The sequence below is a fragment of the Coenobita brevimanus genome, chromosome 79 (genome assembly GCF_032717465.1).
Source record: "Coenobita brevimanus isolate Jiangsu-jjx chromosome 79, ASM3271746v2, whole genome shotgun sequence".
Lineage (NCBI taxonomy): Eukaryota > Metazoa > Arthropoda > Malacostraca > Decapoda > Coenobitidae > Coenobita > Coenobita brevimanus.
Window position 1 is genome coordinate 22,373,830 of NC_137032.1, and position 72,089 is coordinate 22,445,918.

A 72,089-nucleotide genomic window follows, 5' to 3' on the forward strand; every position below is an offset into this window, starting at 1 on the left:
CTGTGCATATACTTCTATTACTTTCAGAGTGTATTGTTTGCCTAGTCTAGTTATAATCCATGCTGCTCTGTCGGATACACTCTTCAATTTAACAATGTTCTCTGCAAGATTTCTGATAATTAGAAATGCTACACCATTAACTCTCTCATTTTGCCTTCCTCAGATGTAAAATAGGACGTTTCAGTTATGAAGCTGAATTCCTTTTTCTTCATATCTGTTGCTCTCAATCAGACCTTTTTCTTTTTATGCAAGTAAGATTGAACCAAACGCCAGGAGCCTGCAAATTATTCATTCCAAGAAAAAACAAACACATGATAACAAGAGTCGTATTAGGGATCCGTTCATTTCGAGATGCCTGGACACACTGCAGTTGAAAAACTTGAGAACATAGGCAGTAGGAAATACAGACAGAGGGAGACAATTACATTCATAAAAGACTGGGAGTAACTCTTCAACTAGAGAGCTGGGAAGATAAGGGGTGAGAGTCTGTTTTTACACGGGTGCTACGCACCCTCAGTAGTGGTGTAGGGATGCACGCAGACATTTCAGAGCAGCAGTGACCATTGATGTATTGACAGAAAAGAGATAAAGATGCTGCAGTGCGACAAAAGGACAAAGGTTGAAGGGAGCCAGTAAGAGAGGGAGAGTTACTGAGATAAAAGGCCTTTGAGTCCACTTTGTTGAGAACTGTGGGGGGGGCCTTCGCCAAACGTGAGAGTTGTTCTCTATGCAGGGGTGAATAAAACCCATGTACAAAGTCAACACCTGTGGAGGGATAAAGAAGGAACGGAGTCAGTTTAGCACACCTAATCTCTTGGATGCAGATTTTACATGAGATGTATTATGGTCTTTCCAAGATAAATCGCGAGAGAATGAAACACCTTGTACGTTTAAAGATGATGCAGGATTGATTTGGATATTGTTAAAAATCAGACGATACTCCTGCGGAAGATTTTATAGGGTTGAAAGATGTAAGAACTGAGTTTTTATGCGTTAAAAACACGATGACTTTTACCCCAATCAGAAATATGAGTCAAGTCAGACATTAGGTGTGCCATAGCTTCATTCCTTGTCTGTTCAAGTAACAGCTGAGATGGACGCTGCAGAAAGCGAATGGAAGGCGAATGGAAAGGTGAGTCATCATCGTATGAGTGGATAGGGTTAGAAATACAGCTTTGAAGATCAGTGATGAATGAAAGGAAGAGAGTTGGTGATAGTACAGAGCCCTGAGGAACTCGACTATTGATAGCTCTAGGAGAAGAATGATGGCCATATACAACAGCAGCTATGGAACGACGAGAAAGGAGGCTAGAGATGAAGGCACAGATAGGAGAATAGAAACCGCAAGAGGGCAGTTTGGAATATAAAGATTTATGCCAGACTCGATCGAAGGCCTTTGAAATGACAAGTGCAGTGGCAATGCTTTCGCCAAAGTCCCGAAAGGAGGATGACTAGGAGTCTGAAAGGTCAGTGAGAAGGTCGCCAGTTGAGCGTTCCTGGTGGAACCCATACTGAAGATCATAAAGAAGATTGTGGCAGGAAAGATGCTTTAAACTTTTTTTGTTAAGAATATAATCAGAAACTTTTCAAACACGGAATTATAAAGCACTTAGGGGATAGTTAGTGGGATGGGAATGGTTACTCTTCTTTGGGAGAGGCTGAATGAGAGCAAACTTCCAGCGAGACGGAAAGGTGCACTTAATAGACAAAGGCGAAAGAATTTACCTAGCCAGGTTGTAGGCAGAAAAGGAAAATTAATGAGGAGAATAGCAGGGTTCCTATCAAGTCCACACACACACACACACACATACACATATAAATATATATATATATATATATAAATATATATATATATATATAGATATATATATATATATATATATATATATATATATATAATGTTACATAGCCTATGATTTCATCATCCTTTGTATAACTCTAACGTACAATATGCTGCATATTTGATCACGATACGCCTCGTGCGTTCCATAGTGACCAAGCTTCCGTGTTCTATCTCACTCCCCCCTTCTCCCCTTATAGTAGAGTAAGTCGTTCTTTCTGTTGTTCAGAGCAGGATTGTCAACTCTTTGTCCCCTGTGGCTTCATTTGCGCGTCCTTCTTACAAGTTGTATCAAGTTCTGCCGGCCCCTATATAATGAGCTCAGTCTCTGCATTATTGCAACTTAGATCTACTCCTCATTTTGTTCACATCTCTGTCCTCCCCTGTACAGTGCTCAGGAAGTCTCCAACCATCTAGCCGCTGTGTAATTTGAGTATAAGTGTTATTACATTTTTTTCTGGTACTGTATAGCATAAGGTGTTAATTCGTAGGCCTGGTGAGGTTTTTGTGATTCATGTATAGTTTTTGGTGTCAGCCAATGTTAATAATATTTTGTATCTGTAATAATATATCTTGCATTAACGGAGCATTATCCGGTTTTCTCATTTTAACAGGGCTGACTAAGATAAATTTACTCTTGCTAATTTCGTGTTAATAGAGGCTGTTGCAGTTAACCATATATTTAACCTGTTTTTTGCCATTAAATTATCCTTATGAGTCCTGAATGTTTTGTTGTTAGTTTGAGCATTAAACTTTAACTTGTAATTTTACCTAACTCTTTTGTTTTGAACTCGGAACTTTGCGGGAGAGTAGTGATTTTGGTGTTCTAACTTGAAGTGTTCATTATCTCTCTCTGTTCCGTAACTTAAATTTGGCAACCTCTTATCAGGATATTCAGGATATTATCATAAGGATATTGCTTGATATTTTGTGACTCTGATTTATTCATGATGTCTATTATTACTACGCTCGATGAAGCCAAAGATTTTTTGTCATATGTGCAAACAGTGAGTGATGTAGAAAACAGAACAAAGAATGAACTTAAGCTTGTTGCTCAACAATTGGGAATTGCTGTTCGCTCTTATCATTCTAAAGATCAAATTGTTGACATGATTAATGAAAGCTTGTTTAATGTAACTCCTCCAGATGAGCAAACGCAGATTGAAATAGCTAAGTTACAGCTAGCCCTGCAGGAGGCTCGTGCTAAGAAGGCTGAGTTTCAGGCTCGTGCTAAGAAGGCTGAGTTTCAGGCTCGTGCTAAGGAGGCTAAGTTTCAGGCACAAGTTGAACTTGCTAGGATTCAGGCAGACCATGAGTATCGCATGAAACAATGTGGAACTGGATCATCTAGCTCTGATGATTTTGATGTGGCTAAAAATGTTAAACGTGTCCCTCCTTTTAATGAATCTGATTTAACAAAGTATTTTCAGTTGTTTGAGAGGGTAGCTACAGGTTTTAATTGGCCCAAAAAGTATTGGCCAGTACTCTTTCAAACTGTTCTCACCGGTAAAGCTCAAGTAACTTATGCATCTTTGCCTCAGGATCAATCTGATAATTATGATGTAGTTAAGAGCTTGATTCTTAAGGCCTATGAGCTTGTTCCTGAAGCCTATAGAGTAAAATTTAGGACAACTTATAAGCAAGATAAGCAATCCCATGTTGAGTATGCAAAAATCAAAGAAGATCTGTTAGAGCAGTGGTTAAATTCTAAGAATGTAAATTCTGATTTTGATAAATTTAAGCAGATTATTTTGCTGTAGTACTTCAAAAGTGTATTAATAATGATGTAAGCCTATATCTTGATGAGAAAAGAATAGATAATTTGTCTGATGATGCAGTTTTAGCTGATGAATATGTTCTCATTCACAAGAGATATTCTAAAGAAAAAAGGAAAGCTGAGAGTACGTTGCCTCTACTCAGAGTACAGGTAACAGGAAAGAGAATAAAGATGATGTTTCCCAGGAAGTAAATACCAGCTTCACCTCTAGATTTCAGAAAAGTAAATGTACTTATTGTAGTAAGCTTGGTCATACTACGGAGATATGTTTCAGGAGACAGCATGATGTGAACAAAAAGGAGTCTTTAAAAATTCAGTCAATTGGTCTAGTGTCCACCCTTGAGAGTTCCCAGAATTCTTTAACTGAGTTAACTGAACCTGCTTTGAGGGGTAAATTAAATTCTCATGATGAAGCTCCTCTTTTAAGCAGTAACGTGGGTGACACTCTCAAGAGTTCATGTGCTAATTTCCTGTCTGATGGTTTTGTCAGTCCTCTGGACAGTAATGACAGGAAATCAGTTAAAATATATCGTGATACAGGTGCTTGCCAATCTCTTATGCTGACCAGTGTTCTAGGCTCTAATGTTAATTCCTCTGATGAAACTGTAATCTTACAAGGTGTAGGGAATAATTACTTCTCTGTCCCTCTGTGCAGAGTGAATTTAGAGTCTGGTTTTGTTGGTGGTTCCGTTGTGGTTGGGTTGGTTGAGGCACTCCCAATGTCGGGTGTAACTTTCTTGCTTGGAAATGATATTGGTGGAAGTCAGGTGTGTCCAGCTCCTCAGTTGACTGGTGAGCCAATGGCTGCGACCCAGGATTGTGGTGTCCCTGGTGTGTTCTCTGCATGTGCTGTCGCTAGGGCTGAGTCTGGGGTTGCTTGTGACTTGGAGGATAATGATGATGATGATGTTATCCTAGCTGACACTTTTCTTGCTAATTTGGACCATTCACCAGATGAGGCAGCACCCTGTAGTGTTGATAATTTGTCTCGTCAAGAGTTGGTTGAGTTGCAGGTTGCTGACTCTGAGTTGAAAGGTCTAGCGAGCTCTGCTTGCAGTGAGGAAGAGTCAGCTGGTGTTTCTACTTGTTATTATATAAAGTCAGGAGTACATATGAGAAAGTGGAGACCCCCAACAGCAGCAGCCGACTGTGAATGGGAGGTTGTACATCAAGTTGTCATCCCTTGTGTTTGTAGGCAGGATATCATTAGAGTGGCTCATGATTCCAGTTTGGTGGGCCACCTTGGAGTGAGGAAGACTGTGGCACGCATTTTGAAACACTTCTACTGGCCAGGTATCTTCAGAGATGTTTCCTGGTATTGTAAGTCTTGTCACACCTGTCAAGTTGTGGTGAAGTGTAATCAGACCGAAAGGGTTGCACCCCTGGTTCCCATTCCTCCTTTTGAGGCGCCATTCACCCGAGTGTTGGTGGATATTGTGGGCCCTCTTCCTAAGACTTCTTCAGGATTTTCTTATGTGTTGACCCTGATTGATATGGCTACTTGTTAACCTGAAGCCATTCCACTTAGAAATATCTCAGCAAAGAACGTGGTTAAGGAAATGCTAGGGTTCTTCACAAAGTTTGGTCTGCCCAAGGAGGTACAGTCAGACCGGGGAAGTAATTTCATGTCAAATGTTTTCAAGCAGTCTCTGAAAGAGTTGGGCATCACCCAGATCACATCTTCAGCTTACCATCCCCAGACCCAGGGAGCGTTGGAGAGATATCATCAAACATTCAAATCGATGCTCAAGAAATACTGTTTGGAACATCAGAAAGTCTGGGATAAAGGTCTTCCATTAGTTGTATTTGCCGCAAGAGAATCTCCAAATGAATCACTGGGCTTCTCACCCTTTGAACTACTGTTTGGCCATGAAGTAAGAGGACCCCTTAAGCTACTCAAGGAATGCTGGCTGTCGGAGGAAGATGATGTCAACCCGCTGGAGTATGTGATGAAGTTCAAAGAACGGCTGTCCACTGCTTTACAGCTGGCGAGAGAGAATTTAGCAGCTGCTCAGGAGAAGATGAAGACTTGGTATGATAAGAAGTCCAGGTTACGCCACTTTCAGCCAGGAGATCAGGTTTTGATTCTGCTACCGGTGCATGGGCAACCTCTTCAAGCCAAGTTTAGTGGTCCTTATTTCGTGGAGAAGAAACTCAGTGATTTCAACTATGTCATCGCCACACCAGATCGTAGAAAGAACAAGCAACTTTGTCACATCAACATGCTAAAGTTGTATCACAGGCGGGACGAAAATAACCCAGTCTGCACTGTAGTTGTTCCACCCGAGTCTGCAAATGAAGTTCTCCCATGCAGTATGAGCCTGAGTGATAGTTTGGGGAAGAATCCTGATATCATGAATGATCTCCTGACTAAGCTTTCTCATCTACCTCCCGAGGAAAGGCAGGAGTTTTCTGCATTACTGCAGGAGTACCCACAAGTGTTCCGTGCCACTCCAGGAAAAACCACTGTGTTGATGCATGATGTCGATGTTGGAGACGCAAAGCCAATTAAACTGCCTCCTTACCGTGTGAACCCAGTGAAAGTTCCTCTCATCCAGAAGGAGCTTGGCTACCTGTTGGACCACAAGATGATTGAGCCCTGTCAGAGCGAGTGGAGTTCTCCTGTCACTCTAGTCCCTAAGCCAGGTGGGTCACAGCGGCTTTGCATCGACTACAGACGTGTTAATCAGATAACCAAAACAGACACCCTCTCCCTCGCGTGGAAGATTGCATAGACAAGATCAGAAAGGCTAGGTACATAAGTAAGTTTGATTTATTAAAGGGATACTGGCAAGTACCTATGACTGAACCTGCTAGGGAGATCTCATGTTTTGTAACACTCGGAAAGACTTTTGCATGTTCTGTAAATCCATATGGTATGAAGAATGCACCAGCCACATTTCAGAAGCTCATGAATGTTGTAACAGAGGGTTTGGCAGGGTGTGTTGTTTATATTGATGATGTATTAATCTTCAGTGACAACTGGAAAGATCACCTATGCCATATCAGTAAATTTCTTGAGCGTTTGGTTGAGCCTAATCTTGTAGCTAATTTATCAAAGTGTGAGTTTGCTCAAGCTAAAGTTCAGTACCTTGGGTACGTAATTATTGATGGACATGTTGCACCACTAGGATCTAAGGTTCAGGATATAAGTGATCTTCCCAGACCTAAAAGTAGCAAAGAGCAACAAAGATTTTTGGGAATGGTAGGTTATTACAGGAGATTTGTTCTTAACTTTTCAATTCTTGTATCACCACTTACAAACCTACTGAAAAAGGGAGTTAAATTTGTCTGGAACGATAAGTGTGAATCCTCTTTCAGTAAACTTAAAGCTATCCTATTAAGTCAGCCAGTGCTCGCTACTCCAAATTTTGCTAAGCCTTTTAGGATGGCTGTTGACGCAAGTGATATAGGAGCTGGGGCTGTTTTGCTGCAAGAGGATGATCAGGGTATTGAACACCCTGTATCTTATTACAGTAAGAAGTTCACTCCACCTCAAAAGAACTACTCAACTATTGAGAAAGAGCCTTGATTTTGGGTTTACAGCATTTTTCATTTTATTTGTGTTCTGGTTTTGACCCCATAGTCATTTATACCGATCATAACCCACTGAAATTCCTTAGTAAGTTTAAAGATAAAAATCAGAGATTGACCAGATGGAGTATACTTCTTCAGGAGTATTCATTAGACATACAACATGTCAAGGGGAAAGAAAATGTTATTGCAGATTGCTTATCTAGACTTTAGACAGATTGTTTTAGAGTAATAAGAAATTTCCTTTGTAAATTTCTTTTTCTTTGTGGGGAGGTGTTACATAGCCTATGATTTCATCAACCTATCTATAATTCTAACCTACAGTATGCTGCATGTTTGATCACGATTCGCCTCGTGGCTTCCATAGTGCGTGTTTTACCTCACTCCCCCCCTCCTCCCTTATAGTAGAGTAAGTCGTTCTTTATGTTGTTCAGAGCAGGAGTGTCAACTCTTTGTCCCCTATGGCTTCATTTGCGCGTCCTTCTTACAAGTTGTATCAAGCTCTGGCGGCCCCTATATAATGAGCTCAGTCTCTACATTAATTGCCACTTAGATCTACTTCCATTTTGTTCACATCTTTGTCCTCTCCTGTACAGTTGTTGTTATTATTGTGAGTGCTCAGGAAGTCACCAACCATCTAGCTGCTGTGTAATTTGAGTATAAGTGTTATTACATTTTTTCTTGTTCTGTATAGCATAAGGTGTTAATTTGTGGGCCTGGTGAGGGTTTTTGTGATTAATGTAGAGTTTTTGCTGTCACCCAGTAGTAATAATATTTTGTATCTGTAATAATATATCTTGCATTAACTGAGCATTATCCGGTTTTCTCATTTTATCAGGGCTCACTTAGATAAATTTACTCTTGTTAATTACGTGTTAATAGAGGCTATTGCAGTTAAACATATATTTAACCTGTTTTCTGCCATTACATTATCCTTATGAGTCCTGAATGTTTAGTTGTTAGTTTGTGCATTAATCTTTAACTTGTAATTTTACCTAACTCTTTTGTTTTGAACCTGGAAATTTGCGGGATAGTTTTCTCTGTTCCGTAACAATATATATATATATATATATATATATATATATATATATATATATATATATATATATATATATATATATATATATATATATATATATATATATATATATAATTATTAGCCATTGCAAGTTCTCTGCTGAACAAAGGCCTCCCCCAACATTTTCTACGAATTCCTTGACTAAGCCAATCTCTGCCACTTCTTGCGTGCAAACTTGTCTATCTCAACTCCCCACCTCCTGTCTGCTCTTTTTCTGATATGATTACGATCTCTTCGAGTGCAGTCAGTCAGCCCCTTACTCCATATGTTATGCTTCAACTTCTATGTCTTCCGCATTTGTCTTCTCTCCCACCTAAGTTGATCTTTCCCTGTGTCTTAACCCCTTCTGTCCAATGGGGGATACTGGTTTTGGCTCACTGTAGCTTTGTCAGCTTTAGTGAAACTTTTCAGATTAGAGGCATCAGGTAAAGCCTATATTCTTTTTCACTATGAGGCGTCTCCACAAAGGGGGAAAAAACAGAATGATAGGCTATCAGGAAGACTCAAATGTCAACATCCCAGGGCTGAAAGGGTTAAAGATATTCTCAACAATGACCTTTTCTTTGATGTTTCGATGATTTTCCATTGATTTTTTTTTCAGTTTCCAGATCACACAGCCATACGTCATAGCTGGGATTATACATTCGTTACATGTCATTCGTTTCATACGTACTGGCAGGATACTTTTCATAATTTCTCTATGTTCACCAAAAGCTTTCCATCCAATTGTAATGAGTTCTTTTATTTCTCTAGTCAGGTCAGGTGCGGGTAAGGGGATGGGTCTATTATGATGTGGCAGGGGTAAACCAGCTCTGCTGTCGGGCCCTGTTGCGGATGTCACTGATTGCACTGTGCAGTTGACCCTTGTGGAGTGTGATGGAGTGAGGTTCTGTCCCTTCTCCCCTTTGGGGCTAAGATGAGAATGAATGTGTTTAAATGGATGAGTAAATATGGAGTGTGTCGTCCTGTCTCGACTACCTCCCTTTCCTTGGGGGAAGCAGTCTAGGTATATAGATAAATTGATAGATCATGGTCTTTCGTTAGTTTAAGTATTTGCCCTAAGTAATTGTACGCCTCGACTTAAGAATTTCTTTAAGTATTTTGATGACACTCTGGTGTATTTGGATTAAACATTAGTTTCACTTCGGTTAATTTTTAGTCCTACTTTCAGACTGTCGCCATTTAATTCATTTATCATTTCTTGCAATATCTGATGTTTCAGAGATTTGGACAATGTCATCAGCAAATCTTAAATGGTTTAGGGTTTTCTCTATCTATATTTGCTCCTTTTCTTCTCCAAGTCTAGCCTTCTCAAAATACTTTCTAGGCATGCTGTAAATAATTTTGGTGAAAATGTATCTTCCTGACGCATACGCTTTTCGGTATTAACTTTTTATGAGTGTTTATGGGATTTAAATGTTGCATTTTCCTCGTTATGTATATTTTGACGCAGTTTTATACTATTCTCATTTATCCCGTGTTCCTGCAATCAATTTATAACTCCTATGTCCTCCAGTGAGAAGAAAGCCTTTTCATAATCAATGGAACCTAACCACAGTTTATATTATATACTATAGTTTTCTCATTTAGCTTAATGATTCTGTGTAGATGATGAGAGGCCGAATACCCACTTCGGAATCCTGCCTGCATACGCGGTTGGATTTTTTTTTTTTTTTTAGATTTATTTCCCTCGGAATACTTTAGCAAAGAGTTTGGAAATAACTGGAAATAAACTAACTGAACGATAGTTACTAAGATCTTTTGAGTAGCCTTTCTTGTAAAGCAAAATAACCATTGTAGTACACTATGTTTTTGGAATTTTCTTCTTTATGCACAGAGTAAATACAAGAATGTTGTGTACTTCTACTCCTGCATCCAGCTGTAAATCTGCTACTGTTCCATTTTTTCCTTGGGCCATCCCTCTTTCATACTTTTAAGAGAAATATTTACACCGTCTGATGTTACCTCAGGTATTGCACTTGTGTCCTCTGAAAAGTTAACTTTTGGTAGTAATGTCTTTGATGCATACAGTTATTTGTAAAATTCTTCAACACTCTTCACCTTCCTTTATCTGCATTTAATGACTTCACTGCTTTTGTCTTCCATTTATATAATTTGTTGTTTCTTTAGTACTATTTTATTTCAGACCTGTTTCAGACTTTTTTTTTTTTTTTGGTTTCTTTGACCTGATCCATGTTTCACTTTCTTTTTTCTTGTCTCTGTCTTATTGAATATCTTGTTTAATTCTTGTCTTTCTATTTCATCTCTCTTTGTTTTTATTTTTATCTCCTTTCTTCCTTTCATGAGGTCGAGCGTCATTTTTGAAAACTTGTTGGTTTTGGTTGTACCAACATTCCCTACTATCTCCACTGATTCTCATGGCACCTTGGTTAGCCTATCAGTAAACTCATTCATGCCACACTCAGCATAACTGGGAGCCTAAAGTCTGTTCGTTATTTCTTGTCGAAAGGCTGCTTTGTTTTCACTTACTTTTATTAGGCATATCTTTGTAATTATTTGCGGCTTCTTTCTTACACGTCTAAAAATTAATCTTCCATTGCAGCCCACCTGTCTATGGTCACTTCTTATATTTGTCTAGTTGATAAATGTGACATTTATCATCGTGTTATCATTATCTGCAATAAGGATGTCTGCTTAATTCTTTGTTTCCCAAATGGACTTCTCCAGGACCATTTTCTCCTTGTGTGTGTGTGTGTGTGTGTGTGTGTGTGTGTGTGTGTGTGTGTGTGTGTGTGTGTGTGTGTGTGCGTGCGTGCGTGCGTTCGTGCGTACGTGTGTGTGTGTGTGTGTGTGTGTGTGTGTGTGTGTGTGTGTGTGTGTGTGTGTGAAAGAATATGTTCATTATTCTCATTTTATACATTTCAGCAAAATTTACCATCGTTTCACCTCCGTCACTCCTTTCTCAGTTCCAAGTTTTCCCGTATATAATTCACCATTTTTCGTTTGCAAACTTTTGCAGTGGCGTCTCCCAGAAGTACAGTATACTTAGTCTTTTTTTCTTCAATGCATTGGGAAATGTGGTCATAGAAAGTTTCTGTTTCTTCATCTGAGCTTTGAGAAGTCTGTGCATATACTTGTATTACTTTCAGAGTGTATTGTTTGCCTAGTCTAATTATAATCCATGCTGCTCTGTCAGATACACTCTTCAATTTAACAATGTTCTCTGCAAGATTTCTGATAATTAGAAATGCTACACCATTAACTCTCTCATTTTGCCTTCCTCAGATGTAAAATAGGACGTTTCAGTTATGAAGCTGAATTCCTTTTTCTTCATATCTGTTGCTCTCAATCAGACCTTTTTCCTTTTATGCAAGTAAGACTGAACCAAACGCCAGGAGCCTGCAAATTATTCATTCCAAGAAAAAACAAACACATGATAACAAGAGTCGAATTAGGGATCCGTTCATTTCGAGATGCCTGGACACACTGCGGTTGAAAAACTTGAGAACATAGGCAGTACGAAATACAGACAGAGGGAGACAATTACATTCATAAAAGACTGGGAGTAACACTTCAACTAGAGAGCTGGGAAGATAAGGGGTGAGAGTCTGTTTTTACACGGGTGCTACGCACCCTCAGTAGTGGTGTAAGGATGCACGCAGACATTTCAGAGCAGCAGTGACCATTGATGTATTGACAGAAAAGAGATAAAGATCCTGCAGTGCGACAAATGGACAAAGGTTGAAGGGAGCCAGTAAGAGAGGGAGAGTTACTGAGATAAAAGGCCTTTGAGTCCACTTTGTTGAGAACTGTGGTGGGGGCCTTCGCCAAACGTGAGAGTTGTTCTCTATGCAGGGGTGAATAAAACCCATGTACAAAGTCAACACCTGTGGAGGGATAAAGAAGGAACGGATGCAGATTTTACATGAGATGTATTATGGTCTTTCCAAGATAAATCGCGAGAGAATGAAACACCTTGTACGTTTAAAGATGATGCAGGATTGATTTGGATATTGTTAAAAATCAGACGATACTCCTGCGGAAGATTTTATAGGGTTGAAAGATGTAAGAACTGAGTTTTTATGCGTTAAAAACACGATGACTTTTACCCCAATCAGAAATATGAGTCAAGTCAGACATTAGGTGTGCCATAGCTTCATTCCTTGTCTGTTCAAGTAACAGCTGAGATGGACGCTGCAGAAAGCGAATGGAAAGCGAATGGAAAGGTGAGTCATCATCGTATGAGTGGATAGGGTTAGAAATACAGCTTTGAAGATCAGTGATGAATGAAAGGAAGAGAGTTGGTGATAGTACAGAGCCCTGAGGAACTCGACTATTGATAGCTCTAGGAGAAGAATGATGGCCATATACAACATCAGCTATGGAACGACGAGAAAGGAGGTTAGAGATGAAGGCACAGATAGGAGAATAGAAACCGCAAGAGGGCAGTTTGGAATATAAAGATTTATGCCAGACTCGATCGAAGGCCTTTGAAATGACAAGTGCAGTGGCAATGCTTTCGCCAAAGTCCCGAAAGGAGGATGACTAGGAGTCTGAAAGGTCAGTGAGAAGGTCGCCAGTTGAGCGTTCCTGGTGGAACCCATACTGAAGATCATAAAGAAGATTGTGGCAGGAAAGATGCTTTAATCTTTTTTTGCTAAGAATATAATCAGAAACTTTTCAAACACGGAATTATAAAGCACTTAGGGGATAGTTAGTGGGATGGGAATGGTTACTCTTCTTTGGGAGAGGCTGAATGAGAGCAAACTTCCAGCGAGACGGAAAGGTGCACTTAATAGACAAAGGCGAAAGAATTTACCTAGCCAGGTTGTAGGCAGAAAAGGAAAATTAATGAGGAGAATAGCAGGGTTCCTATCAAGTCCACACACACACACACACACACATATATATATATATATATATATATATATATATATATATATATATATATATATATATATATATATATATATATATATATATATATATATATATATATATATATATATATATATATAATGTTACATAGCCTATGATTTCATCATCCTTTGTATAACTCTAACGTACAATATGCTGCATATTTGATCACGATACGCCTCGTGCGTTCCATAGTGACCAAGCTTCCGTGTTGTATCTCACTCCCCCCTTCTCCCCTTATAGTAGAGTAAGTCGTTCTTTCTGTTGTTCAGAGCAGGATTGTCAACTCTTTGTCCCCTGTGGCTTCATTTGCGCGTCCTTCTTACAAGTTGTATCAAGTTCTGCCGACCCCTATATAATGAGCTCAGTCTCTGCATTATTGCAACTTAGATCTACTCCTCATTTTGTTCACATCTCTGTCCTCCCCTGTACAGTGCTCAGGAAGTCTCCAACCATCTAGCCGCTGTGTAATTTGAGTATAAGTGTTATTACATTTTTTTCTAGTACTGTATAGCATAAGGTGTTAATTCGTAGGCTTGGTGAGGTTTTTGTGATTCATGTATAGTTTTTGCTGTCAGCCAATGTTAATAATATTTTGTATCTGTAATAATATATTTTGCATTAACGGAGCATTATCCGGTTTTCTCATTTTAACAGGGCTGACTAAGATAAATTTACTCTTGCTAATTTCGTGTTAATAGAGGCTGTTGCAGTTAACCATATATTTAACCTGTTTTTTGCCATTACATTATCCTTATGAGTCCTGAATGTTTTGTTGTTAGTTTGAGCATTAAACTTTAACTTGTAATTTTACCTAACTCTTTTGTTTTGAACTCGGAACTTTGCGGGAGAGTAGTGATTTTGGTGTTCTAACTTGAAGTGTTCATTATCTCTCTCTGTTCCGTAACTTAAATTTGGCAACCTTTTATCAGGATATTCAGGATATTATCATAAGGATATTGCTTGATATTTTGTGACTCTGATTTATTCATGATGTCTACTATTACTACGCTCGATGAAGCCAAAGATTTTTTGTCATATGTGCAAACAGTGAGTGATGTAGAAAACAGAACAAAGAATGAACTTAAGCTTGTTGCTCAACAATTGGGAATTGCTGTTCGCTCTCATCATTCTAAAGATCAAATTGTTGACATGATTAATGAAAGCTTGTTTAATGAAACTCCTCCAGATGAGCAAACGCAGATTGAAATAGCTAAGTTACAGCTAGCCCTGCAGGAGGCTCGTGCTAAGAAGGCTGAGTTTCAGGCTCGTGCTAAGGAGGCTAAGTTTCAGGCACAAGTTGAACTTGCTAGGATTCAGGCAGACCATGAGTATCGCATGAAACAATGTGGAACTGGATCATCTAGCTCTGATGATTTTGATGTGGCTAAAAATGTTAAACGTGTCCCTCCTTTTAATGAATCTGATTTAACAAAGTATTTTCAGTTGTTTGAGAGGGTAGCTACAGGTTTTAATTGGCCCAAAAAGTATTGGCCAGTACTCTTTCAAACTGTTCTCACCGGTAAAGCTCAAGTAACTTATGCATCTTTGCCTCAGGATCAATCTGATAATTATGATGTAGTTAAGAGCTTGATTCTTAAGGCCTATGAGCTTGTTCCTGAAGCCTATAGAGTAAAATTTAGGACAACTTATAAGCAAGATAAGCAATCCCATGTTGAGTATGCAAAAATCAAAGAAGATCTGTTAGAGCAGTGGTTAAATTCTAAGAATGTAAATTCTGATTTTGATAAATTTAAGCAGACGATTTTGCTGGAGTACTTCAAAAGTGTATTAATAATGATGTAAGCCTATATCTTGATGAGAAAAGAATAGATAATTTGTCTGATGATGCAGTTTTAGCTGATGAATATGTTCTCATTCACAAGAGATATTCTAAAGAAAAAAGGAAAGCTGAGAGTAAGTACGTTGCCTCTACTCAGAGTACAGGTAACAGGAAAGAGAATAAAGATGATGTTTCCCAGGAAGTAAATACCAGCTTCACCTCTAGATTTCAGAAAAGTAAATGTACTTATTGTAGTAAGCTTGGTCATACTACGGAGATATGTTTCAGGAGACAGCATGATGTGAACAAAAAGGAGTCTTTAAAAATTCAGTCAATTGGTCTAGTGTCCACCCTTGAGAGTTCCCAGAATTCTTTAACTGAGTTAACTGAACCTGCTTTGAGGGGTAAATTAAATTCTCATGATGGAGCTCCTCTTTTGAGCAGTAACGTGGGTGACACTCTCAAGAGTTCATGTGCTAATTTCCTGTCTGATGGTTTTGTCAGTCCTCTGGACAGTAATGACAGGAAATCAGTTAAAATATATCGTGATACAGGTGCTTGCCAATCTCTTATGCTGACCAGTGTTCTAGGCTCTAATGTTAATTCCTCTGATGAAACTGTAATCTTACAAGGTGTAGGGAATAATTACTTCTCTGTCCCTCTGTGCAGAGTGAATTTAGTCTGGTTTTGTTGGTGGTTCCGTTGTGGTTGGGTTGGTTGAGGCACTCCCAATGTCGGGTGTAACTTTCTTGCTTGGAAATGATATTGGTGGAAGTCAGGTGTGTCCAGCTCCTCAGTTGACTGGTGAGCCAATGGCTGCGACCCAGGATTGTGGTGTCCCTGGTGTGTTCTCTGCATGTGCTGTCGCTAGGGCTGAGTCTGGGGTTGCTTGTGACTTGGAGGATAATGATGATGATGATGTTATCCTAGCTGACACTTTTCTTGCTAATTTGGACCATTCACCAGATGAGGCAGCACCCTGTAGTGTTGATAATTTGTCTCGTCAAGAGTTGGTTGAGTTGCAGGTTGCTGACCCTGAGTTGAAAGGTCTAGCGAACTCTGCTTGCAGTGAGGAAGAGTCAGCTGGTGTTTCTACTTGTTATTATATAAAGTCAGGAGTACATATGAGGAAGTGGAGACCCCCAACAGCAGCAGCCGACTGTGAATGGGAGGTTGTACATCAAGTTGTCATCCCTTGTGTTTGTAGGCAGGATATCATTAGAGTGGCTCATGATTCCAGTTTGGTGGGCCACCTTGGAGTGAGGAAGACTGTGGCACGCATTTTGAAACACTTCTACTGGCCAGGTATCTTCAGAGATGTTTCCTGGTATTGTAAGTCTTGTCACACCTGTCAAGTTGTGGTGAAGTGTAATCAGACCGAAAGGGTTGCACCCCAGGTTCCCATTCCTCCTTTTGAGGCGCCATTCACCCGAGTGTTGGTGGATATTGTGGGCCCTCTTCCTAAGACTTCTTCAGGATTTTCTTATGTGTTGACCCTGATTGATATGGCTACTTGTTAACCTGAAGCCATTCCACTTAGAAATATCTCAGCAAAGAACGTGGTTAAGGAAATGCTAGGGTTCTTCACAAAGTTTGGTCTGCCCAAGGAGGTACAGTCAGACCGGGGAAGTAATTTCATGTCAAATGTTTTCAAGCAGTCTCTGAAAGAGTTGGGCATCACCCAGATCACGTCTTCAGCTTACCATCCCCAGACCCAGGGAGCGTTGGAGAGATATCATCAAACATTCAAATCGATGCTCAAGAAATACTGTTTGGAACATCAGAAAGACTGGGATAAAGGTCTTCCATTAGTTGTATTTGCCGCAAGAGAATCTCCAAATGAATCACTGGGCTTCTCACCCTTTGAACTACTGTTTGGCCATGAAGTAAGAGGACCCCTTAAGCTACTCAAGGAATGCTGGCTGTCGGAGGAAGATGATGTCAACCCGCTGGAGTATGTGATGAAGTTCAAAGAACGGCTGTCCACTGCTTTACAGCTGGCGAGAGAGAATTTAGGAGCTGCTCAGGAGAAGATGAAGACTTGGTATGATAAGAAGTCCAGGTTACGCCACTTTCAGCCAGGAGATCAGGTTTTGATTCTGCTACCGGTGCATGGGCAACCTCTTCAAGCCAAGTTTAGTAGTCCTTATTTCGTGGAGAAGAAACTCAGTGATTTCAACTATGTCATCGCCACACCAGATCGTAGAAAGAACAAGCAACTTTGTCACATCAACATGCTAAAGTTATATCACAGGCGGGACGAAAATAACCCAGTCTGCACTGTAGTTGTTCCACCCGAATCTGCAAATGAAGTTCTCCCATGCAGTATGAGCCTGAGTGATAGTTTGGGGAAGAATCCTGATATCATGAATGATCTCCTGACTAAGCTTTCTCATCTACCTCCCGAGGAAAGGCAGGAGTTTTCGTCATTACTGCAGGAGTACCCACAAGTGTTCCGTGCCACTCCAGGAAATACCACTGTGTTGATGCATGATGTCGATGTTGGAGACGCAAAGCCAATTAAACTGCCTCCTTACCGTGTGAACCCAGTGAAAGTTCCTCTCATCCAGAAGGAGCTTGGCTACCTGTTGGACCTCAAGATGATTGAGCCCTGTCAGAGCGAGTGGAGTTCTCCTGTCACTCTAGTCCCTAAGCCAGGTGGGTCACAGCGGCTTTGCAACGACTACAGACGTGTTAATCAGATAACCAAAACAGACACCCTCTCCCTCGCGTGGAAGATTGCATAGACAAGATCAGAAAGGCTAGGTACATAAGTAAGTTTGATTTATTAAAGGGATACTGGCAAGTACCTATGACTGAACCTGCTAGGGAGATCTCATGTTTTGTAACACTCGGAAAGACTTTTGCATGTTCTGTAAATCCATATGGTATGAAGAATGCACCAGCCACATTTCAGAAGCTCATGAATGTTGTAACAGAGGGTTTGGCAGGGTGTGTTGTTTATATTGATGATGTATTAATCTTCAGTGACAACTGGAAAGATCACCTATGCCATGTCAGTAAATTTCTTGAGCGTTTGGTTCAGGCTAATCTTGTAGCTAATTTATCAAAGTGTGAGTTTGGTCAAGCTAAAGTTCAGTACCTTGGGTACGTGATTGGTGATGGACATGTTGCACCACCAGGATCTAAGGTTCAGGATATAAGTGATCTTCCCAGACCTAAAAGTAGCAAAGAGCAACAAAGATTTTTGGGAATGGTAGGTTATTACAGGAGATTTGTTCTTAACTTTTCAATTCTTGTATCACCACTTACAAACCTACTGAAAAAGGGAGTTAAATTTGTCTGGAACGATAAGTGTGAATCCTCTTTCAGTAAACTTAAAGCTATCCTATTAAGTCAGCCAGTGCTCGCTACTCCAAATTTTGCTAAGCCTTTTAGGATGGCTGTTGACGCAAGTGATACAGGAGCTGGGGCTGTTTTGCTGCAAGAGGATGATCAGGGTATTGAACACCCTGTATCTTATTACAGTAAGAAGTTCACTCCACCTCAAAAGAACTACTCAACTATTGAGAAAGAGCTTTTGGCCTTGATTTTGGGTTTACAGCATTTTTCATTTTATTTGTGTTCTGGTTTTGACCCCATAGTCATTTACACCGATCATAACCCACTGAAATTCCTTAGTAAGTTTAAAGATAAAAATCAGAGATTGACCAGATGGAGTCTACTTCTTCAGGAGTATTCATTAGACATACAACATGTCAAGGGGAAAGAAAATGTTATTGCAGATTGCTTATCTAGACTTTAGACAGATTGTTTTAGAGTAATAAGAAATTTCCTTTGTAAATTTCTTTTTCTTTGTGGGGAGGTGTTACATAGCCTATGATTTCATCATCCTATGTATAATTCTAACGTACAGTATACTGCATGTTTGATCACGATTCGTCTCGTGGCTTCCATAGTGCGTGTTCTACCTCACTCCCCCCCTCCTCCCTTATAGTAGAGTAAGTCGTTCTTTATGTTGTTCAGAGCAGGAGTGTCAATTCTTTGTCCCCTATGGCTTCATTTGCGCGTCCTTCTTACAAGTTGTATCAAGCTCTGCCGGCCCCTATATAATGAGCTCAGTCTCTACATTAATTGCCACTTAGATCTACTTCCATTTTGTTCACATCTTTGTCCTCCCCTGTACAGTTGTTGTTATTTTTGTGAGTGCTCAGGAAGTCACCAACCATCTAGTTGCTGTGTAATTTGAGTATAAGTGTTATTACATTTTTTCTTGTTCTGTATAGCATAAGGTGTTAATTTGTGGGCCTGGTGAGGTTTTTGTGATTAATGTAGAGTTTTTGCTGTCACCCAGTAGTAATAATATTTTGTATCTGTAATAATATATCTTGCATTAACTGAGCATTATCCGGTTTTCTCATTTTATCAGGGCTCACTTAGATAAATTTACTCTTGTTAATTACGTGTTAATAGAGGCTATTGCAGTTAAACATATATTTAACCTGTTTTCTGCCATTACATTATCCTTATGAGTCCTGAATGTTTAGTTGTTAGTTTGTGCATTAATCTTTAACTTGTAATTTTACCTAACTCTTTTGTTTTGAACCTGGAACACTGCGGGATAGTTTTCTCTGTTCCGTAACAATATATATATATATATATATATATATATATATATATATATATATATATATATATATATATATATATATATATATATTTAACCCTTTCAGCCCTGAGATGTTGACATTTGAGTCTTCCTGATAGCCTACCATTCTGTTTTTTCCCCCTTTGTGGAGACGCCTCATAGTGAAAAAGAATATAGGCTTTACCTGATGCCTCTAATCTGAAAAGTTTCACTAAAGCTGACAAAGCTCGTCTACAGTGAGCCAAAACCAGTATCCCCCATCGGACAGAAGGGGTTAAGACCCAGGGAAAGATCAACTTAGGTGGGAGAGAAGACAAATGCGGAAGACATAGAAGTTACTAAGGAACAGAACTGGAGCTGGGCAGCTCATGTAGCAAAAATAAAGCATAACATATGGAGTAAGAGGCTGGCTGACTGCACTCGAAGAGATCGTAAGCATATCAGAAAAACACCAGACAGGAGGTGGAGAGTTGAGATAGACAAGTTTGCACGCAAGAAGTGGCAGAGATTGGCTTAGTCAAGGAATTCGTAGAAAAGGTTGGGGGTGGCTTTTGTTCAGCAGAGAACTTGCAATGGCTAATGATTATATATATATATATATATATATATATATATATATATATATATATATATATATATATATATATATTGTTACGGAACAGAGAAAACTATCCCGCAAAGTTCCAGGTTCAAAACAAAAGAGTTAGGTAAAATTACAAGTTAAAGATTAATGCACAAACTAACAACTAAACATTCAGGACTCATAAGGATAATGTAATGGCAGAAAACAGGTTAAATATATGTTTAACTGCAATAGCCTCTATTAACACGTAATTAACAAGAGTAAATTTATCTAAGTGAGCCCTGATAAAATGAGAAAACCGGATAATGCTCAGTTAATGCAAGATATATTATTACAGATACAAAATATTATTACTACTGGGTGACAGCAAAAACTCTACATTAATCACAAAAACCTCACCAGGCCCACAAATTAACACCTTATGCTATACAGAACAAGAAAAAATGGAATAACACTTATACTCAAATTACACAGCAGCTAGATGGTTGGAGACTTCCTGAGCACTCACAATAATAACAACAACTGTACAGGGGAGGACAGAGATGTGAACAAAATGGAAGTAGATCTAAGTGGCAATTAATGCAGAGACTGAGCTCATTATATAGGAGCCGGCAGAGCTTGATACAACTTGTAAGAAGGACGCACAAATGAAGCCATAGGGGACAAAGAGTTGACACTCCTGCTCTGAACAACATAAAGAACGACTTACTCTAGTATAAGGGAGGAGGGGGGGAGTGAGGTAGAACACGGAAGCTTGGTCACTATGGAAGCCACGAGGCGAATCGTGATCAAACATGCAGCATACTGTACGTTAGAATTATACAAAGGATGATGAAATCATAGGCTATGTAACACTTCCCCACAAAGAAAAAGAAATTTACAAAGGAAATTTCTTATTACTCTAAAACAATCTGTCTAAAGTCTAGATAAGCAATCTGCAATAACATTTTCTTTCCCCTTGACATGTTGTATGTCTAATGAATACTCCTGAAGAAGTAGACTCCATCTGGTCAATCTCTGATTTTTATCTTTAAACTTACTAAGGAATTTCAGTGGGTTATGATCGGTATAAATGACTATGGGGTCAAAACCAGAACACAAATAAAATGAAAAATGCTGTAAACCCAAAATCAAGGCCAAAAGCTCTTTCTCAATAGTTGAGTAGTTCTTTTGAGGTGGAGTGAACTTCTTACTGTAATAAGATACAGGGTGTTCAATACCCTGATCATCCTCTTGCAGCAAAACAGCCCCAGCTCCTGTATCACTTGCGTCAACAGCCATCCTAAAAGGCTTAGCAAAATTTGGAGTAGCGAGCACTGGCTGACTTAATAGGATAGCTTTAAGTTTACTGAAAGAGGATTCACAGTTATCGGTCCAGACAAATTTAACTCCCTTTTTCAGTAGGTTTGTAAGTGGTGATACAAGAATTGAAAAGTTAAGAACAAATCTCCTGTAATAACCTACCATTCCCAAAAATCTTTGTTGCTCTTTCCTACTTTTAGGTCTGGGAAGATCACTTATATCCTGAACCTTAGCTCCTGGTGGTGCAACATGTCCATCACCAGTTACGTACCCAATGTACTGAACTTTAGCTTGACCAAACTCACACTTTGATAAATTAGCTACATGATTAGCCTGAACCAAACGCTCAAGAAATTTACTGACATGGCATAGGTGATCTTTCCAGTTGTCACTGAAGATTAATACATCATCAATATAAACAACACACCCTGCCAAACCCTCTGTTACAACATTCATGAGCTTCTGAAATGTGGCTGGTGCATTCTTCATATCATATAGATTTACAGAACATGCAAAAGTCTTTCCTAGTGTTACAAAACATGAGATCTCCCTAGCAGGTTCAGTCATAGGTACTTGCCAGTATCCCTTTAATAAATCAAACTTACTTATGTACCTAGCCTTTCTGATCTTGTCTATGCAATCTTCCACGCGAGGGAGAGGGTGTCTGTTTTGGTTATCTGATTAACACGTCTGCAGTCGATGCAAAGCCTCTGTGACCCACCTGGCTTAGGGACTAGAGTGACAGGAGAACTCCACTCGCTCTGACAGGGCTCAATCATCTTGTGGTCCAACAGGTAGCCAAGCTCCTTCTGGATGAGAGGAACTTTCACTGGGTTCACACGGTAAGGAGGCAGTTTAATTGGCTTTGCGTCTCCAACATCGACATCATGCATCAACACAGTGGTTTTTCCTGGAGTGGCACGGAACACTTGTGGGTACTCCTGCAGTAATGCCGAAAACTCCTGCCTTTCCTCGGGAGGTAGATGAGAAAGCTTAGTCAGGAGATCATTCATGATATCAGGATTCTTCCCCAAACTATCACTCAGGCTCATACTGCATGGGAGAACTTCACTTGCAGACTCGGGTGGAACAACTACAGTGCAGACTGGGTTATTTTCGTCCCGCCTGTGATATAACTTTAGCATGTTGATGTGACAAAGTTGCTTGTTCTTTCTACGATCTGGTGTGGCGATGACATAGTTGAAATCACTGAGTTTCTTCTCCACGAAATAAGGACCACTAAACTTGGCTTGAAGAGGTTGCCCATGCACCGGTAGCAGAATCAAAACCTGATCTCCTGGCTGAAAGTGGCGTAACCTGGACTTCTTATCATACCAAGTCTTCATCTTCTCCTGAGCAGCTCCTAAATTCTCTCTCGCCAGCTGTAAAGCAGTGGACAGCCGTTCTTTGAACTTCATCACATACTCCAGCAGGTTGACATCATCTTCCTCCGACAGCCAGCATTCCTTGAGTAGCTTAAGTGGTCCTCTTACTTCATGGCCAAACAGTAGTTCAAAGGGTGAGAAGCCCAGTGATTCATTTGGAGATTCTCTTGCGGCAAATACAACTAATGGAAGACCTTTATCCCAGTCTTTCTGATGTTCCAAACAGTATTTCTTGAGCATCGATTTGAATGTTTGATGATATCTCTCCAACGCTCCTTGGGTCTGGGGATGGTAAGCTGAAGACGTGATCTGGGTGATGCCCAACTCTTTCAGAGACTGCTTGAAAACATTTGACATGAAATTACTTCCCCGGTCTGACTGTACCTCCTTGGGCAGACCAAACTTTGTGAAGAACCCTAGCATTTCCTTAACCACGTTCTTTGCTGAGATATTTCTAAGTGGAATGGCTTCAGGATAACAAGTAGCCATATCAATCAGGGTCAACACATAAGAAAATCCTGAAGAAGTCTTAGGAAGAGGGCCCACAATATCCACCAACACTCGGGTGAATGGCGCCTCAAAAGGAGGAATGGGAACCAGGGGTGCAACCCTTTCGGTCTGATTACACTTCACCACAACTTGACAGGTGTGACAAGACTTACAATACCAGGAAACATCTCTGAAGATACCTGACCAGTAGAAGTGTTTCAAAATGCGTGCCACAGTCTTCCTCACTCCAAGGTGGCCCGCCAAACTGGAATCATGAGCCACTCTAATGATATCCTGCCTACAAACACAAGGGATGACAACTTGATGTACAACCTCCCATTCACAGTCGGCTGCTGCTGTTGGGGGTCTCCACTTCCTCATAAGTACTCCTGACTTTATATAATAACAAGTAGAAACACCAGCTGACTCTTCCTCACTGCAAGCAGAGTTCGCTAGACCTTTCAACTCAGGGTCAGCAACCTGCAACTCAACCAACTCTTGACGAGACAAATTATCAACACTACAGGGTGCTGCCTCATCTGGTGAATGGTCCAAATTAGCAAGAAAAGTGTCAGCTAGGATAACATCATCATCATCATTATCCTCCAAGTCACAAGCAACCCCAGACTCAGCCCTAGCGACAGCACATGCAGAGAACACACCAGGGACACCACAATCCTGGGTCGCAGCCATCGGCTCACCAGTCAACTGAGGAGCTGGACACACCTGACTTCCACCAATATCATTTCCAAGCAAGAAAGTTACACCCGACATTGGGAGTGCCTCAACCAACCCAACCACAACGGAACCACCAACAAAACCAGACTCTAAATTCACTCTGCACAGAGGGACAGAGAAGTAATTATTCCCTACACCTTGTAAGATTACAGTTTCATCAGAGGAATTAACATTAGAGCCTAGAACACTGGTCAGCATAAGGGATTGGCAAGCACCTGTATCACGATATATTTTAACTGATTTCCTGTCATTACTGTCCAGAGGACTGACAAAACCATCAGACAGGAAATTAGCACATGAACTCTTGAGAGTGTCACCCACGTTACTGCTCAAAAGAGGAGCTTCATCATGAGAATTTAATTTACCCTCAAAGCAGGTTCAGTTAACTCAGTTAAAGAATTCTGGGAACTCTCAAGGGTGGACACTAGACCAATTGACTGAATTTTTAAAGACTCCTTTTTGTTCACATCATGCTGTCTCCTGAAACATTTCTCCGTAGTATGACCAAGCTTACTACAATAAGTACATTTACTTTTCTGAAATCTAGAGGTGAAGCTGGTATTTACTTCCTGGGAAACATCATCTTTATTCTCTTTCCTGTTACCTGTACTCTGAGTAGAGGCAACGTACTTACTCTCAGCTTTCCTTTTTTCTTTAGAATATCTCTTGTGAATGAGAACATATTCATCAGCTAAAACTGCATCATCAGACAAATTATCTATTCTTTTCTCATCAAGATATAGGCTTACATCATTATTAATACACTTTTGAAGTACTCCAGCAAAATCATCTGCTTAAATTTATCAAAATCAGAATTTACATTCTTAGAATTTAACCACTGCTCTAACAGATCTTCTTTGATTTTTGCATACTCAACATGGGATTGCTTATCTTGCTTATAAGTTGTCCTAAATTTTACTCTATAGGCTTCAGGAACAAGCTCATAGGCCTTAAGAATCAAGCTCTTAACTACATCATAATTATCAGATTGATCCTGAGGCAAAGATGCATAAGTTACTTGAGCTTTACCGGTGAGAACAGTTTGAAAGAGTACTGGCCAATACTTTTTGGGCCAATTAAAACCTGTAGCTACCCTCTCAAACAACTGAAAATACTTTGTTAAATCAGATTCATTAAAAGGAGGGACACGTTTAACATTTTTAGCCACATCAAAATCATCAGAGCTAGATGATCCAGTTCCATCTTGTTTCATGCGATACTCATGGTCTGCCTGAATCCTAGCAAGTTCAACTTGTGCCTGAAACTCAGCCTCCTTAGCACGAGCCTGAAACTCAGCCTTCTTAGCACGAGCCTCCTGCAGGGCTAGCTGTAACTTAGCTATTTCAATCTGCGTTTGCTCATCTGGAGGAGTTACATTAAACAAGCTTTCATTAATCATGTCAACAATTTGATCTTTAGAATGATGAGAGCGAACAGCAATTCCCAATTGTTGAGCAACAAGCTTAAGTTCATTCTTTGTTCTGTTTTCTACATCACACACTGTTTGCACATATGACAAAAAATCTTTGGCTTCATCGAGCATAGTAATAGTAGACATCATGAATAAATCACAGTCACAAAATATCAAGCAATATCCTTATGATAATATCCTGAATATCCTGATAAGAGGTCGCCAAATTTATGTTACGGAACAGAGAGAGATAATGAACACTTCAAGTGAGAACACCAAAATCACTACTCTCCCGCAAAGTTCCGGGTTCAAAACAAAAGAGTTAGGTAAAATTACAAGTTAAAGTTTAATGCTCAAACTAACAACAAAACATTCAGGACTCATAAGGATAATGTAATGGCAAAAAACAGGTTAAATATATGGTTAACTGCAACGGCCTCTATTAACACGAAATTAGCAAGAGTAAATTTATCTTAGTCAGCCCTGTTAAAATGAGAAAACCGGATAATGCTCCGTTAATGCAAGATATATTATTACAGATACAAAATATTATTAACATTGGCTGACACCAAAAACTATACATGAATCACAAAAACCTCACCAGGCCTACGAATTAACACCTTATGCTATACAGTACTAGAAAAAAATGTAATAACACTTATACTCAAATTACACAGCAGCTAGATGGTTGGAGACTTCCTGAGCACTGTACAGGGGAGGACAGAGATGTGAACAAAATGAGGAGTAGATCTAAGTGGCAATAATGCAGAGACTGAGCTCATTATATAGGGGCCGGCAGAACTTGATACAACTTGTAAGAAGGACGCGCGAATGAAGCCACAGGGGACAAAGAGTTGACAATCCTGCTCTGAACAACAGAAAGAACGACTTACTCTACTATAAGGGGAGAAGGGGGGAGTGAGATAGAACACGGAAGCTTGGTCACTATGGAACCCACGAGGCGTATCGTGATCAAATATGCAGCATACTGTACGTTAGAGTTATACAAAGGATGATGAAATCATAGGCTATGTAACAATATATATATATATATATATATATATATATATATATATATATATATATGTGTGTGTGTGTGTGTGTGTGTGTGTGTGTGGACTTGATAGGAACCCTGCTATTCTCCTCATTAATTTTCCTTTTCTGCCTACAACCTGGCTAGGTAAATTCTTTCGCCTTTGTCTATTAAGTGCACCTTTCCGTCTCGCTGGAAGTTTGCTCTCATTCAGCCTCTCCCAAAGAAGAGTAACCATTCCCATCCCACTAACTATCCCCTAAGTGCTTTATAATTCCGTGTTTGAAAAGTTTCTGATTATATTCTTAACAAAAAAAGTTTAAAGCATCTTTCCTGCCACAATCTTCTTTATGATCTTCAGTATGGGTTCCACCAGGAACGCTCAACTGGCGACCTTCTCACTGACCTTTCAGACTCCTAGTCATCCTCCTTTCGGGACTTTGGCGAAAGCATTGCCACTGCACTTGTCATTTCAAAGGCCTTCGATCGAGTCTGGCATAAATCTTTATATTCCAAACTGCCCTCTTGCGGTTTCTATTCTCCTATCTGTGCCTTCATCTCTAGCCTCCTTTCTCGTCGTTCCATAGCTGCTGTTGTATATGGCCATCATTCTTCTCCTAGAGCTATCAATAGTCGAGTTCCTCAGGGCTCTGTACTATCACCAACTCTCTTCCTTTCATTCATCACTGATCTTCAAAGCTGTATTTCTAACCCTATCCACTCATACGATGATGACTCACCTTTCCATTCGCTTTCCATTCGCTTTCTGCAGCGTCCATCTCAGCTGTTACTTGAACAGACAAGGAATGAAGCTATGGCACACCTAATGTCTGACTTGACTCATATTTCTGATTGGGGTAAAAGTCATCGTGTTTTTAACGCATAAAAACTCAGTTCTTACATCTTTCAACCCTATAAAATCTTCCGCAGGAGTATCGTCTGATTTTTAACAATATCCAAATCAATCCTGCATCATCTTTAAACGTACAAGGTGTTTCATTCTCTCGCGATTTATCTTGGAAAGACCATAATACATCTCATGTAAAATCTGCATCCAAGAGATTAGGTGTGCTAAACTGACTCCGTTCCTTCTTTATCCCTCCACAGGTGTTGACTTTGTACATGGGTTTTATTCACCCCTGCATAGAGAACAACTCTCACGCTTGGCGAAGGCCCCCACCACAGTTCTCAACAAAGTGGACTCAAAGGCCTTTTATCTCAGTAACTCTCCCTCTCTTACTGGCTCCCTTCAACCTTTGTCCTTTTGTCGCACTGCAGCATCTTTATCTCTTTTCTGTCAATACATCAATGGTCACTGCTGCTCTGAAATGTCTGCGTGCATCCCTACACCACTACTGAGGGTGCGTAGCACCCGTGTAAAAACAGACTCTCACCCCTTATCTTCCCAGCTCTCTAGTTGAAGAGTTACTCCCAGTCTTTTATGAATGTAATTGTCTCCCTCTGTCTGTATTTCCTACTGCCTATGTTCTCAAGTTTTTCAACCGCAGTGTGTCCAGGCATCTCGAAATGAACGGATCCCTAATTCGACTCTTGTTATCATGTGTTTGTTTTTTCTTGGAATGAATAATTTGCAGGCTCCTGGCGTTTGGTTCAGTCTTCCTTGCATAAAAAGAAAAAGGTCTGATTGAGAGCAACAGATATGAAGAAAAAGGAATTCAGCTTCATGACTGAAACGTCCTATTTTACATCTGAGGAAGGCAAAATGAGAGAGTTAATGGTGTAGCATTTCTAATTATCAGAAATCTTGCAGAGAACATTGTTAAATTGAAGAGTGTATCTGACAGAGCAGCATGGATTATAATTAGACTAGGCAAACAATACACTCTGAAAGTAATAGAAGTATATGCACAGACTTCTCAAAGCTCAGATGAAGAAACAGAAACTTTCTATGACCACATTTCCCAATGCATTGAAGAAAAAAAGACTAAGTATACTGTACTTCTGGGAGACGCCACTGCAAAAGTTTGCAAATCGAAAAATGGTGAATTATATACGGGAAAACTTGGAACTGAGAAAGGAGTGACGGAGGTGAAACGATGGTAAATTTTGCTGAAATGTATAAAATGAGAATAATGAACATATTCTTTCACACACACACACACACACACACACACACACACACACACACACACACACACACACACACGTACGCACGTACGCACGCACGCACGCACGCACACACACACACACACACACACACACACACACACACACACACACACACACACACACACACACACACACACACACACACAAGGAGAAAATGGACCTGGAGAAGTCCATTTGGGAAACAAAGAATGAAGCAGACATCCTTATTGCAGATAATGATAACACGATGATAAATGTCACATTTATCAACTAGACAAATATAAGAAGTGACCATAGACAGGTGGGCTGCAATGGAAGATTAATTTTTAGACGTGTAAGAAAGAAGCCGCAAATAATTACAAAGATATGCCTAATAAAAGTAAGTGAAAACAAAGCAGCCTTTCGACAAGAAATAACGAACAGACTTTAGGCTCCCAGTTATGCTGAGTGTGGCATGAATGAGTTTACTGATAGGCCAACCAAGGTGCCATGAGAATCAGTGGAGATAGTAGGGAATGTTGGTACAACCAAAACCAACAAGTTTTCAAAAATGACGCTCGACCTCATGAAAGGAAGAAAGGAGATAAAAGTAAAAACAAAGAGAGATGAAATAGAAAGACAAGAATTAAACAAGATATTCAATAAGACAGAGACAAGAAAAAAGAAAGAGAAACATGGATCAGGTCAAAGAAACCAACAAAAAAAAAAAAAAAAGTCTGAAACAGGTCCGAAATAAAATAGTACTAAAGAAACAACAAATTATATAAATGGAAGACAAAAGCAGTGAAGTCATTAAATGCAGATAAAGGAAGGTGAAGAGTGTTGAAGAATTTTACAAATAACTGTATGCATCAAAGACATTACTACCAAAAGTTAACTTTTCAGAGGACACAAGTGCAATACCTGAGGTAACATCAGACGGTGTAAACATTTCTCTTAAAAGTATGAAAGAGGGATGGCCCAAGGAGAAAATGGAACAGTAGCAGATTTACAGCTGGATGCAGGAGTAGAAGTACACAACAGGCTTGTATTTACTCAGTGCATAAAGAAGAAAATTCCAAAAACATAGTGTACTACAATGGTTATTTTGCTTTACAAGAAAGGCGACTCAAAAGATCTTAGTAACTATCGTTCAATTAGTTTGTTTCCAGTTATTTCCAAACTCTTTGCTAAAGTCCTTGCGAGGGAAATAAATCTAAAAAAAAAAAAAAAAACTCGTAAGCAGGCAGGATTCAGAGTGGGGTATTCGGCCTCTCATCATCTACACAGAATCATTAAGCTAAATGAGAAAACTATAGTATATAATATAAACTGTGGTTAGGTTCCATTGATTATTAAAAGGCTTTCTTCTCACTGGAGGACATAGGAGTTATAAATTGATTGCAGGAACACGGGATAAATGAGAATAGTATAAAACTGCGTCAAAATATACATAACGAGGAAAATGCAACATTTAAATCCCATAAACACTCATAAAAAGTTAAGACTGAAAAGCGTATGCGTCAGGAAGATACATTTTCACCAAAATTATTTACAGCATGCCTAGAAAGTATTTTGAGAAGGCTAGACTTGGAGAAGAAAAGGAGCAAATATAGATAGAGAAAACCCTAAACCATTTAAGATTTGCTGATGACATTGTCCAAATCTCTGAAACATCAGATATTGCAAGAAATGATAAATGAATTAAATGGCGACAGTCTGAAAGTAGGACTAAAAATTAACCGAAGTGAAACTAATGTTTAATCCAAATACACCAGAGTGTCATCAAAATACTTAAAGAAATTCTTAAGTCGAGGCGTACAATTACTTAGGGCAAATACTTAAACTAACGAAAGACCATGATCTATCTATTTATCTATATACCTAGACTGCTTCCCCCAAGGAAAGGGAGGTAGTCGAGACAGGACGACACACTCCATATTTACTCATCCATTTAAACACATTCATTCTCATCTTAGCCCCAAAGGGGAGAAGGGACAGAACCTCACTGCATCACACTCCACAAGGGTCAACTGCACAGTGCAATCAGTGACATCCGCAACAGGGCCCGACAGCAGAGCTGGTTTACCCCTGCCACATCATAATAGACCCATCCCCTTACCCGCACCTGACCTGACTAGAGAAATAAAAGAACTCATTACAATTGGATGGAAAGCTTTTGGTGAACATAGAGAAATTATGAAAAGTATCCTGCCAGTACGTATGAAACGAATGACATGTAACGAATGTATAATCCCAGCTATGACGTATGGCTGTGTGATCTGGAAACTGAAAAAAAAATCAATGGAAAATCATCGAAACATCAAAGAAAAGGTCATTGTTGAGAATATCTTTAACCCTTTCAGCCCTGGGATGTTGACATTTGAGTCTTCCTGATAGCCTACCATTCTGTTTTTTCCCCCTTTGTGGAGACGCCTCATAGTGAAAAAGAATATAGGCTTTACCTGATGCCTCTAATCTGAAAAGTTTCACTAAAGCTGACAAAGCTCGTCTACAGTGAGCCAAAACCAGTATCCCCCATCGGACAGAAGGGGTTAAGACACAGGGAAAGATCAACTTAGGTGGGAGAGAAGACAAATGCGGAAGACATAGAAGTTACTAAGGATCAGAACTGGAGCTGGGCAGCTCATGTAGCAAAAATAAAGCATAACATATGGAGTAAGGGGCTGACTGACTGCACTGGAAGAGATCGTAAGCATATCAGAAAAAGACCAGACAGGAGGTGGAGAGTTGAGATAGACAAGTTTGCACGCAAGAAGTGGCAGAGATTGGCTTAGTCAAGGAATTCGTAGAAAAGGTTGGGGGAGGCCTTTGTTCAGCAGAGAACTTGCAATGGCTAATGATATATATATATATATATATATATATATATATATATATATATATATATATATATATATATATATATATATATATATATATATATATATATATATATATTGTTACGGAACAGAGAAAACTATCCCGCAAAGTTCCAGGTTCAAAACAAAAGAGTTAGGTAAAATTACAAGTTAAAGATTAATGCACAAACTAACAACTAAACATTCAGGACTCATAAGGATAATGTAATGGCAGAAAACAGGTTAAATATATGTTTAACTGCAATAGCCTCTATTAACACGTAATTAACAAGAGTAAATTTATCTAAGTGAGCCCTGATAAAATGAGAAAACCGGATAATGCTCAGTTAATGCAAGATATATTATTACAGATACAAAATATTATTACTACTGGGTGACAGCAAAAACTCTACATTAATCACAAAAACCTCACCAGGCCCACAAATTAACACCTTATGCTATACAGAACAAGAAAAATGTAATAACTCTTATACTCAAATTACACAGCAGCTAGATGATTGGAGACTTCCTGAGCACTCACAATAATAACAACACCTGTACAGGGGAGGACAGAGATGTGAATAAAATGGAAGTAGATCTAAGTGGCAATTAATGTAGAGACTGAGCTCATTATATAGGGGCCGGCAGAGCTTGATACAACTTGTAAGAAGGACGCACAAATGAAGCCATAGGGGACAAAGAGTTGACACTCCTGCTCTGAACAACATAAAGAACGACTTACTCTACTATAAGGGAGGAGGGGGGGAGTGAGGTAGAACACGCACTATGGAAGCCACGAGGCGAATCGTGATCAAACATGCAGCATACTGTACGTTAGAATTATACAAAGGATGATGAAATCATAGGCTATGTAACACCTCCCCACAAAGAAAAAGAAATTTACAAAGGAAATTTCTTATTACTCTAAAACAATCTGTCTAAAGTCTAGATAAGCAATCTGCAATAACATTTTCTTTCCCCTTGACATGTTGTATGTCTAATGAATACTCCTGAAGAAGTAGACTCCATCTGGTCAATCTCTGATTTTTATCTTTAAACTTACTAAGGAATTTCAGTGGGTTATGATCGGTATAAATGACTATGGGGTCAAAACCAGAACACAAATAAAATGAAAAATGCTGTAAACCCAAAATCAAGGCCAAAAGCTCTTTCTCAATAGTTGAGTAGTTCTTTTGAGGTGGAGTGAACTTCTTACTGTAATAAGATACAGGGTGTTCAATACCCTGATCATCCTCTTGCAGCAAAACAGCCCCAGCTCCTGTATCACTTGCGTCAACAGCCATCCTAAAAGGCTTAGCAAAATTTGGAGTAGCGAGCACTGGCTGACTTAATAGGATAGCTTTAAGTTTACTGAAAGAGGATTCACAGTTATCGGTCCAGACAAATTTAACTCCCTTTTTCAGTAGGTTTGTAAGTGGTGATACAAGAATTGAAAAGTTAAGAACAAATCTCCTGTAATAACCTACCATTCCCAAAAATCTTTGTTGCTCTTTCCTACTTTTAGGTCTGGGAAGATCACTTATATCCTGAACCTTAGATCCTGGTGGTGCAACATGTCCATCACCAATTACGTACCCAAGGTACTGAACTTTAGCTTGACCAAACTCACACTTTGATAAATTAGCTACAAGATTAGCCTGAACCAAACGCTCAAGAAATTTACTGACATGGCATAGGTGATCTTTCCAGTTGTCACTGAAGATTAATACATCATCAATATAAACAACACACCCTGCCAAACCCTCTGTTACAACATTCATGAGCTTCTGAAATGTGGCTGGTGCATTCTTCATACCATATGGATTTACAGAACATGCAAAAGTCTTTCCGAGTGTTACAAAACATGAGATCTCCCTAGCAGGTTCAGTCATAGGTACTTGCCAGTATCCCTTTAATAAATCAAACTTACTTATGTACCTAGCCTTTCTGATCTTGTCTATGCAATCTTCCACGCGAGGGAGAGGGTGTCTGTTTTGGTTATCTGATTAACACGTCTGTAGTCGATGCAAAGCCGCTGTGACCCACCTGGCTTAGGGACTAGAGTGACAGGAGAACTCCACTCGCTCTGACAGGGCTCAATCATCTTGTGGTCCAACAGGTAGCCAAGCTCCTTCTGGATGAGAGGAACTTTCACTGGGTTCACACGGTAAGGAGGCAGTTTAATTGGCTTTGCGTCTCCAACATCGACATCATGCATCAACACAGTGGTTTTTCCTGGAGTGGCACGGAACACTTGTGGGTACTCCTGCAGTAATGCCGAAAACTCCTGCCTTTCCTCGGGAGGTAGATGAGAAAGCTTAGTCAGGAGATCATTCATGATATCAGGATTCTTCCCCAAACTATCACTCAGGCTCATACTGCATGGGAGAACTTCATTTGCAGACTCGGGTGGAACAACTACAGTGCAGACTGGGTTATTTTCGTCCCGCCTGTGATATAACTTTAGCATGTTGATGTGACAAAGTTGCTTGTTCTTTCTACGATCTGGTGTGGCGATGACATAGTTGAAATCACTGAGTTTCTTCTCCACGAAATAAGGACCACTAAACTTGGCTTGAAGAGGTTGCCCATGCACCGGTAGCAGAATCAAAACCTGATCTCCTGGCTGAAAGTGGCGTAACCTGGACTTCTTATCATACCAAGTCTTCATCTTCTCCTGAGCAGCTCCTAAATTCTCTCTCGCCAGCTGTAAAGCAGTGGACAGCCGTTCTTTGAACTTCATCACATACTCCAGCGGGTTGACATCATCTTCCTCCGACAGCCAGCATTCCTTGAGTAGCTTAAGGGGTCCTCTTACTTCATGGCCAAACAGTAGTTCAAAGGGTGAGAAGCCCAGTGATTCATTTGGAGATTCTCTTGCGGCAAATACAACTAATGGAAGACCTTTATCCCAGTCTTTCTGATGTTCCAAACAGTATTTCTTGAGCATCGATTTGAATGTTTGATGATATCTCTCCAACGCTCCTTGGGTCTGGGGATGGTAAGCTGAAGACGTGATCTGGGTGATGCCCAACTCTTTCAGAGACTGCTTGAAAACATTTGACATGAAATTACTCTTCCGGTCTGACTGTACCTCCTTGGGCAGACCAAACTTTGTGAAGAACCCTAGCATTTCCTTAACCACGTTCTTTGCTGAGATATTTCTAAGTGGAATGGCTTCAGGATAACAAGTAGCCATATCAATCAGGGTCAACACATAAGAAAATCCTGAAGAAGTCTTAGGAAGAGGGCCCACAATATCCACCAACACTCGGGTGAATGGCGCCTCAAAAGGAGGAATGGGAACCAGGGGTGCAACCCTTTCGGTCTGATTACACTTCACCACAACTTGACAGGTGTGACAAGACTTACAATACCAGGAAACATCTCTGAAGATACCTGACCAGTAGAAGTGTTTCAAAATGCGTGCCACAGTCTTCGTCACTCCAAGGTGGCCCACCAAACTGGAATCATGAGCCACTCTAATGATATCCTGCCTACAAACACAAGGGATGACAACTTGATGTACAACCTCCCATTCACAGTCGGCTGCTGCTGTTGGGGGTCTCCACTTCCTCATAAGTACTCCTGACTTTATATAATAACAAGTAGAAACACCAGCTGACTCTTCCTCACTGCAAGCAGAGTTCGCTAGACCTTTCAACTCAGGGTCAGCAACCTGCAACTCAACCAACTCTTGACGAGACAAATTATCAACACTACAGGGTGCTGCCTCATCTGGTGAATGGTCCAAATTAGCAAGAAAAGTGTCAGCTAGGATAACATCATCATCATCATTATCCTCCAAGTCACAAGCAACCCCAGACTCAGCCCTAGCGACAGCACATGCAGAGAACACACCAGGGACACCACAATCCTGGGTCGCAGCCATCGGCTCACCAGTCAACTGAGGAGCTGGACACACCTGACTTCCACCAATATCATTTCCAAGCAAGAAAGTTACACCCGACATTGGGAGTGCCTCAACCAACCCAACCACAACGGAACCACCAACAAAACCAGACTCTAAATTCACTCTGCACAGAGGGACAGAGAAGTAATTATTCCCTACACCTTGTAAGATTACAGTTTCATCAGAGGAATTAACATTAGAGCCTAGAACACTGGTCAGCATAAGGGATTGGCAAGCACCTGTATCACGATATATTTTAACTGATTTCCTGTCATTACTGTCCAGAGGACTGACAAAACCATCAGACAGGAAATTAGCACATGAACTCTTGAGAGTGTCACCCACGTTACTGCTCAAAAGAGGAGCTTCATCATGAGAATTTAATTTACCCCTCAAAGCAGGTTCAGTTAACTCAGTTAAAGAATTCTGGGAACTCTCAAGGGTGGACACTAGACCAATTGACTGAATTTTTAAAGACTCCTTTTTGTTCACATCATGCTGTCTCCTGAAACATTTCTCCGTAGTATGACCAAGCTTACTACAATAAGTACATTTACTTTTCTGAAATCTAGAGGTGAAGCTGGTATTTACTTCCTGGGAAACATCATCTTTATTCTCTTTCCTGTTACCTGTACTCTGAGTAGAGGCAACGTACTTACTCTCAGCTTTCCTTTTTTCTTTAGAATATCTCTTGTGAATGAGAACATATTCATCAGCTAAAACTGCATCATCAGACAAATTATCTATTCTTTTCTCATCAAGATATAGGCTTACATCATTATTAATACACTTTTGAAGTACTCCAGCAAAATCATCTGCTTAAATTTATCAAAATCAGAATTTACATTCTTAGAATTTAACCACTGCTCTAACAGATCTTCTTTGATTTTTGCATACTCAACATGGGATTGCTTATCTTGCTTATAAGTTGTCCTAAATTTTACTCTATAGGCTTCAGGAACAAGCTCATAGGCCTTAAGAATCAAGCTCTTAACTACATCATAATTATCAGATTGATCCTGAGGCAAAGATGCATAAGTTACTTGAGCTTTACCGGTGAGAACAGTTTGAAAGAGTACTGGCCAATACTTTTTGGGCCAATTAAAACCTGTAGCTACCCTCTCAAACAACTGAAAATACTTTGTTAAATCAGATTCATTAAAAGGAGGGACACGTTTAACATTTTTAGCCACATCAAAATCATCAGAGCTAGATGATCCAGTTCCATCTTGTTTCATGCGATACTCATGGTCTGCCTGAATCCTAGCAAGTTCAACTTGTGCCTGAAACTCAGCCTCCTTAGCACGAGCCTGAAACTCAGCCTTCTTAGCACGAGCCTCCTGCAGGGCTAGCTGTAACTTAGCTATTTCAATCTGCGTTTGCTCATCTGGAGGAGTTACATTAAACAAGCTTTCATTAATCATGTCAACAATTTGATCTTTAGAATGATGAGAGCGAACAGCAATTCCCAATTGTTGAGCAACAAGCTTAAGTTCATTCTTTGTTCTGTTTTCTACATCACACACTGTTTGCACATATGACAAAAAATCTTTGGCTTCATCGAGCATAGTAATAGTAGACATCATGAATAAATCACAGTCACAAAATATCAAGCAATATCCTTATGATAATATCCTGAATATCCTGATAAGAGGTCGCCAAATTTATGTTACGGAACAGAGAGAGATAATGAACACTTCAAGTGAGAACACCAAAATCACTACTCTCCCGCAAAGTTCCGGGTTCAAAACAAAAGAGTTAGGTAAAATTACAAGTTAAAGTTTAATGCTCAAACTAACAACAAAACATTCAGGACTCATAAGGATAATGTAATGGCAAAAAACAGGTTAAATATATGGTTAACTGCAACAGCCTCTATTAACACGAAATTAGCAAGAGTAAATTTATCTTAGTCAGCCCTGTTAAAATGAGAAAACCGGATAATGCTCCGTTAATGCAAAATATATTATTACAGATACAAAATATTATTAACATTGGCTGACACCAAAAACTATACATGAATCACAAAAACCTCACCAGGCCTACGAATTAACACCTTATGCTATACAGTACTAGAAAAAAATGTAATAACACTTATACTCAAATTACACAGCAGCTAGATGGTTGGAGACTTCCTGAGCACTGTACAGGGGAGGACAGAGATGTGAACAAAATGAGGAGTAGATCTAAGTGGCAATAATGCAGAGACTGAGCTCATTATATAGGGGCCGGCAGAACTTGATACAACTTGTAAGAAGGACGCGCAAATGAAGCCACAGGGGACAAAGAGTTGACAATCCTGCTCTGAACAACAGAAAGAACGACTTACTCTACTATAAGGGGAGAAGGGGGGAGTGAGATAGAACACGGAAGCTTGGTCACTATGGAACCCACGAGGCGTATCGTGATCAAATATGCAGCATACTGTACGTTAGAGTTATACAAAGGATGATGAAATCATAGGCTATGTAACAATATATATATATATATATATATATATATATATATATATATATATATATATATATGTGTGTGTGTGTGTGTGTGTGTGTGTGTTTGTGTGTGTGTGTGTGGACTTTATAGGAACCCTGCTATTCTCCTCATTAATTTTCCTTTTCTGCCTACAACCTGGCTAGGTAAATTCTTTCGCCTTTGTCTATTAAGTGCACCTTTCCGTCTCGCTGGAAGTTTGCTCTCATTCAGCCTCTCCCAAAGAAGAGTAACCATTCCCATCCCACTAACTATCCCCTAAGTGCTTTATAATTCCGTGTTTGAAAAGTTTCTGATTATATTCTTAACAAAAAAAGTTTAAAGCATCTTTCCTGCCACAATCTTCTTTATGATCTTCAGTATGGGTTCCACCAGGAACGCTCAACTGGCGACCTTCTCACTGACCTTTCAGACTCCTAGTCATCCTCCTTTCGGGACTTTGGCGAAAGCATTGCCACTGCACTTGTCATTTCAAAGGCCTTCGATCGAGTCTGGCATAAATCTTTATTTTCCAAACTGCCCTCTTGCGGTTTCTATTCTCCTATCTGTGCCTTCATCTCTAGCCTCCTTTCTCGTCGTTCCATAGCTGCTGTTGTATATGGCCATCATTCTTCTCCTAGAGCTATCAATAGTCGAGTTCCTCAGGGCTCTGTACTATCACCAACTCTCTTCCTTTCATTCATCACTGATCTTCAAAGCTGTATTTCTAACCCTATCCACTCATACGATGATGACTCACCTCTCCATTCGCTTTCCATTCGCTTTCTGCAGCGTCCATCTCAGCTGTTACTTGAACAGACAAGGAATGAAGCTATGGCACACCTAATGTCTGACTTGACTCATATTTCTGATTGGGGTAAAAGTCATCGTGTTTTTAACGCATAAAAACTCAGTTCTTACATCTTTCAACCCTATAAAATCTTCCGCAGGAGTATCGTCTGATTTTTAACAATATCCAAATCAATCCTGCATCATCTTTAAACGTACAAGGTGTTTCATTCTCTCGCGATTTATCTTGGAAAGACCATAATACATCTCATGTAAAATCTGCATCCAAGAGATTAGGTGTGCTAAACTGACTCCGTTCCTTCTTTATCCCTCCACAGGTGTTGACTTTGTACATGGGTTTTATTCACCCCTGCATAGAGAACAACTCTCACGCTTGGCGAAGGCCCCCCACACAGTTCTCAACAAAGTGGACTCAAAGGCCTTTTATCTCAGTAACTCTCCCTCTCTTACTGGCTCCCTTCAACCTTTGTCCTTTTGTCGCACTGCAGCATCTTTATCTCTTTTCTGTCAATACATCAATGGTCACTGCTGCTCTGAAATGTCTGCGTGCATCCCTACACCACTACTGAGGGTGCGTAGCACCCGTGTAAAAACAGACTCTCACCCCTTATCTTCCCAGCTCTCTAGTTGAAGAGTTACTCCCAGTCTTTTATGAATGTAATTGTCTCCCTCTGTCTGTATTTCCTACTGCCTATGTTCTCAAGTTTTTCAACCGCAGTGTGTCCAGGCATCTCGAAATGAACGGATCCCTAATTCGACTCTTGTTATCATGTGTTTGTTTTTTCTTGGAATGAATAATTTGCAGGCTCCTGGCGTTTGGTTCAGTCTTCCTTGCATAAAAAGAAAAAGGTCTGATTGAGAGCAACAGATATGAAGAAAAAGGAATTCAGCTTCATGACTGAAACGTCCTATTTTACATCTGAGGAAGGCAAAATGAGAGAGTTAATGGTGTAGCATTTCTAATTATCAGAAATCTTGCAGAGAACATTGTTAAATTGAAGAGTGTATCTGACAGAGCAGCATGGATTATAATTAGACTAGGCAAACAATACACTCTGAAAGTAATACAAGTATATGCACCGACTTCTCAAAGCTCAGATGAAGAAACAGAAACTTTCTATGACCACATTTCCCAATGCATTGAAGAAAAAAAGACTAAGTATACTGTACTTCTGGGAGACGCCACTGCAAAAGTTTGCAAATCGAAAAATGGTGAATTATATACGGGAAAACTTGGAACTGAGAAAGGAGTGACGGAGGTGAAACGATGGTAAATTTTGCTGAAATGTATAAAATGAGAATAATGAACATATTCTTTCACACACACACACACACACACACACACACACACACACACACACACACACACACGTACGCACGTACGCACACACACACACACACACACACACACACACACACACACACACACACACACACACACACACACACACACACACACACACACACACACACACACACACACACACACACACACACACACACACAGAAGGAGAAAATGGACCTGGAGAAGTCCATTTGGGAAACAAAGAATGAAGCAGACATCCTTATTGCAGATAATGATAACACGATGATAAATGTCACATTTATCAACTAGACAAATATAAGAAGTGACCATAGACAGGTGGGCTGCAATGGAAGATTAATTTTTAGACGTGTAAGAAAGAAGCCGCAAATAATTACAAAGATATGCCTAATAAAAGTAAGTGAAAACAAAGCAGCCTTTCGACAAGAAATAACGAACAGACTTTAGGCTCCCAGTTATGCTGAGTGTGGCATGAATGAGTTTACTGATAGGCCAACCAAGGTGCCATGAGAATCAGTGGAGATAGTAGGGAATGTTGGTACAACCAAAACCAACAAGTTTTCAAAAATGACGCTCGACCTCATGAAAGGAAGAAAGGAGATAAAAGTAAAAACAAAGAGAGATGAAATAGAAAGACAAGAATTAAACAAGATATTCAATAAGACAGAGACAAGAAAAAAGAAAGAGAAACATGGATCAGGTCAAAGAAACCAACAAAAAAAAAAAAAAAGTCTGAAACAGGTCCGAAATAAAATAGTACTAAAGAAACAACAAATTATATAAATGGAAGACAAAAGCAGTGAAGTCATTAAATGCAGATAAAGGAAGGTGAAGAGTGTTGAAGAATTTTACAAATAACTGTATGCATCAAAGACATTACTACCAAAAGTTAACTTTTCAGAGGACACAAGTGCAATACCTGAGGTAACATCAGACGGTGTAAATATTTCTCTTAAAAGTATGAAAGAGGGATGGCCCAAGGAAAAAATGGAACAGTAGCAGATTTACAGCTGGATGCAGGAGTAGAAGTACACAACAGGCTTGTATTTACTCAGTGCATAAAGAAGAAAATTCCAAAAACATAGTGTACTACAATGGTTATTTTGCTTTACAAGAAAGGCGACTCAAAAGATCTTAGTAACTATCGTTCAGTTAGTTTGTTTCCAGTTATTTCCAAAGTCTTTGCTAAAGTCCTTGCGAGGGAAATAAATCAAAAAAAAATAAAAAATCCAACCTCGTAAGCAGGCAGGATTCCTAGGTGGGTATTCGGCCTCTCATCATCTACACAGAATCATTAAGCTAAATGAGAAAACTATAGTATATAATATAAACTGTGGTTAGGTTCCATTGATTATTAAAAGGCTTTCTTCTCACTGGAGGACATAGGAGTTATAAATTGATTGCAGGAACACGGGATAAATGAGAATAGTATAAAACTGCGTCAAAATATACATAACGAGGAAAATGCAACATTTAAATCCCATAAACACTCATAAAAAGTTAAGACTGAAAAGCGTATGCGTCAGGAAGATACATTTTCACCAAAATTATTTACAGCATGCCTAGAAAGTATTTTGAGAAGGCTAGACTTGGAGAAGAAAAGGAGCAAATATAGATAGAGAAAACCCTAAACCATTTAAGATTTGCTGATGACATTGTCCAAATCTCTGAAACATCAGATATTGCAAGAAATGATAAATGAATTAAATGGCGACAGTCTGAAAGTAGGACTAAAAATTAACCGAAGTGAAACTAATGTTTAATCCAAATACACCAGAGTGTCATCAAAATACTTAAAGAAATTCTTAAGTCGAGGCGTACAATTACTTAGGGCAAATACTTAAACTAACGAAAGACCATGATCTATCTATTTATCTATATACCTAGACTGCTTCCCCCAAGGAAAGGGAGGTAGTCGAGACAGGACGACACACTCCATATTTACTCATCCATTTAAACACATTCATTCTCATCTTAGCCCCAAAGGGGAGAAGGGACAGAACCTCACTCCATCACACTCCACAAGGGTCAACTGCACAGTGTAATCAGTGACATCCGCAACAGGGCCCGACAGCAGAGCTGGTTTACCCCTGCCACATCATAATAGACCCATCCCCTTACCCGCACCTGACCTGACTAGAGAAATAAAAGAACTCATTACAATTGGATGGAAAGCTTTTGGTGAACATAGAGAAATTATGAAAAGTATCCTGCCAGTACGTATGAAACGAATGACATGTAACGAATGTATAATCCCAGCTATGACGTATGGCTGTGTGATCTGGAAACTGAAAAAAAAATCAATGGAAAATCATCGAAACATCAAAGAAAAGGTCATTGTTGAGAATATCTTTAACCCTTTCAGCCCTGGGATGTTGACATTTGAGTCTTCCTGATAGCCTACCATTCTGTTTTTTCCCCCTTTGTGGAGACGCCTCATAGTGAAAAAGAATATAGGCTTTACCTGATGCCTCTAATCTGAAAAGTTTCACTAAAGCTGACAAAGCTCGTCTACAGTGAGCCAAAACCAGTATCCCCCATCGGACAGAAGGGGTTAAGACACAGGGAAAGATCAACTTAGGTGGGAGAGAAGACAAATGCGGAAGACATAGAAGTTACTAAGGATCAGAACTGGAGCTGGGCAGCTCATGTAGCAAAAATAAAGCATAACATATGGAGTAAGGGGCTGACTGACTGCACTGGAAGAGATCGTAAGCATATCAGAAAAAGACCAGACAGGAGGTGGAGAGTTGAGATAGACAAGTTTGCACGCAAGAAGTGGCAGAGATTGGCTTAGTCAAGGAATTCGTAGAAAAGGTTGGGGGAGGCCTTTGTTCAGCAGAGAACTTGCAATGGCTAATGATAATATATATATATATATATATATATATATATATATATATATATATATATATATATATATATATATATATATATATATATATATATATATATATATATATATATATATATATATATATATATTGTTACGGAACAGAGAAAACTATCCCGCAAAGTTCCAGGTTCAAAACAAAAGAGTTAGGTAAAATTACAAGTTAAAGATTAATGCACAAACTAACAACTAAACATTCAGGACTCATAAGGATAATGTAATGGCAGAAAACAGGTTAAATATATGTTTAACTGCAATAGCCTCTATTAACACGTAATTAACAAGAGTAAGTTTAACTAAGTGAGCCCTGATAAAATGAGAAAACCGGATAATGCTCAGTTAATGCAAGATATATTATTACAGATACAAAATATTATTACTACTGGGTGACAGCAAAAACTCTACATTAATCACAAAAACCTCACCAGGCCCACAAATTAACACCTTGTGCTATACAGAACAAGAAAAAATGTAATAACACTTATACTCAAATTACACAGCAGCTAGATGGTTGGAGACTTCCTGAGCACTCACAATAATAACAACAACTGTACAGGGGAGGACAGAGATGTGAATAAAATGGAAGTAGATCTAAGTGGCAATTAATGCAGAGACTGAGCTCATTATATAGGGGCCGGCAGAGCTTGATACAACTTGTAAGAAGGACGCGCAAATGAAGCCATAGGGGACAAAGAGTTGACACTCCTGCTCTGAACAACATAAAGAACGACTTACTCTACTATAAGGGAGGACGGGGGGAGTGAGGTAGAACACGCACTATGGAAGCCACGAGGCGAATCGTGATCAAACATGCAGCATACTGTACGTTAGAATTATACAAAGGATGATGAAATCATAGGCTATGTAACACCTCCCCACAAAGAAAAAGAAATTTACAAAGGAAATTTCTTATTACTCTAAAACAATCTGTCTAAAGTCTAGATAAGCAATCTGCAATAACATTTTCTTTCCCCTTGACATGTTGTATGTCTAATGAATACTCCTGAAGAAGTAGACTCCATCTGGTCAATCTCTGATTTTTATCTTTAAACTTACTAAGGAATTTCAGTGGGTTATGATCGGTATAAATGACTATGGGGTCAAAACCAGAACACAAATAAAATGAAAAATGCTGTAAACCCAAAATCAAGGCCAAAAGCTCTTTCTCAATAGTTGAGTAGTTCTTTTGAGGTGGAGTGAACTTCTTACTGTAATAAGATACAGGGTGTTCAATACCCTGATCATCCTCTTGCAGCAAAACAGCCCCAGCTCCTGTATCACTTGCGTCAACAGCCATCCTAAAAGGCTTAGCAAAATTTGGAGTAGCGAGCACTGGCTGACTTAATAGGATAGCTTTAAGTTTACTGAAAGAGGATTCACAGTTATCGGTCCAGACAAATTTAACTCCCTTTTTCAGTAGGTTTGTAAGTGGTGATACAAGAATTGAAAAGTTAAGAACAAATCTCCTGTAATAACCTACCATTCCCAAAAATCTTTGTTGCTCTTTCCTACTTTTAGGTCTGGGAAGATCACTTATATCCTGAACCTTAGATCCTGGTGGTGCAACATGTCCATCACCAATTACGTACCCAAGGTACTGAACTTTAGCTTGACCAAACTCACACTTTGATAAATTAGCTACAAGATTAGCCTGAACCAAACGCTCAAGAAATTTACTGACATGGCATAGGTGATCTTTCCAGTTGTCACTGAAGATTAATACATCATCAATATAAACAACACACCCTGCCAAACCCTCTGTTACAACATTCATGAGCTTCTGAAATGTGGCTGGTGCATTCTTCATACCATATGGATTTACAGAACATGCAAAAGTCTTTCCGAGTGTTACAAAACATGAGATCTCCCTAGCAGGTTCAGTCATAGGTACTTGCCAGTATCCCTTTAATAAATCAAACTTACTTATGTACCTAGCCTTTCTGATCTTGTCTATGCAATCTTCCACGCGAGGGAGAGGGTGTCTGTTTTGGTTATCTGATTAACACGTCTGTAGTCGATGCAAAGCCGCTGTGACCCACCTGGCTTAGGGACTAGAGTGACAGGAGAACTCCACTCGCTCTGACAGGGCTCAATCATCTTGTGGTCCAACAGGTAGCCAAGCTCCTTCTGGATGAGAGGAACTTTCACTGGGTTCACACGGTAAGGAGGCAGTTTAATTGGCTTTGCGTCTCCAACATCGACATCATGCATCAACACAGTGGTTTTTCCTGGAGTGGCACGGAACACTTGTGGGTACTCCTGCAGTAATGCCGAAAACTCCTGCCTTTCCTCGGGAGGTAGATGAGAAAGCTTAGTCAGGAGATCATTCATGATATCAGGATTCTTCCCCAAACTATCACTCAGGCTCATACTGCATGGGAGAACTTCACTTGCAGACTCGGGTGGAACAACTACAGTGCAGACTGGGTTATTTTCGTCCCGCCTGTGATATAACTTTAGCATGTTGATGTGACAAAGTTGCTTGTTCTTTCTACGATCTGGTGTGGCGATGACATAGTTGAAATCACTGAGTTTCTTCTCCACGAAATAAGGACCACTAAACTTGGCTTGAAGAGGTTGCCCATGCACCGGTAGCAGAATCAAAACCTGATCTCCTGGCTGAAAGTGGCGTAACCTGGACTTCTTATCATACCAAGTCTTCATCTTCTCCTGAGCAGCTCCTAAATTCTCTCTCGCCAGCTGTAAAGCAGTGGACAGCCGTTCTTTGAACTTCATCACATACTTCAGCGGGTTGACATCTTCCTCCGACAGCCAGCATTCCTTGAGTAGCTTAAGGGGTCCTCTTACTTCATGGCCAAACAGTAGTTCAAAGGGTGAGAAGCCCAGTGATTCATTTGGAGATTCTCTTGCAGCAAATACAACTAATGGAAGACCTTTATCCCAGTCTTTCTGATGTTCCAAACAGTATTTCTTGAGCATCGATTTGAGTGTTTGATGATATCTCTCCAACGCTCCTTGGGTCTGGGGATGGTAAGCTGAAGACGTGATCTGGGTGATGCCCAACTCTTTCAGAGACTGCTTGAAAACATTTGACATGAAATTACTTCCCCGGTCTGACTGTACCTCCTTGGGCAGACCAAACTTTGTGAAGAACCCTAGCATTTCCTTAACCACGTTCTTTGCTGAGATATTTCTAAGTGGAATGGCTTCAGGATAACAAGTAGCCATATCAATCAGGGTCAACACATAAGAAAATCCTGAAGAAGTCTTAGGAAGAGGGCCCACAATATCCAGCAACACTCGGGTGAATGGCGCCTCAAAAGGAGGAATGGGAACCAGGGGTGCAACCCTTTCGGTCTGATTACACTTCACCACAACTTGACAGGTGTGACAAGACTTACAATACCAGGAAACATCTCTGAAGATACCTGACCAGTAGAAGTGTTTCAAAATGCGTGCCACAGTCTTCGTCACTCCAAGGTGGCCCACCAAACTGGAATCATGAGCCACTCTAATGATATCCTGCCTACAAACACAAGGGATGACAACTTGATGTACAACCTCCCATTCACAGTCGGCTGCTGCTGTTGGGGGTCTCCACTTCCTCATAAGTACTCCTGACTTTATATAATAACAAGTAGAAACACCAGCTGACTCTTCCTCACTGCAAGCAGAGTTCGCTAGACCTTTCAACTCAGGGTCAGCAACCTGCAACTCAACCAACTCTTGACGAGACAAATTATCAACACTACAGGGTGCTGCCTCATCTGGTGAATGGTCCAAATTAGCAAGAAAAGTGTCAGCTAGGATAACATCATCATCATCATTATCCTCCAAGTCACAAGCAACCCCAGACTCAGCCCTAGCGACAGCACATGCAGAGAACACACCAGGGACACCACAATCCTGGGTCGCAGCCATCGGCTCACCAGTCAACTGAGGAGCTGGACACACCTGACTTCCACCAATATCATTTCCAAGCAAGAAAGTTACACCCGACATTGGGAGTGCCTCAACCAACCCAACCACAACGGAACCACCAACAAAACCAGACTCTAAATTCACTCTGCACAGAGGGACAGAGAAGTAATTATTCCCTACACCTTGTAAGATTACAGTTTCATCAGAGGAATTAACATTAGAGCCTAGAACACTGGTCAGCATAAGGGATTGGCAAGCACCTGTATCACGATATATTTTAACTGATTTCCTGTCATTACTGTCCAGAGGACTGACAAAACCATCAGACAGGAAATTAGCCATGAACTCTTGAGAGTGTCACCCACGTTACTGCTCAAAAGAGGAGCTTCATCATGAGAATTTAATTTACCCCTCAAAGCAGGTTCAGTTAACTCAGTTAAAGAATTCTGGGAACTCTCAAGGGTGGACACTAGACCAATTGACTGAATTTTTAAAGACTCCTTTTTGTTCACATCATGCTGTCTCCTGAAACATTTCTCCGTAGTATGACCAAGCTTACTACAATAAGTACATTTACTTTTCTGAAATCTAGAGGTGAAGCTGGTATTTACTTCCTGGGAAACATCATCTTTATTCTCTTTCCTGTTACCTGTACTCTGAGTAGAGGCAACGTACTTACTCTCAGCTTTCCTTTTTTCTTTAGAATATCTCTTGTGAATGAGAACATATTCATCAGCTAAAACTGCATCATCAGACAAATTATCTATTCTTTTCTCATCAAGATATAGGCTTACATCATTATTAATACACTTTTGAAGTACTCCAGCAAAATCATCTGCTTAAATTTATCAAAATCAGAATTTACATTCTTAGAATTTAACCACTGCTCTAACAGATCTTCTTTGATTTTTGCATACTCAACATGGGATTGCTTATCTTGCTTATAAGTTGTCCTAAATTTTACTCTATAGGCTTCAGGAACAAGCTCATAGGCCTTAAGAATCAAGCTCTTAACTACATCATAATTATCAGATTGATCCTGAGGCAAAGATGCATAAGTTACTTGAGCTTTACCGGTGAGAACAGTTTGAAAGGAGTACTGGCCAATACTTTTTGGGCCAATTAAAACCTGTAGCTACCCTCTCAAACAACTGAAAATACTTTGTTAAATCAGATTCATTAAAAGGAGGGACACGTTTAACATTTTTAGCCACATCAAAATCATCAGAGCTAGATGATCCAGTTCCATCTTGTTTCATGCGATACTCATGGTCTGCCTGAATCCTAGCAAGTTCAACTTGTGCCTGAAACTCAGCCTCCTTAGCACGAGCCTGAAACTCAGCCTTCTTAGCACGAGCCTCCTGCAGGGCTAGCTGTAACTTAGCTATTTCAATCTGCGTTTGCTCATCTGGAGGAGTTACATTAAACAAGCTTTCATTAATCATGTCAACAATTTGATCTTTAGAATGATGAGAGCGAACAGCAATTCCCAATTGTTGAGCAACAAGCTTAAGTTCATTCTTTGTTCTGTTTTCTACATCACACACTGTTTGCACATATGACAAAAAATCTTTGGCTTCATCGAGCATAGTAATAGTAGACATCATGAATAAATCACAGTCACAAAATATCAAGCAATATCCTTATGATAATATCCTGAATATCCTGATAAGAGGTCGCCAAATTTATGTTACGGAACAGAGAGAGATAATGAACACTTCAAGTGAGAACACCAAAATCACTACTCTCCCGCAAAGTTCCGGGTTCAAAACAAAAGAGTTAGGTAAAATTACAAGTTAAAGTTTAATGCTCAAACTAACAACAAAACATTCAGGACTCATAAGGATAATGTAATGGCAAAAAACAGGTTAAATATATGGTTAACTGCAACAGCCTCTATTAACACGAAATTAGCAAGAGTAAATTTATCTTAGTCAGCCCTGTTAAAATGAGAAAACCGGATAATGCTCCGTTAATGCAAAATATATTATTACAGATACAAAATATTATTAACATTGGCTGACACCAAAAACTATACATGAATCACAAAAACCTCACCAGGCCTACGAATTAACACCTTATGCTATACAGTGCTAGAAAAAAATGTAATAACACTTATACTCAAATTACACAGCAGCTAGATGGTTGGAGACTTCCTGAGCACTGTACAGGGGAGGACAGAGATGTGAACAAAATGAGGAGTAGATCTAAGTGGCAATAATGCAGAGACTGAGCTCATTATATAGGGGCCGGCAGAACTTGATACAACTTGTAAGAAGGACGCGCAAATGAAGCCACAGGGGACAAAGAGTTGACAATCCTGCTCTGAACAACAGAAAGAACGACTTACTCTACTATAAGGGGAGAAAGGGGGAGTGAGATAGAACACGGAAGCTTGGTCACTATGGAACCCACGAGGCGTATCGTGATCAAATATGCAGCATACTGTACGTTAGAGTTATACAAAGGATGATGAAATCATAGGCTATGTAACAATATATATATATATATATATATATATATATATATATATATATATATATATATATATATGTGTGTGTGTGTGTGTGTGTGTGTGTGTGTGTGTGTGGACTTGATAGGAACCCTGCTATTCTCCTCATTAATTTTCCTTTTCTGCCTACAACCTGGTTAGGTAAATTCTTTCGCCTTTGTCTATTAAGTGCACCTTTCCGTCTCGCTGGAAGTTTGCTCTCATTCAGCCTCTCCCAAAGAAGAGTAACCATTCCCATCCCACTAACTATCCCCTAAGTGCTTTATAATTCCGTGTTTGAAAAGTTTCTGATTATATTCTTAACAAAAAAAGTTTAAAGCATCTTTCCTGCCACAATCTTCTTTATGATCTTCAGTATGGGTTCCACCAGGAACGCTCAACTGGCGACCTTCTCACTGACCTTTCAGACTCCTAGTCATCCTCCTTTCGGGACTTTGGCGAAAGCATTGCCACTGCACTTGTCATTTCAAAGGCCTTCGATCGAGTCTGCCATAAATCTTTATTTTCCAAACTGCCCTCTTGCGGTTTCTATTCTCCTATCTGTGCCTTCATCTCTAGCCTCCTTTCTCGTCGTTCCATAGCTGCTGTTGTATATGGCCATCATTCTTCTCCTAGAGCTATCAATAGTCGAGTTCCTCAGGGCTCTGTACTATCACCAACTCTCTTCCTTTCATTCATCACTGATCTTCAAAGCTGTATTTCTAACCCTATCCACTCATACGATGATGACTCACCTCTCCATTCGCTTTCCATTCGCTTTCTGCAGCGTCCATCTCAGCTGTTACTTGAACAGACAAGGAATGAAGCTATGGCATACCTAATGTCTGACTTGACTCATATTTCTGATTGGGGTAAAAGTCATGGTGTTTTTAAAGCATAAAAACTCAGTTCTTACATCTTTCAACCCTATAAAATCTTCCGCAGGAGTATCGTCTGATTTTTAACAATATCCAAAGCAATCCTGCATCATCTCTAAACGTACAAGGTGTTTCATTCTCTCGCGATTTATCTTGGAAAGACCATAATACATCTCATGTAAAATCTGCATCCAAGAGATTAGGTGTGCTAAACTGACTCCGTTCCTTCTTTATCCCTCCACAGGTGTTGACTTTGTACATGGGTTTTATTCACCCCTGCATAGAGAACAACTCTCACGCTTGGCGAAGGCCCCCCACACAGTTCTCAACAAAGTGGACTCAAAGGCCTTTTATCTCAGTAACTCTCCCTCTCTTACTGGCTCCCTTCAACCTTTGTCCTTTTGTCGCACTGCAGCATCTTTATCTCTTTTCTGTCAATACATCAATGGTCACTGCTGCTCTGAAATGTCTGCGTGCATCCCTACACCACTACTGAGGGTGCGTAGCACCCGTGTAAAAACAGACTCTCACCCCTTATCTTCCCAGCTCTCTAGTTGAAGAGTTACTCCCAGTCTTTTATGAATGTAATTGTCTCCCTCTGTCTGTATTTCCTACTGCCTATGTTCTCAAGTTTTTCAACCGCAGTGTGTCCAGGCATCTCGAAATGAACGGATCCCTAATTCGACTCTTGTTATACATGTGTTTGTTTTTTCTTGGAATGAATAATTTGCAGGCTCCTGGCGTTTGGTTCAGTCTTCCTTGCATAAAAAGAAAAAGGTCTGATTGAGAGCAACAGATATGAAGAAAAAGGAATTCAGCTTCATGACTGAAACGTCCTATTTTACATCTGAGGAAGGCAAAATGAGAGAGTTAATGGTGTAGCATTTCTAATTATCAGAAATCTTGCAGAGAACATTGTTAAATTGAAGAGTGTATCTGACAGAGCAGCATGGATTATAATTAGACTAGGCAAACAATACACTCTGAAAGTAATACAAGTATATGCACCGACTTCTCAAAGCTCAGATGAAGAAACAGAAACTTTCTATGACCACATTTCCCAATGCATTGAAGAAAAAAAGACTAAGTATACTGTACTTCTGGGAGACGCCACTGCAAAAGTTTGCAAATTGAAAAATGGTGAATTATATACGGGAAAACTTGGAACTGAGAAAGGAGTGACGGAGGTGAAACGATGGTAAATTTTGCTGAAATGTATAAAATGAGAATAATGAACATATTCTTTCACACACACACACACACACACACACACACACACACACACACACACACGTACGCACGTACGCACGCACGCACGCGCACACACACACACACACACACACACACACACACACACACACACACACACACACACACACACACAGAAGGAGAAAATGGACCTGGAGAAGTCCATTTGGGAAACAAAGAATGAAGCAGACATCCTTATTGCAGATAATGATAACACGATGATAAATGTCACATTTATCAACTAGACAAATATAAGAAGTGACCATAGACAGGTGGGCTGCAATGGAAGATTAATTTTTAGACGTGTAAGAAAGAAGCCGCAAATAATTACAAAGATATGCCTAATAAAAGTAAGTGAAAACAAAGCAGCCTTTCGACAAGAAATAACGAACAGACTTTAGGCTCCCAGTTATGCTGAGTGTGGCATGAATGAGTTTACTGATAGGTCAACCAAGGTGCCATGAGAATCAGTGGAGATAGTAGGGAATGTTGGTACAACCAAAACCAACAAGTTTTCAAAAATGACGCTCGACCTCATGAAAGGAAGAAAGGAGATAAAAGTAAAAACAAAGAGAGATGAAATAGAAAGACAAGAATTAAACAAGATATTCAATAAGACAGAGACAAGAAAAAAGAAAGAGAAACATGGATCAGGTCAAAGAAACCAACAAAAAAAAAAAAAGTCTGAAACAGGTCCGAAATAAAATAGTACTAAAGAAACAACAAATTATATAAATGGAAGACAAAAGCAGTGAAGTCATTAAATGCAGATAAAGGAAGGTGAAGAGTGTTGAAGAATTTTACAAATAACTGTATGCATCAAAGACATTACTACCAAAAGTTAACTTTTCAGAGGACACAAGTGCAATACCTGAGGTAACATCAGACGGTGTAAACATTTCTCTTAAAAGTATGAAAGAGGGATGGCCCAAGGAGAAAATGGAACAGTAGCAGATTTACAGCTGGATGCAGGAGTAGAAGTACACAACAGGCTTGTATTTACTCAGTGCATAAAGAAGAAAATTCCAAAAACATAGTGTACTACAATGGTTATTTTGCTTTACAAGAAAGGCGACTCAAAAGATCTTAGTAACTATCGTTCAATTAGTTTGTTTCCAGTTATTTCCAAACTCTTTGCTAAAGTCCTTGCGAGGGAAATAAATCTAAAAAAAAAAAAAAAAACTCGTAAGCAGGCAGGATTCCGAAGTGGGTATTCGGCCTCTCATCATCTACACAGAATCATTAAGCTAAATGAGAAAACTATAGTATATAATATAAACTGTGGTTAGGTTCCATTGATTATTAAAAGGCTTTCTTCTCACTGGAGGACATAGGAGTTATAAATTGATTGCAGGAACACGGGATAAATGAGAATAGTATAAAACTGCGTCAAAATATACATAACGAGGAAAATGCAACATTTAAATCCCATAAACACTCATAAAAAGTTAAGACTGAAAAGCGTATGCGTCAGGAAGATACATTTTCACCAAAATTATTTACAGCATGCCTAGAAAGTATTTTGAGAAGGCTAGACTTGGAGAAGAAAAGGAGCAAATATAGATAGAGAAAACCCTAAACCATTTAAGATTTGCTGATGACATTGTCCAAATCTCTGAAACATCAGATATTGCAAGAAATGATAAATGAATTAAATGGCGACAGTCTGAAAGTAGGACTAAAAATTAACCGAAGTGAAACTAATGTTTAATCCAAATACACCAGAGTGTCATCAAAATACTTAAAGAAATTCTTAAGTCGAGGCGTACAATTACTTAGGGCAAATACTTAAACTAACGAAAGACCATGATCTATCTATTTATCTATATACCTAGACTGCTTCCCCCAAGGAAAGGGAGGTAGTCGAGACAGGACGACACACTCCATATTTACTCATCCATTTAAACACATTCATTCTCATCTTAGCCCCAAAGGGGAGAAGGGACAGAACCTCACTCCATCACACTCCACAAGGGTCAACTGCACAGTGTAATCAGTGACATCCGCAACAGGGCCCGACAGCAGAGCTGGTTTACCCCTGCCACATCATAATAGACCCATCCCCTTACCCGCACCTGACCTGACTAGAGAAATAAAAAGAACTCATTACAATTGGATGGAAAGCTTTTGGTGAACATAGAGAAATTATGAAAAGTATCCTGCCAGTACGTATGAAACGAATGACATGTAACGAATGTATAATCCCAGCTATGACGTATGGCTGTGTGATCTGGAAACTGAAAAAAAAAATCAATGGAAAATCATCGAAACATCAAAGAAAAGGTCATTGTTGAGAATATCTTTAACCCTTTCAGCCCTGGGATGTTGACATTTGAGTCTTCCTGATAGCCTACCATTCTGTTTTTTCCCCCTTTGTGGAGACGCCTCATAGTGAAAAAGAATATAGGCTTTACCTGATGCCTCTAATCTGAAAAGTTTCACTAAAGCTGACAAAGCTCGTCTACAGTGAGCCAAAACCAGTATCCCCCATCGGACAGAAGGGGTTAAGACACAGGGAAAGATCAACTTAGGTGGGAGAGAAGACAAATGCGGAAGACATAGAAGTTACTAAGGATCAGAACTGGAGCTGGGCAGCTCATGTAGCAAAAATAAAGCATAACATATGGAGTAAGGGGCTGACTGACTGCACTGGAAGAGATCGTAAGCATATCAGAAAAAGACCAGACAGGAGGTGGAGAGTTGAGATAGACAAGTTTGCACGCAAGAAGTGGCAGAGATTGGCTTAGTCAAGGAATTCGTAGAAAAGGTTGGGGGAGGCCTTTGTTCAGCAGAGAACTTGCAATGGCTAATGATTATATATATATATATATATATATATATATATATATATATATATATATATATATATATATATATATATATATATATATATATATTGTTACGGAACAGAGAAAACTATCCCGCAAAGTTCCAGGTTCAAAACAAAAGAGTTAGGTAAAATTACAAGTTAAAGATTAATGCACAAACTAACAACTAAACATTCAGGACTCATAAGGATAATGTAATGGCAGAAAACAGGTTAAATATATGTTTAACTGCAATAGCCTCTATTAACACGTAATTAACAAGAGTAAGTTTAACTAAGTGAGCCCTGATAAAATGAGAAAACCGGATAATGCTCAGTTAATGCAAGATATATTATTACAGATACAAAATATTATTACTACTGGGTGACAGCAAAAACTCTACATTAATCACAAAAACCTCACCAGGCCCACAAATTAACACCTTGTGCTATACAGAACAAGAAAAAATGTAATAACACTTATACTCAAATTACACAGCAGCTAGATGGTTGGAGACTTCCTGAGCACTCACAATAATAACAACAACTGTACAGGGGAGGACAGAGATGTGAATAAAATGGAAGTAGATCTAAGTGGCAATTAATGCAGAGACTGAGCTCATTATATAGGGGCCGGCAGAGCTTGATACAACTTGTAAGAAGGACGCGCAAATGAAGCCATAGGGGACAAAGAGTTGACACTCCTGCTCTGAACAACATAAAGAACGACTTACTCTACTATAAGGGAGGACGGGGGGAGTGAGGTAGAACACGCACTATGGAAGCCACGAGGCGAATCGTGATCAAACATGCAGCATACTGTTCGTTAGAATTATACAAAGGATGATGAAATCATAGGCTATGTAACACCTCCCCACAAAGAAAAAGAAATTTACAAAGGAAATTTCTTATTACTCTAAAACAATCTGTCTAAAGTCTAGATAAGCAATCTGCAATAACATTTTCTTTCCCCTTGACATGTTGTATGTCTAATGAATACTCCTGAAGAAGTAGACTTCATCTGGTCAATCTCTGATTTTTATCTTTAAACTTACTAAGGAATTTCAGTGGGTTATGATCGGTATAAATGACTATGGGGTCAAAACCAGAACACAAATAAAATGAAAAATGCTGTAAACCCAAAATCAAGGCCAAAAGCTCTTTCTCAATAGTTGAGTAGTTCTTTTGAGGTGGAGTGAACTTCTTACTGTAATAAGATACAGGGTGTTCAATACCCTGATCATCCTCTTGCAGCAAAACAGCCCCAGCTCCTGTATCACTTGCGTCAACAGCCATCCTAAAAGGCTTAGCAAAATTTGGAGTAGCGAGCACTGGCTGACTTAATAGGATAGCTTTAAGTTTACTGAAAGAGGATTCACAGTTATCGGTCCAGACAAATTTAACTCCCTTTTTCAGTAGGTTTGTAAGTGGTGATACAAGAATTGAAAAGTTAAGAACAAATCTCCTGTAATAACCTACCATTCCCAAAAATCTTTGTTGCTCTTTCCTACTTTTAGGTCTGGGAAGATCACTTATATCCTGAACCTTAGATCCTGGTGGTGCAACATGTCCATCACCAATTACGTACCCAAGGTACTGAACTTTAGCTTGACCAAACTCACACTTTGATAAATTAGCTACAAGATTAGCCTGAACCAAACGCTCAAGAAATTTACTGACATGGCATAGGTGATCTTTCCAGTTGTCACTGAAGATTAATACATCATCAATATAAACAACACACCCTGCCAAACCCTCTGTTACAACATTCATGAGCTTCTGAAATGTGGCTGGTGCATTCTTCATACCATATGGATTTACAGAACATGCAAAAGTCTTTCCGAGTGTTACAAAACATGAGATCTCCCTAGCAGGTTCAGTCATAGGTACTTGCCAGTATCCCTTTAATAAATCAAACTTACTTATGTACCTAGCCTTTCTGATCTTGTCTATGCAATCTTCCACGCGAGGGAGAGGGTGTCTGTTTTGGTTATCTGATTAACACGTCTGTAGTCGATGCAAAGCCGCTGTGACCCACCTGGCTTAGGGACTAGAGTGACAGGAGAACTCCACTCGCTCTGACAGGGCTCAATCATCTTGTGGTCCAACAGGTAGCCAAGCTCCTTCTGGATGAGAGGAACTTTCACTGGGTTCACACGGTAAGGAGGCAGTTTAATTGGCTTTGCGTCTCCAACATCGACATCATGCATCAACACAGTGGTTTTTCCTGGAGTGGCACGGAACACTTGTGGGTACTCCTGCAGTAATGCCGAAAACTCCTGCCTTTCCTCGGGAGGTAGATGAGAAAGCTTAGTCAGGAGATCATTCATGATATCAGGATTCTTCCCCAAACTATCACTCAGGCTCATACTGCATGGGAGAACTTCACTTGCAGACTCGGGTGGAACAACTACAGTGCAGACTGGGTTATTTTCGTCCCGCCTGTGATATAACTTTAGCATGTTGATGTGACAAAGTTGCTTGTTCTTTCTACGATCTGGTGTGGCGATGACATAGTTGAAATCACTGAGTTTCTTCTCCACGAAATAAGGACCACTAAACTTGGCTTGAAGAGGTTGCCCATGCACCGGTAGCAGAATCAAAACCTGATCTCCTGGCTGAAAGTGGCGTAACCTGGACTTCTTATCATACCAAGTCTTCATCTTCTCCTGAGCAGCTCCTAAATTCTCTCTCGCCAGCTGTAAAGCAGTGGACAGCCGTTCTTTGAACTTCATCACATACTTCAGCGGGTTGATATCATCTTCCTCCGACAGCCAGCATTCCTTGAGTAGTACTTCATGGCCAAACAGTAGTTCAAAGGGTGAGAAGCCCAGTGATTCATTTGGAGATTCTCTTGCAGCAAATACAACTAATGGAAGACCTTTATCCCAGTCTTTCTGATGTTCCAAACAGTATTTCTTGAGCATCGATTTGAGTGTTTGATGATATCTCTCCAACGCTCCTTGCGTCTGGGGATGGTAAGCTGAAGACGTGATCTGGGTGATGCCCAACTCTTTCAGAGACTGCTTGAAAACATTTGACATGAAATTACTTCCCCGGTCTGACTGTACCTCCTTGGGCAGACCAAACTTTGTGAAGAACCCTAGCATTTCCTTAACCACGTTCTTTGCTGAGATATTTCTAAGTGGAATGGCTTCAGGATAACAAGTAGCCATATCAATCAGGGTCAACACATAAGAAAATCCTGAAGAAGTCTTAGGAAGAGGGCCCACAATATCCAGCAACACTCGGGTGAATGGCGCCTCAAAAGGAGGAATGGGAACCAGGGGTGCAACCCTTTCGGTCTGATTACACTTCACCACAACTTGACAGGTGTGACAAGACTTACAATACCAGGAAACATCTCTGAAGATACCTGACCAGTAGAAGTGTTTCAAAATGCGTGCCACAGTCTTCGTCACTCCAAGGTGGCCCACCAAACTGGAATCATGAGCCACTCTAATGATATCCTGCCTACAAACACAAGGGATGACAACTTGATGTACAACCTCCCATTCACAGTCGGCTGCTGCTGTTGGGGGTCTCCACTTCCTCATAAGTACTCCTGACTTTATATAATAACAAGTAGAAACACCAGCTGACTCTTCCTCACTGCAAGCAGAGTTCGCTAGACCTTTCAACTCAGGGTCAGCAACCTGCATCTCAACCAACTCTTGACGAGACAAATTATCAACACTACAGGGTGCTGCCTCATCTGGTGAATGGTCCAAATTAGCAAGAAAAGTGTCAGCTAGGATAACATCATCATCATCATTATCCTCCAAGTCACAAGCAACCCCAGACTCAGCCCTAGCGACAGCACATGCAGAGAACACACCAGGGACACCACAATCCTGGGTCGCAGCCATCGGCTCACCAGTCAACTGAGGAGCTGGACACACCTGACTTCCACCAATATCATTTCCAAGCAAGAAAGTTACACCCGACATTGGGAGTGCCTCAACCAACCCAACCACAACGGAACCACCAACAAAACCAGACTCTAAATTCACTCTGCACAGAGGGACAGAGAAGTAATTATTCCCTACACCTTGTAAGATTACAGTTTCATCAGAGGAATTAACATTAGAGCCTAGAACACTGGTCAGCATAAGGGATTGGCAAGCACCTGTATCACGATATATTTTAACTGATTTCCTGTCATTACTGTCCAGAGGACTGACAAAACCATCAGACAGGAAATTAGCACATGAACTCTTGAGAGTGTCACCCACGTTACTGCTCAAAAGAGGAGCTTCATCATGAGAATTTAATTTACCCCTCAAAGCAGGTTCAGTTAACTCAGTTAAAGAATTCTGGGAACTCTCAAGGGTGGACACTAGACCAATTGACTGAATTTTTAAAGACTCCTTTTTGTTCACATCATGCTGTCTCCTGAAACATTTCTCCGTAGTATGACCAAGCTTACTACAATAAGTACATTTACTTTTCTGAAATCTAGAGGTGAAGCTGGTATTTACTTCCTGGGAAACATCATCTTTATTCTCTTTCCTGTTACCTGTACTCTGAGTAGAGGCAACGTACTTACTCTCAGCTTTCCTTTTTCTTTAGAATATCTCTTGTGAATGAGAACATATTCATCAGCTAAAACTGCATCATCAGACAAATTATCTATTCTTTTCTCATCAAGATATAGGCTTACATCATTATTAATACACTTTTGAAGTACTCCAGCAAAATCATCTGCTTAAATTTATCAAAATCAGAATTTACATTCTTAGAATTTAACCACTGCTCTAACAGATCTTCTTTGATTTTTGCATACTCAACATGGGATTGCTTATCTTGCTTATAAGTTGTCCTAAATTTTACTCTATAGGCTTCAGGAACAAGCTCATAGGCCTTAAGAATCAAGCTCTTAACTACATCATAATTATCAGATTGATCCTGAGGCAAAGATGCATAAGTTACTTGAGCTTTACCGGTGAGAACAGTTTGAAGGAGTACTGGCCAATACTTTTTGGGCCAATTAAAACCTGTAGCTACCCTCTCAAACAACTGAAAATACTTTGTTAAATCAGATTCATTAAAAGGAGGGACACGTTTAACATTTTTAGCCACATCAAAATCATCAGAGCTAGATGATCCAGTTCCATCTTGTTTCATGCGATACTCATGGTCTGCCTGAATCCTAGCAAGTTCAACTTGTGCCTGAAACTCAGCCTCCTTAGCACGAGCCTGAAACTCAGCCTTCTTAGCACGAGCCTCCTGCAGGGCTAGCTGTAACTTAGCTATTTCAATCTGCGTTTGCTCATCTGGAGGAGTTACATTAAACAAGCTTTCATTAATCATGTCAACAATTTGATCTTTAGAATGATGAGAGCGAACAGCAATTCCCAATTGTTGAGCAACAAGCTTAAGTTCATTCTTTGTTCTGTTTTCTACATCACACACTGTTTGCACATATGACAAAAAATCTTTGGCTTCATCGAGCATAGTAATAGTAGACATCATGAATAAATCACAGTCACAAAATATCAAGCAATATCCTTATGATAATATCCTGAATATCCTGATAAGAGGTCGCCAAATTTATGTTACGGAACAGAGAGAGATAATGAACACTTCAAGTGAGAACACCAAAATCACTACTCTCCCGCAAAGTTCCGGGTTCAAAACAAAAGAGTTAGGTAAAATTACAAGTTAAAGTTTAATGCTCAAACTAACAACAAAACATTCAGGACTCATAAGGATAATGTAATGGCAAAAAACAGGTTAAATATATGGTTAACTGCAACAGCCTCTATTAACACGAAATTAGCAAGAGTAAATTTATCTTAGTCAGCCCTGTTAAAATGAGAAAACCGGATAATGCTCCGTTAATGCAAAATATATTATTACAGATACAAAATATTATTAACATTGGCTGACACCAAAAACTATACATGAATCACAAAAACCTCACCAGGCCTACGAATTAACACCTTATGCTATACAGTGCTAGAAAAAAATGTAATAACACTTATACTCAAATTACACAGCAGCTAGATGGTTGGAGACTTCCTGAGCACTGTACAGGGGAGGACAGAGATGTGAACAAAATGAGGAGTAGATCTAAGTGGCAATAATGCAGAGACTGAGCTCATTATATAGGGGCCGGCAGAACTTGATACAACTTGTAAGAAGGACGCGCAAATGAAGCCACAGGGGACAAAGAGTTGACAATCCTGCTCTGAACAACAGAAAGAACGACTTACTCTACTATAAGGGGAGAAAGGGGGAGTGAGATAGAACACGGAAGCTTGGTCACTATGGAACCCACGAGGCGTATCGTGATCAAATATGCAGCATACTGTACGTTAGAGTTATACAAAGGATGATGAAATCATAGGCTATGTAACAATATATATATATATATATATATATATATGTGTGTGTGTGTGTGTGTGTGTGTGTGTTTGTGTGTGTGTGTGTGGACTTTATAGGAACCCTGCTATTCTCCTCATTAATTTTCCTTTTCTGCCTACAACCTGGTTAGGTAAATTCTTTCGCCTTTGTCTATTAAGTGCACCTTTCCGTCTCGCTGGAAGTTTGCTCTCATTCAGCCTCTCCCAAAGAAGAGTAACCATTCCCATCCCACTAACTATCCCCTAAGTGCTTTATAATTCCGTGTTTGAAAAGTTTCTGATTATATTCTTAACAAAAAAAGTTTAAAGCATCTTTCCTGCCACAATCTTCTTTATGATCTTCAGTATGGGTTCCACCAGGAACGCTCAACTGGCGACCTTCTCACTGACCTTTCAGACTCCTAGTCATCCTCCTTTCGGGACTTTGGCGAAAGCATTGCCACTGCACTTGTCATTTCAAAGGCCTTCGATCGAGTCTGGCATAAATCTTTATATTCCAAACTGCCCTCTTGCGGTTTCTATTCTCCTATCTGTGCCTTCATCTCTAGCCTCCTTTCTCGTCGTTCCATAGCTGCTGTTGTATATGGCCATCATTCTTCTCCTAGAGCTATCAATAGTCGAGTTCCTCAGGGCTCTGTACTATCACCAACTCTCTTCCTTTCATTCATCACTGATCTTCAAAGCTGTATTTCTAACCCTATCCACTCATACGATGATGACTCACCTCTCCATTCGCTTTCCATTCGCTTTCTGCAGCGTCCATCTCAGCTGTTACTTGAACAGACAAGGAATGAAGCTATGGCACACCTAATGTCTGACTTGACTCATATTTCTGATTGGGGTAAAAGTCATCGTGTTTTTAACGCATAAAAACTCAGTTCTTACATCTTTCAACCCTATAAAATCTTCCGCAGGAGTATCGTCTGATTTTTAACAATATCCAAATCAATCCTGCATCATCTTTAAACGTACAAGGTGTTTCATTCTCTCGCGATTTATCTTGGAAAGACCATAATACATCTCATGTAAAATCTGCATCCAAGAGATTAGGTGTGCTAAACTGACTCCGTTCCTTCTTTATCCCTCCACAGGTGTTGACTTTGTACATAGGTTTTATTCACCCCTGCATAGAGAACAACTCTCATGTTTGGCGAAGGCCCCCCCCACAGTTCTCAACAAAGTGGACTCAAAGGCCTTTTATCTCAGTAACTCTCCCTCTCTTACTGGCTCCCTTCAACCTTTGTCCTTTTGTCGCACTGCAGCATCTTTATCTCTTTTCTGTCAATACATCAATGGTCACTGCTGCTCTGAAATGTCTGCGTGCATCCCTACACCACTACTGAGGGTGCGTAGCACCCGTGTAAAAACAGACTCTCACCCCTTATCTTCCCAGCTCTCTAGTTGAAGAGTTACTCCCAGTCTTTTATGAATGTAATTGTCTCCCTCTGTCTGTATTTCCTACTGCCTATGTTCTCAAGTTTTTCAACCGCAGTGTGTCCAGGCATCTCGAAATGAACGGATCCCTAATTCGACTCTTGTTATCATGTGTTTGTTTTTTCTTGGAATGAATAATTTGCAGGCTCCTGGCGTTTGGTTCAGTCTTCCTTGCATAAAAAGAAAAAGGTCTGATTGAGAGCAACAGATATGAAGAAAAAGGAATTCAGCTTCATAACTGAAACGTCCTATTTTACATCTGAGGAAGGCAAAATGAGAGAGTTAATGGTGTAGCATTTCTAATTATCAGAAATCTTGCAGAGAACATTGTTAAATTGAAGAGTGTATCTGACAGAGCAGCATGGATTATAATTAGACTAGGCAAACAATACACTCTGAAAGTAATAGAAGTATATGCACAGACTTCTCAAAGCTCAGATGAAGAAACAGAAACTTTCTATGACCACATTTCCCAATGCATTGAAGAAAAAAAGACTAAGTATACTGTACTTCTGGGAGACGCCACTGCAAAAGTTTGCAAACGAAAAATGGTGAATTATATACGGGAAAACTTGGAACTGAGAAAGGAGTGACGGAGGTGAAACGATGGTAAATTTTGCTGAAATGTATAAAATGAGAATAATGAACATATTCTTTCACACACACACACACACACACACACACACACACACACACACACACACACGTACGCACGAACTCACGCACGCACACACACACACACACACACACACACACACACACACACACACTTACTCACACACACACACACACACACACACACACACACACACACACACACACACACACACACACACAGAAGGAGAAAATGGACCTGGAGAAGTCCATTTGGGAAACAAAGAATGAAGCAGACATCCTTATTGCAGATAATGATAACACGATGATAAATGTCACATTTATCAACTAGACAAATATAAGAAGTGACCATAGACAGGTGGGCTGCAATGGAAGATTAATTTTTAGACGTGTAAGAAAGAAGCCGCAAATAATTACAAAGATATGCCTAATAAAAGTAAGTGAAAACAAAGCAGCCTTTCGACAAGAAATAACGAACAGACTTTAGGCTCCCAGTTATGCTGAGTGTGGCATGAATGAGTTTACTGATAGGTCAACCAAGGTGCCATGAGAATCAGTGGAGATAGTAGGGAATGTTGGTACAACCAAAACCAACAAGTTTTCAAAAATGACGCTCGACCTCATGAAAGGAAGAAAGGAGATAAAAGTAAAAACAAAGAGAGATGAAATAGAAAGACAAGAATTAAACAAGATATTCAATAAGACAGAGACAAGAAAAAAGAAAGAGAAACATGGATCAGGTCAAAGAAACCAACAACAAAAAAAAAGTCTGAAACAGGTCCGAAATAAAATAGTACTAAAGAAACAACAAATTATATAAATGGAAGACAAAAGCAGTGAAGTCATTAAATGCAGATAAAGGAAGGTGAAGAGTGTTGAAGAATTTTACAAATAACTGTATGCATCAAAGACATTACTACCAAAAGTTAACTTTTCAGAGGACACAAGTGCAATACCTGAGGTAACATCAGACGGTGTAAACATTTCTCTTAAAAGTATGAAAGAGGGATGGCCCAAGGAGAAAATGGAACAGTAGCAGATTTACAGCTGGATGCAGGAGTAGAAGTACACAACAGGCTTGTATTTACTCAGTGCATAAAGAAGAAAATTCCAAAAACATAGTGTACTACAATGGTTATTTTGCTTTACAAGAAAGGCGACTCAAAAGATCTTAGTAACTATCGTTCAATTAGTTTGTTTCCAGTTATTTCCAAACTCTTTGCTAAAGTCCTTGCGAGGGAAATAAATCTAAAAAAAAAAAAAACAACCTCGTAAGCAGGCAGGATTCCGAAGTGGGTATTCGGCCTCTCATCATCTACACAGAATCATTAAGCTAAATGAGAAAACTATAGTATATAATATAAACTGTGGTTAGGTTCCATTGATTATTAAAAGGCTTTCTTCTCACTGGAGGACATAGGAGTTATAAATTGATTGCAGGAACACGGGATAAATGAGAATAGTATAAAACTGCGTCAAAATATACATAACGAGGAAAATGCAACATTTAAATCCCATAAACACTCATAAAAAGTTAATACCGAAAAGCGTATGCGTCAGGAAGATACATTTTCACCAAAATTATTTACAGCATGCCTAGAAAGTATTTTGAGAAGGCTAGACTTGGAGAAGAAAAGGAGCAAATATAGATAGAGAAAACCCTAAACCATTTAAGATTTGCTGATGACATTGTCCAAATCTCTGAAACATCAGATATTGCAAGAAATGATAAATGAATTAAATGGCGACAGTCTGAAAGTAGGACTAAAAATTAACCGAAGTGAAACTAATGTTTAATCCAAATACACCAGAGTGTCATCAAAATACTTAAAGAAATTCTTAAGTCGAGGCGTATAATTACTTACGGCAATACTTAAACTAACGAAAGACCATGATCTATCTATTTATCTATATACCTAGACTGCTTCCCCCAAGGAAAGGGAGGTAGTCGAGACAGGACGACACACTCCATATTTACTCATCCATTTAAACACATTCATTTTCATCTTAGCCCCAAAGGGGAGAAGGGACAGAACCTCACTGCATCACACTCCACAAGGGTCAACTGCACAGTGCAATCAGTGACATCCGCAACAGGGCCCGACAGCAGAGCTGGTTTACCCCTGCCACATCATAATAGACCCATCCCCTTACCCGCACCTGACCTGACTAGAGAAATAAAAGAACTCATTACAATTGGATGGAAAGCTTTTGGTGAACATAGAGAAATTATGAAAAGTATCCTGCCAGTACGTATGAAACGAATGACATGTAACGAATGTATAATCCCAGCTATGACGTATGGCTGTGTGATCTGGAAACTGAAAAAAAAAAATGAATGGAAAATCATCGAAACATCAAAGAAAAGGTCATTGTTGAGAATATCTTTAACCCTTTCAGCCCTGGGATGTTGACATTTGAGTCTTCCTGATAGCCTACCATTCTGTTTTATCCCCCTTTGTGGAGACGCCTCATAGTGAAAAAGAATATAGGCTTTACCTGATGCCTCTAATCTGAAAAGTTTCACTAAAGCTGACAAAGCTCGTCTACAGTGAGCCAAAACCAGTATCCCCCATCGGACAGAAGGGGTTAAGACACAGGGAAAGATCAACTTAGGTGGGAGAGAAGACAAATGCGGAAGACATAGAAGTTACTAAGGATCAGAACTGGAGCAAAAATAAAGCATAACATATGGAGTAAGGGGCTGACTGACTGCTCTGGAAGAGATCGTAAGCATATCAGAAAAAGACCAGACAGGAGGTGGAGCGTTGAGATAGACAAGTTTGCACGCAAGAAGTGGCAGAGATTGGCTTAGTCAAGGAATTCGTAGAAAAGGTTGGGGGAGGCCTTTGTTCAGCAGAGAACTTGAAATGGCTAATGATTATATATATACATATATATATATATATATATATATATATATATATATATATATATATATATATATATATATATTGTTACGGAACAGAGAAAACTATCCCGCAAAGTTCCAGGTTCAAAACAAAAAAGTTAGGTAAAATTACAAGTTAAAGATTAATGCACAAACTAACAACTAAACATTCAGGACTCATAAGGATAATGTAATGGCAGAAAACAGGTTAAATATATGTTTAACTTCAATAGCCTCTATTAACACGTAATTAACAAGAGTAAATTTATCTAAGTGAGCCCTGATAAAATGAGAAAACCGGATAATGCTCAGTTAATGCAAGATATATTATTACAGATACAAAATATTATTACTACTGGGTGACAGCAAAAACTCTACATTAATCACAAAAACCTCACCAGGCCCACAAATTAACACCTTATGCTAAACAGAACGAGAAAAAATGTAATAACACTTATACTCAAATTACACAGCAGCTAGATGGTTGGTGACTTCCTGAGCACTCACAAAAATAACAACAACTGTACAGGGGAGGACAAAGATGTGAACAAAATGGAAGTAGATCTAAGTGGCAATTAATGTAGAGACTGAGCTGATTATATGGGGGCCGGCAGAGCTTGATACAACTTGTAAGAAGGACGCGCAAATGAAGCCATAGGGGACAAAGAGTTGACACTCCTGCTCTGAACAACATAAAGAACGACTTACTCTACTATAAGGGAGGACGGGGGGAGTGAGGTAGAACACGCACTATGGAAGCCACGAGGCGAATCGTGATCAAACATGCAGCATACTGTACGTTAGAATTATACATAGGATGATGAAAGCATAGGCTATGTAACACCTCCCCACAAAGAAAAAGAAATTTACAAAGGAAATTTCTTATTACTCTAAAACAATCTGTCTAAAGTCTAGATAAGCAATCTGCAATAACATTTTCTTTCCCCTTGACATGTTGTATGTCTAATGAATACTCCTGAAGAAGTAGACTCCATCTGGTCAATCTCTGATTTTTATCTTTAAACTTACTAAGGAATTTCAGTGGGTTATGATCGGTATAAATGACTATGGGGTCAAAACCAGAACACAAATAAAATGAAAAATGCTGTAAACCCAAAATCAAGGCCAAAAGCTCTTTCTCAATAGTTGAGTAGTTCTTTTGAGGTGGAGTGAACTTCTTACTGAAATAAGGTACAGGGTGTTCAATACCCTGATCATCCTCTTGCAGCAAAACAGCCCCAGCTCCTGTATCACTTGCGTCAACAGCCATCCTAAAAGGCTTAGCAAAATTTGGAGTAGCGAGCACTGGCTGACTTAATAGGATAGCTTTAAGTTTACTGAAAGAGGATTCACACTTATCGTTCCAGACAAATTTAACTCCCTTTTTCAGTAGCTTTGTAAGTGGTGATACAAGAATTGAAAAGTTAAGAACAAATCTCCTGTAATAACCTACCATTCCCAAAAATCTTTGTTGCTCTTTGCTACTTTTAGGTCTGGGAAGATCACTTATATCCTGAACCTTAGATCCTGGTGGTGCAACATGTCCATCACCAATCACGTACCCAAGGTACTGAACTTTAGCTTGACCAAACTCACACTTTGATAAATTAGCTACAAGATTAGCCTGAACCAAACGCTCAAGAAATTTACTGACATGGCATAGGTGATCTTTCCAGTTGTCACTGAAGATTAATACATCATCAATATAAACAACACACCCTGCCAAACCCTCTGTTACAACATTCATGAGCTTCTGAAATGTGGCTGGTGCATTCTTCATACCATATGGATTTACAGAACATGCAAAAGTCTTTCCGAGTGTTACAAAACATGAGATCTCCCTAGCAGGTTCAGTCATAGGTACTTGCCAGTATCCCTTTAATAAATCAAACTTACTTATGTACCTAGCCTTTCTGATCTTGTCTATGCAATCTTCCACGCGAAGGAGAGGGTGTCTGTTTTGGTTATCTGATTAACACGTCTGTAGTCGATGCAAAGCCGCTGTGACCCACCTGGCTTAGGGACTAGAGTGACAGGAGAACTCCACTCGCTCTGACAGGGCTCAATCATCTTGTGGTCCAACAGGTAGCCAAGCTCCTTCTGGATGAGAGGAACTTTCACTGGGTTCACACGGTAAGGAGGCAGTTTAATTGGCTTTCCGTCTCCAACATCGACATCATGCATCAACACAGTGGTTTTTCCTGGAGTGGCACGGAACACTTGTGGGTACTCCTGCAGTAATGCCGAAAACTCCTGCCTTTCCTCGGTAGGTAGATGAGAAAGCTTAGTCAGGAGATCATTCATGATATCAGGATTCTTCCCCAAACTATCACTCAGGCTGATACTGCATGGGAGAACTTCATTTGCAGACTCGGGTGGAACAACTACAGTGCAGACTGGGTTATTTTCGTCCCGCCTGTGATATAACTTTAGCATGTTGATGTGACAAAGTTGCTTGTTCTTTCTACGATCTGGTGTGGCGATGACATAGTTGAAATCACTGAGTTTCTTCTCCACGAAATAAGGACTACTAAACTTGGCTTGAAGAGGTTGCCCATGCACCGGTAGCAGAATCAAAACCTGATCTCCTGGCTGAAAGTGGCGTAACCTGGACTTCTTATCATACCAAGTCTTCATCTTCTCCTGAGCAGCTCCTAAATTCTCTCTCGCCAGCTGTAAAGCAGTGGACAGCCGTTCTTTGAACTTCATCACATACTCCAGCGGGTTGACATCATCTTCCTCCGACAGCCAGCATTCCTTGAGTAGCTTAAGGGGTCCTCTTACTTCATGGCCAAACAGTAGTTCAAAGGGTGAGAAGCCCAGTGATTCATTTGGAGATTCTCTTGCGGCAAATACAACTAATGGAAGACCTTGATCCCAGTCTTTCTGATGTTCCAAACAGTATTTCTTGAGCATCGATTTGAATGTTTGATGATATCTCTCCAACGCTCCCTGGGTCTGGGGATGGTAAGCTGAAGATGTGATCTGGGTGATGCCCAACTCTTTCAGAGACTGCTTGAAAACATTTGACATGAAATTACTTCCCCGGTCTGACTGTACCTCCTTGGGCAGACCAAACTTTGTGAAGAACCCTAGCATTTCCTTAACCACGTTCTTTGCTGAGATATTTCTTAGTGGAATGGCTTCGGGTTAACAAGTAGCCATATCAATCAGGGTCAACACATAAGAAAATCCTGAAGAAGTCTTAGGAAGATGGCCCACAGTATCCACCAACACTCGGGTGAATGGCGCCTCAAAAGGAGGAATGGGAACCAGGGGTGCAACCCTTTCGGTCTGATTACACTTCACCACAACTTGACAGGTGTGACAAGACTTACAATACCAGGAAACATCTCTGAAGATACCTGACCAGTAGAAGTGTTTCAAAATGCGTGCCACAGTCTTCCTCACTCCAAGGTGGCCCGCCAAACTGGAATCATGAGCCACTCTAATGATATCCTGCCTACAAACACAAGGGATGACAACTTGATGTACAACCTCCCATTCACAGTCGGCTGCTGCTGTTGGGGGTCTCCACTTCCTCATAAGTACTCCTGACTTTATATAATAACAAGTAGAAACACCAGCTGACTCTTCCTCACTGCAAGCAGAGTTCACTAGACCTTTCAACTCAGGGTCAGCAACCTGCAACTCAACCAACTCTTGACGAGACAAATTATCAACACTACAGGGTGCTGCCTCATCTGGTGAATGGTCCAAATTAGCAAGAAAAGTTTCAGCTAGGATAACATCATCATCATCTTTATCCTCCAAGTCACAAGCAACCCCAGACTCAGCCCTAGCGACAGCACATGCAGAGAACACACCAGGGACACCACAATCCTGGGTCGCAGCCATCGGCTCACCAGTCAACTGAGGAGCTGGACACACCTGACTTCCACCAATATCATTTCCAAGCAAGAAAGTTACACCCGAAATTGGGAGTGCCTCATCCAACCCAACCACAACGGAACCACCAACAAAACCAGACTCTAAATTCACTCTGCACAGAGGGACAGGGAAGTAATTATTCCCTACACCTTGTAAGATTACAGTTTCATCAGAGGAATTAACATTAGAGCCTAGAACACTGGTCAGCATAAGGGATTGGCAAGCACCTGTATCACGATATATTTTAACTGATTTCCTGTCATTACTGTCCAGAGGACTGACAAAACCATCAGACAGGAAATTAGCCATGAACTCTTGAGAGTGTCACCCACGTTACTGCTCAAAAGAGGAGCTTCATCATGAGAATTTAATTTACCCCTCAAAGCAGGTTCAGTTAACTCAGTTAAAGAATTCTGGGAACTCTCAAGGGTGGACACTAGACCAATTGACTGAATTTTTAAAGACTCCTTTTTGTTCACATCATGCTGTCTCCTGAAACATTTCTCCGTAGTATGACCAAGCTTACTACAATAAGTACATTTACTTTTCTGAAATCTAGAGGTGAAGCTGGTATTTACTTCCTGGGAAACATCATCTTTATTCTCTTTCCTGTTACCTGTACTCTGAGTAGAGGCAACGTACTTACTCTCAGCTTTCCTTTTTTCTTTAGAATATCTCTTGTGAATGAGAACATATTCATCAGCTAAAACTGCATCATCAGACAAATTATCTATTCTTTTCTCATCAAGATATAGGCTTACATCATTATTAATACACTTTTGAAGTACTCCAGCAAAATCATCTGCTTAAATTTATCAAAATCAGAATTTACATTCTTAGAATTTAACCACTGCTCTAACAGATCTTCTTTGATTTTTGCATACTCAACATGGGATTGCTTATCTTGCTTATAAGTGGTCCTAAATTTTAGTCTATAGGCTTCAGGAACAAGCTCATAGGCCTTAAGAATCAAGCTCTTAACTATATCATAATTATCAGATTGATCCTGAGGCAAAGATGCATAAGTTACTTGAGCTTTATCGGTGAGAACAGTTTGAAGGAGTACTGGCCAATACTTTTTGGGCCAATTAGAACCTGTAGCTACCCTCTCAAACAACTGAAAATACTTTGTTATATCAGATTCATTAAAAGGAGGGACACGTTTAACATTTTTAGCCACATCAAAATCATCAGAGCTAGATGATCCAGTTCCATCTTGTTTCATGCGATACTCATGGTCTGCCTGAATCCTAGCAAGTTCAACTTGTGCCTGAAACTCAGCCTCCTTAGCACGAGCCTGAAACTCAGCCTTCTTAGCACGAGCCTCCTGCAGGGCTAGCTGTAACTTAGCTATTTCAATCTGCGTTTGCTCATCTGGAGGAGTTACATTAAACAAGCTTTCATTAATCATGTCAACAATTTGATCTTTAGAATGATGAGAGCGAACAGCAATTCCCAATTGTTGAGCAACAAGCTTAAGTTCATTCTTTGTTCTGTTTTCTACATCACACACTGTTTGCACATATGACAAAAAATCTTTGGCTTCATCGAGCATAGTAATAGTAGACATCATGAATAAATCACAGTCACAAAATATCAAGCAATATCCTTATGATAATATCCTGAATATCCTGATAAGAGGTCGCCAAATTTATGTTACGGAACAGAGAGAGATAATGAACACTTCAAGTGAGAACACCAAAATCACTACTCTCCCGCAAAGTTCCGGGTTCAAAACAAAAGAGTTAGGTAAAATTACAAGTTAAAGTTTAATGCTCAAACTAACAACAAAACATTCAGGACTCATAAGGATAATGTAATGGCAAAAAACAGGTTAAATATATGGTTAACTGCAACAGCCTCTATTAACACGAAATTAGCAAGAGTAAATTTATCTTAGTCAGCCCTGTTAAAATGAGAAAACCGGATAATGCTCCGTTAATGCAAAATATATTATTACAGATACAAAATATTATTAACATTGGCTGACACCAAAAACTATACATGAATCACAAAAACCTCACCAGGCCTACGAATTAACACCTTATGCTATACAGTGCTAGAAAAAAATGTAATAACACTTATACTCAAATTACACAGCAGCTAGATGGTTGGAGACTTCCTGAGCACTGTACAGGGGAGGACAGAGATGTGAACAAAATGAGGAGTAGATCTAAGTGGCAATAATGTAGAGACTGAGCTTATTATATAGGGGCCGGCAGAACTTGATACAACTTGTAAGAAGGACGCGCAAATGAAGCCACAGGGGACAAAGAGTTGACAATCCTGCTCTGAACAACAGAAAGAACGACTTACTCTACTATAAGGGGAGAAAGGGGGAGTGAGATAGAACACGGAAGCTTGGTCACTATGGAACCCACGAGGCGTATCGTGATCAAATATGCAGCATACTGTACGTTAGAGTTATACAAAGGATGATGAAATCATAGGCTATGTAACAATATATATATATATATATATATATATATATATATATATATATATATATATATATATATATATATATATATATATGTGTGTGTGTGTGTGTGTGTGTGTGTGTGTGTGTGTGTGTGTGTGGACTTGATAGGAACCCTGCTATTCTCCTCATTAATTTTCCTTTTCTGCCTACAACCTGGTTAGGTAAATTCTTTCGCCTTTGTCAATTAAGTGCACCTTTCCGTCTCGCTGGAAGTTTGCTCTCATTCAGCCTCTCCCAAAGAAGAGTAACCATTCCCATCCCACTAACTATCCCCTAAGTGCTTTATAATTCCGTGTTTGAAAAGTT